The sequence below is a fragment of the Aulostomus chinensis genome, chromosome 18 (genome assembly GCF_037954235.1).
Source record: "Aulostomus chinensis isolate RoL2024-O1b breed Wild chromosome 18, RoL_Achi_v1.0, whole genome shotgun sequence".
NCBI classification, from domain to species: domain Eukaryota; kingdom Metazoa; phylum Chordata; class Actinopteri; order Syngnathiformes; family Aulostomidae; genus Aulostomus; species Aulostomus chinensis.
In genome coordinates this window covers 6,230,773-6,302,861 of record NC_141337.1, presented here as the reverse complement: position 1 = coordinate 6,302,861, position 72,089 = coordinate 6,230,773, and the positions used below count along the sequence as shown (strand labels likewise).

The 72,089-nt window shown below is 41.0% G+C and overlaps 1 protein-coding gene and 1 long non-coding RNA gene across 4 annotated transcripts; one reads left to right on the top strand and one right to left on the bottom strand.

The window, feature by feature from the left end:
• Window positions 1–28,978: 28,978 nt before the first annotated feature.
• On the top strand, window positions 28,979–44,843 carry hs3st2 (heparan sulfate (glucosamine) 3-O-sulfotransferase 2). Of its 2 annotated transcripts, XM_086184277.1 has the most exons (3): window positions 28,979–29,393; window positions 29,496–29,885; window positions 43,611–44,843. In XM_086184277.1, exons 1-3 carry the CDS (start codon window positions 29,383–29,385, stop codon window positions 44,227–44,229), a joined length of 1,020 nt encoding a protein of 339 aa, XP_086040403.1. In that variant the 5' UTR covers window positions 28,979–29,382; the 3' UTR covers window positions 44,230–44,843. The 2 variants fall into 2 exon arrangements, with proteins under 2 accessions (XP_086040403.1, XP_086040401.1); XM_086184275.1 differs by having other exon boundaries at window positions 28,979–29,885.
• An 11,694-nt stretch (window positions 44,844–56,537) lies between these two features.
• Window positions 56,538–71,628, bottom strand: LOC147244859 (uncharacterized). Of its 2 annotated transcripts, XR_015110191.1 has the most exons (5): window positions 71,545–71,570; window positions 70,604–70,697; window positions 63,213–63,241; window positions 56,873–57,012; window positions 56,538–56,670 (listed from the first exon to the last, which is right to left on the bottom strand). It is a non-coding gene; the product is annotated as an uncharacterized LOC147244859 (long non-coding RNA). The 2 variants fall into 2 exon arrangements; XR_015110190.1 differs by having other exon boundaries at window positions 70,604–71,628.
• Between the last annotated feature and the right edge of the window lie 461 nt (window positions 71,629–72,089).

Here is a 72,089-nt window from a genome sequence, read left to right as displayed (position 1 = left end):
ACATTTTGCTGGAGCTTTAATGCCACGATTGCTGCAAAGCCAGTTTTCTTCAGAATGTTCTGGGCTTATCTGGCCTTTTATTCTTTGGCGCTCTGTATCATAATCACCACGCGGGTAAGGGATGGAGATAATTACTGCTTCAGCTTTGCATGTTTTACCCCCATCATTTTAAAGAGCAGCAGAGCTTAAGGACGCCCCGCTGTGAAAACATCGCATGTGATCTTTAAAGTAGATGTTGTAGAGCTTGACTCCTACTGTAAGTTTCTATCGTTGTGATAATGGGACATCAAGCTTTTCTCTTTGCATATAAACAAGTGAAGCTCTGTGAGGAGTTCAAGGGCAGGGGCGAATTCATAATCGATAACTGCTAAAGATCCTAATTTAACACATTATTCATGTTGACTACTTTGCTCCATGGTTATTGATCGATGGACAATGTCACTGAGATGACAAACAAAGACAAATAGGTATAATAAGAGGACTTATTAAACAGGGTGACAAGAAGGCTACTCGTCACTCAAAATCATTCTCATTCAGGAATCACGTTATTCTTTGAAAAGAATAATATAGCACATATTTCTCCATATTTCCTGCAATGTGACTCACAGTGAGGGCGTTTCACTTAATATTATTGATCAATGATGTGGAGGGTTGGTCATTTTGGCCTGCACTGTATGGTTGTCAATAAGCATCCATTTACAACAGCATCCAGCAAATAGGGAGGGAATTCAATTTGCCAGCATTCATTCAAAACTATTTTGTTCTACGGTGGTTGCTGACATCTACCATCAAGCAAAACCAATGTGGTGGAACCCACAGACAGGCTGCAGGCTGACAGCCAATGTTCCCCCCATTATTGCAGGAACAGATCAATCCACGGACACCATAAAGGGAGCGCAGACTATTTACTATAAATACTGAGTGTATGTTTTTTTAGGAAATTAATGTCTGTTTGACAAATATAATCAGGATTTATCATCTTGTTTGCTTGCATTTGTTTAATATATTAGCCCAGACCAACACATAGTAATGAGGCACCGTTCTCTGACTAAACAGGACGTGTCTACCACCTGGGAACCGCTGATGGAGGACTTGGGTCGACATGGACCAGAAATTCAAACAGCCAGTACTGTCGCCTAAAAGCATTTTACTTTCTAAAACACTTTAAGTGTAATTAAGAGGACTGATTATTACAGCTCAGACCTGCTGTATGTTCAAAGAGAGACTGAAACAATTAAGGGAGTTTGATTATTTGTTGTCTCACCAGAAGAAAATATCTCTGCGCGTTCTGTACAGCGTTTGAGGAGCTGAAACGACTAGAACTTAATCAGTTAATCTGAAAATGTACAAACAGCAATTTTGATTTTCCTTTAAGTGTAAAAGTCAATTTTGAAGCAAAGCCACGTCTACGTAACTGTGTGACACCTGCATGCCTAACTGTCCTGATAAGGTGAATTTAAAGACGCTGATTGCCTCGCACTTGTGAATGTGCGACGACTGGCAAACCTGTCCGAGGCTGAGCCACACCTCTTGCCTGATAGGATAGAAGTTAGAGAGAAAAAAATGTGAAATGGATAGAAGATATTTTCTAATCCTTTGGGTGCAAAGACTCTGTTGTAATTTCCTACCAGAAGTTTTGGATTCTTGCTCATATAAAACAAATAAAACATAAAATATTATCTATCTAATGCTCTAATAATTATACTCTGGAAAAGATCATGCAAAAACTAAACACTGAGAACAAAAAAGCAACTGCACCGATCTTTTTTTGTTGGGAAAAAAAGATTAATAGGAAAATTCGTCTGCTTCTTTGATTTTTTTTTTGTGTCTTCAGTTAAAACAAGACTACAATTTTTTTGAAAACTACCATTTTTCAGATTCTGTCAACTAAATAAAATGTCTACGCTGAGATGAAAACTAGAGATTTCATCAACTAAAACAACAATAAAATTAACAATAATGAGAAACTCTGAGGGAGTCCACATGTGCTTTGTGGATCTGGAGAAGGCTTAAGACCGTGTTCCCAGGAGCACCCGGGGGGGTACAAAGGGAGTATGGGGTGGATGGCTCCTTACAAAGGGCCGATCAGTCTTGCTACTGAAGGAGTGAGAGTCTGGTTTACGTTCAAGTCTGACTTGTTCCGTGTGATGGTTGGACTCCGCCCAGGCTGCCCTTTGTCACCGGTTCTGTTCATAACTTTTATGGACAGAATTTCTAGGCGCAGCCGGGTGGTGGAGGGGGGTCGAGTTTGGTGGCGGGAGGATGCCGTCTCTGCTTTTTGAGGATGACGTGGTCCTCTTAGCTCCATCAGGCCACGACCACCAGCTCTTGCTGGGACAGTTCGCAGCTGAATGTGAAATGCCAGAGATGACAATCAGCACCTCCAAGTCTGAGGCCATGGTCCTCAGCCGGAAAAGGGTGGCCTGCCCACTCCAGGTCGGGAGGGAGGGCCTACCTCAGGTGGAGGAGTTTAAGTATCTCAGGATCTTGTTCACAAGTGAGGATAGGATGGAGTGAGAGATTGGCAGGCTGATTGGGCAGTGTCTGCAGTGATGCAGGTGCTAAAGCGGTCCATTGTGGTGAAGAGGGAGCTTAGCCAAAAGGTGAAGGCCTCGATTTACTGGTCAATCTACATTCCAACCCTCACCTATGGTCATGAGCTTTGGGTAATGACCAAAAGAACGAGATCGTGAATACAAGCGACTGAAATGAGTTTCCTCTGCAGGGTGGCTGGACTCTCCCTGAGACAGAGTGAGAAGCTCAGTCATTCAGGAGCGACTCAGAGTAGAGCCACTGCTCCTCCATGTCAAGAGTCAGTTGAGGTGGTTCGGGCATCTGGTGAGGATGCCTCCTGGACGTCTCCCTCAGGAGGTTTTTCCAGGCATGTCCGACCTCGGCCGACTCAGGACATGCTGGAGGCATTATATCTCTTGGCTTGCCTAGGAACGCCTCGGGATTCCCCTGGAAGAGCTGGTGGAAGTGGCTGGGGAGAGGACAGTCTGGGATTCCTTGCTGAGGCTGCTGCCCCCGTGACCTGGACCAACCGGATAAGCGAAGGACGACGAGGATGAGGAACTCTGAAAACACACGTTAGGGCTCACTAGAAAGAATTTGAGGTGATAAAACTGGACCAAAATGTCAACAATTTCAAGTAAACCTGAACTAAATAGTCACCATATTCTTTGACTCAGGATTAAATGTAATAACACTGACAAGGACATTTGACGCAGGACTGAGACAAAAGTTACAAATGGCTGATGAAATTAGCATAAATGTTAGCGCATTAAGACACAACTCTGAATATTGCATGAAAGCAGATGAACAGACATACAAGAACAACTCACTTAATGATACTGAACACTCAATATTACCTTTGAGAGGCATGTTGTTAACATTTTTTCCTTGATTATCTCAAACCTAAACTTAGTCTTCCCTACTATAGAACCAGCAGTGAAAAAAGCACAAATACTCCTTTACATTAGAAAATGTAGAAATACCCAGAAAAAACAACAATTCTCTAATAAGAGTAAGAGTATCCATTCAAGATTTTACTTAAATAAAAATGGATTTGATAGGAAGTTTACATACGTATCCAAATTAAAAGTACATGCTACGTTTGTGTGTTCTAGAGCTCAGGAGCACTCAACCCGCGAACCGCTGACCTCTGAAGGTCATGTGATGGTGGCGTGTGTCTCAAATTTGCAGTTCTGATCGTGTATTCCTGACGAATGCAGGCTCAAAATTTGAATGACGATCATCCTCATCTGGGTTTTCTACGGAAAACTTTGTCCGTAAAGTTAATGGGTGACTGACGGGTTCAGGTAAATGTAGAGGAGTAAAAAACAAAAAAAAACAATAATCTACTGGAAATACTGCGAAGTAAATGTACAAAGTGCACAAACGTGCAAATATGCATCTAAAGTCCAAATACCTGAACATAGTATTCAAGTTTACCTCTTGAGTAAAAATACCTTCCACGCCTGCAGAGAAGAAATCATAGAATTGCAGACATAGCATTTTTCTGCAGTGTTTGAAAAGATTTGTTTTTCTTGTGTGAACTGCAGTACTAATACTTATTTTGATAATAACATACACCACTACCACCTATCAGATACCGTGCAGCTTAAACCCTTTCCAACAGTATTTCTTGGATGTAATATTTCTCTGTACGTCTCCTTTAGTCGCTCTGCAAACATCTCACCTGCTGCTGTGTGTGTTTGTTGGTCTCATATCAGTGTGATGACTATCTCCTCTCACACAGGCTGAAGATGAAGATGTAATATATTGACTTGTCTGTGGGTGGCACTACACTAACAGCAGAGGAAATGCAGTGCGGTGGTGCTGACTGCACACAGGTGTCAGTCAATCCTGCAACCACACAGACACGTGTTTCTCTACTGCTCCTGTTATAGCATTTATCATCATTGCAAGGATTAAACTTGTTTTATGTGAAGTCATTAAAAGCCATGAAACACTTCATTAAGCCGCTTTGCATTCCATAATTTCAAATTTCGAATGGCTCAAAGCATGGTTGACGTCGGGGACGACTGTAATTTTTCAAAAAAGTTCTTTTGGGGAGCAAATTGGTGGTCATTATCAAGCAATTGTGTTAGAAATGATGAGCGTGTGTGGAAGTTCATGCTTCTGCAAAGATACTGAAATATGCAGATGTTGCTCAAGGTCAGAAAGATTACTGTCTCCATATCGCATACATTTATGCATTTAGGTCAAATATTGAATTATGTATTAATATTTAAAGATGTGTTCATGTGCTTTATACATATTAGAAATAACAGTTGCTGTGAGTAAACCTGATTAGCGGCAGTAAAACATCTCTATAAGCTTTTATGTATTCATTTTTTCTCATCTATATGAAGGAACGTGGCAGCAGGGGGATGTGGTTGCAGAGGTTATTTCAAGCTCGGCTCTACTTTGACCGGTAAATGGATTAAATGTGAATGAACCCTTGCACACGTCGCTGAAATCAACACAGGCACAACGGAGCTCCTACTTCCTGCTTTCTAACAATCGACCTCACGGGGGCCTCGTTCCATTAATAAGCAGGATGATGTCTGTCTGTAACAAAAGCAAAGTGGAAACTGTGACTTACATGAGGAGATAAATCACTTCCGAAAGGTTTCAAAGTTAAGATACAGATCCAAGCCTCATCAATTCTGTGATGAAATTCTTGTGCAGTTAATTTGCCCGATAAAATATTTGCAAAAATATATACAAAACCAATATTCCATCTATCTATCATGATTATTTTTTTTCTAACCAAAAATATTTTGTCTTTCATTTTTTTTGAGGTTGCATGTCTCTGCAGGTAAGGCAGTCCAGTAGACTGTTTTGTGACATCACAGCCCATCGTCCCATGGCATCATGCAGGGCTGTCGGGATGACAAACTGAGAGGATATGAGATGTTTTTCGACTTTGACAGCATCCTGTTTCACTCAGATGGTTACCTGATGTTTAAAATCATCCTCAATCACCACCTCCCCCTCTAAGAGAAAATCGGGCCCAACCCAGGGAGGACCAGAGCGTCATTAAAGTTCAAGGCAGCATTTGGACGCTCTTCCTTTTGAGTAGTGAGGACGTCGAACTCCATACAGATGATTGCCTTGAATATGTTTGTCCTGCATGTCTACTTTTTACACTAAATGATGTTTTTTTAAAGATGCTGTTTAATGTATTCACATTAATGGACGTGTTGTCTTATGAAGCGTCATGTCCACCTGAATGAACTTTCTAGATATTGTTATGTTATGAAGTTGTGGGGGGGTTTTTTTTCAGCCTAGGGGAACAAAACAACAGATGCAAATTAGCATGATCAGCTAACTTTGGTGCATTTCCTTTTAACTGCGTTAAGAAAAAATAAACCATTCAAAACAATGACAGAAGAGGAAATGGACAGACAAGTGGGCGGGGCATGTAGAAATGAAGCGATCACATTCATGTTTGCAGGGCTTGCGTGAGTGCTGCATTATAATATTGTCGACTGCAGAAAGATCGAATTCTTCCTCTTTACAGCATCCGTACACACACTTGCTATCTCTGACCACAAGCGATATCCAGCTGAAAGGTGACCCAAAGGATCAAACATTTGATTTCATGTTACTCTGAAAAAAGCTCGTTGATGTGTGACCATGTGACACATACATAAAGTAGCTTTAGTTGAAAATGTTCACCGTGGTTCAATGAGCTATTTAACGGGAGCGTCACCAGAAAGTGCTGCTAGTGTTGGTGGTACTACAGACGAATGTGCCCCCCGCTGAGCATTGAGTCATGCTTTTGATTCTAATGATTTTGCTTTGTTTTGTTTTTTTGGCAGTGGGCATTTCACCACCCACAAGAAATTATGAATCAAAGTTTATACACAGCGATAGAAAGCTGCACTCACAGACAAAACATATTCTCAGCTGAGGAAAAGCTACAAACGGAGGGGTCGAGCCCTGATGAACATTGTTGAAGGAATATTTATTCCATATTTGTACTACACACAGGCAACTTTCTGGGAAACGCGAAAGAAAAGTAGAATAAGTGGATCAGCTTCAGACAAGTGGGAGGAGAGAATATCATGCCAAGCACTGAACTTATATTTTAAATTTGAGCCATCGCAAGTGTGGCTGATCCAATGAATCATGCAGTAAAGTTAAAGGACAGAGAAGGAAAAGGGACATATTTGGCATTTCTATGCAACTGTTCGTGTTTTAATTAAAGTTTAATTAATCTCCCACTTTCTTGCCAGCGTTTCTGACCTTTTCCTTTATCAAACTGACCCATGGATCAAAATTATTGGCCTTCTGGCTTAAGTGCACCACTCAAACCAACATCCTTTCACCCCTGGTTTGTTATGACAGCTGGTCAAAATGATGGGGGGGGGCTTAGCCCCACGTGAACTTTCACTGGTGATTTTGTAAAATAAGTACCGTAGGTGTTTTCTTCACTGCTTTGAGAGAGAGCTGTGACTGTTGTCCACCTGCCAGACTGCCTACAGAGCACAAAAGACACTTACGGGTCACACGGCGTGACTCAGCAGGACTGGGGAGCCAAAAAAAAACGCGCTCGACTGCGCTTGGATCCGACACAACCGAAAATGTCCTTCTGTGAAGTGGCATGAAGTGACACTGGCCCGTTTGAGATAACCTGAGCAGTTCAAATGTCCAGTTAAATTCATTTAGTGATCATCACGGTCGCCCCTCTGAATCCTCCCACAAGGATCAGGAAAAACTGGCGCGATGGTCCAGCTGTGGGTTAGGGTTAGTTTTATCAATTCACATGTTACGTCGCCATGTTGGTTTTTTTTTAGTTCACAGAAACTGACATGTAATGTTGTGAATTTGGAAGATCTGCATACATTTGATATTTCCATCCACCCATCCATCCATTTTCTACCGCTCATCCTGTTAATGGTCATGGGGGGGTGGAGCCTATCCCAGCAGCTTTCAGGCGAGAGGTGGGGTTCACCCTGGACAGATCACCAGTCCATTACAGGGCCAACACATAGAGACAGACAACCATTCACACTCACAGTCACACCTACGGTCAATTTAGAGTATCAATCAGCCTCGTCCCCTCTTGATGTCTTTGGACTGTGGGAGGAAGCTGGAGTACCAGAGAGAACCCACGCAGGAACAGGGAGAACATGCAGACTCCACACAGAAAGACCCTGTGCTGGAGCCGGGACTCGAACACAGACCCTTCTTGCTGTGAGGGACAGTGCTGACCACTGCACCACCGTGCTGCACATTTGATATTCATCAATATTATTTTTAACATTTAAGAAAAAAGATCCAAGAGGGTTCGTTTGACTGCCCATTTCAAAAATGTTCTTTTGTCTCTTTATAAAGATCCAGAGAGAAATTCAGGGTTTGCCCACCAAGGGGCTCCCCTCTCAAACCCTTGTATGACTACGCAAAGAAAGTACATTCCCACTGTGTTGGAAGTGAAACCATAATGTGATAAAAAGTAGATCTTCATAATTCCTTACTTATTTCAGCTGTTACAGTCATACGAGGAAAGAAATAAGCATGCAAACATTAATAAAACGATGTGACATGACATCTGCAGTGTAATTTAATTTTTAATTCTCTTTCATCCACGTTCTCCTCGGCCTCCTTTTAATTTTTTTTCAACTGTTTACTAACAGTAACAGAACTGAACTCTGCTGTTTAGTGATAAAAAGAATAAATAGGTAAGTCCAAAATCCCAGTTTTGTACTTGAACATATCTATTGTGTGTGTGTGTGTGTGTGTGTGTGTGTGTGTGTGTGCGCGTGTGTGTGTGTGTGTGTGTGTGGTGTGTGTGTGTGTGTGGTCATTCCAGGCATTTCAGTGTATTAAAAACAGCAAATCTGATGCAGAGTCACATGGAAAACATTCTACAGTATTTGTACTCTAAAATACACATTGTACAAACAGCCAAGCCATGCACAGGGAGAGAAAAAAAACAGTTTTGTATGGGCCCCACGTCCAACACTGACCTTTCTTGATTGAGTGTAATAGCATACAGAGTAAATGCAAAAAGGTCACTGGTAGAGACAGCTTTAATATAATAACTGGCACTTTTTCCAGGGAGCCAATCCACTCACAAGGAGCTACACACACTTCACCTCCAGATATATCTTTTACATATTCAGGACATTATGTTTGCTGCCCTGTCATATCCATGTAAGCTGGACTATGCATGTGAAAGTCACAGTTCCCCAATGAACAGCTCTGGCTTTTATGATGTGGATGTAACTTGTTTCCAGGTGGGTGCCTTTGCAGGGGAAATAATGATAAAAGCATCAAATTATTCTGCTTAACCCCACGTTTATCGAGGCAGCTCATCTCCAACGTGTTGCCTCCGCCATCCTCACGTCACCCGTGCTCTTCTGCTCAATATAAGCTAATCAACAGTGAAAATATTGTGTTTTGTGAGTTTTAAGCACCTTCAAGTATTCTCTGACTGCCCTCTCCTTGTGCCATAATGATGAGTAAGCTGTCAGCACCATTTTAATCACTGTAATTCAGGCAGGTTAGCTTTGTACGTGGGCTACAGTACACTGTTAAAGGCCAAATCTGAAAATATAGAGTGAAGTACACAGAGGGAATGTTTTTGCCGTGTCCTTGTCCCTTTGTTTACAGTGTTATTGGCTGGATCAAAGACTTTAGCGCGCTGAAATCTGAGTTTTTGTTACCGAAGGACATGAAGTTTTGATTTAATGTCGCTGCTGTAAAGGTTTTTGTGATGCTTGTAAGATAAGTGAAAGAAAGAGCTGTGCTACAACAAAAAAAAGATAATTAATTTCATCATAACACTGCTTACAATTAGTCAAGATGACTACATTATTGCACTTTGAATGTATTGTTTTAGACTCAATCCCACTGGCGTAACAGCAAGGTAATACTTTTAAACACATCTTATATGTGCTTTATTTCATCATGACAATTTTACGTGATATGTCAACAATGTTCTTGCTGAAAGAGGTGATGTCCTTGTTTCTATGTCTGACTTGAGCCTTTTAAAAACTGATGTAATGGGCTGTCGAGTGCACTCAACTCTGCATTTGCACTTTTATTAGATGGCACTATTTATATAGTTAAGGTTTACCTCGGGTTCTGACTTAAAAGATTACACTCACATGACATTAATTAGATCCATAATAGTATATTTGAGGAGTAACAAGTTACCATTTTGGGGGGATATTTTACTTGATACTACCATATTTTGGATGGATTTATTGAAATTTGATGGTGCATTTACCCAAGTGTGTTACACACATAAAAACTTTTATATAAGTACAACAAACTATACAATTTTTTTCAAGTAAAACAGCTTTTTTTTCTTTTTTTTTTCATCCAATCTCAACCTCTCCAAGATATCATTAATCTAATGAGGTCTGACCAGAAGCAGGACTCAACAGATACGGTTTGTCTGGAGATACAACAACAGGATCGCAGAGCCAGCAACTTGACTTCTTGGCGATCTCACTCATGTTACTGCGTTCATAGAACTGGGGCTGGTTTTACTCAAATGACTGTTTTTTTTCTTTTTCTAAAGCCTTGGATTGTATAAAATGATGCATTTCAGAGTACGTAAATTATAGATGTTTTCTACAGATTCTAAACATATACACACGCGTAGTGTTCATTTTAAGTCTCCGTAAGCTTCCCGCATCTGCTTAGTACTATCTGAAGTCTGAATTCCCAAAGATGTCTTGCACAAAAAAAAAAAAACAACATAAAAATAATTCATGAATTCAAGATAAAGCAGCATGAGCATGACAAACAAATGACACTTTTATGGGTGATGTAACATCTTATCTTGTGTATCAGTGAGCAAACTTACAGTTAAGAGCTCAGTGATTTAAAAGGAAAAAAACCCATCTGATACTCCTCGGTACTTTACTGCTACCTCTGTACTTTTATAGAGGGCTCATATTTCTAATGCAGCCTTGTATTCATATTTCTTCTTAAAGGAGCTGCAACTCACCACTCTCTTGGGTGCGGTATGCAGTTGTTTTTAGAGGAAAAGTACTAAAAAGCTACAGTAGAGTACCACAGACAGAAAGTACCTCTTCCTGGTGAGCACTGTACAACATTTAGCAGCTCAATTGTCCGATATTTCCCTCAGGAGATAATGGAGATAAATAGCATGAAGCAAAATCAGATAATAAACTTGCATTCACCGCATGGACAAAATCATGACTCCAAATGAATGATAATTTTGCTCTGTAATAATTAGATGTGTAAATAAAGCGAACTGATAACAAGTACCCAAAAAAGTAATGCAGTTACCGCAAGTGACAGATTTGAACACCAAGGAGGAGGAATAACAAGTTTCAGTTTCATCCGTGCTTCTTCCAAATGGAACTTTAATCACGAGTTTACATCTATATTAATAAAAACATGTTTCTGCTACAGTTTGCTCATGCATGTAGCTACATTATAACTATGGCAACAGTAGGTGGAGTAATTATTTTCAAAGAAGCTTAATGATAGGTTTAGCTGAATGGCTTATTTGTTCTAGGGTATGTAAATACAGTGCATTCTAATTACTGTATTGGGTAAACAGGAAGAGATAATTGGGAAACATCACACAGTGCAGTTGTGTGCTTTGGTTAATTAAAAGGTCACAATTACGGAATACACACATGAATGCAGCAATCATAAGTGAGGTACCGGAAAATTGATTTTTGTGACACAAATTAAAATATACTGTAGCCTTTGGAAATATTCTAGCATGAAAAGCCCTTCTTTGTTGTTGTGGCTGTTTCACTTGTGATTCTCTCCAAACAACTGATAGAGTCAATCTGCGGATGATTTGTTAAAGATTGATGAGAGTGTCACAGCGCTTTGCAGTGAGTTCACATCATAAGCAATTTCATCATCACCATCCTTTTCTCAAACTTTTCAGCAGGAGTTTCAGATTTTAAAGCACTGTTGAGTGTTTTCAGGCAATTTCACTCTTCCTATTAACAATAAGCACTCACAGGCACCGGTGTTTGATGGGTTGAGCTTGAGACGAGCGTGAGCACACCACCTCAGCCGGGTCAGAACCTGCATGACCCCAGCTGGACTGAGGAGGTCTCTAACGTTCGCCCGACAGCTGGTGTTGCTGTTGCTTCTGTCTATTGCTGTTTGTGGGGGAAAAAAACAAACCAAAAAAAAAACCGACTAAACCTTCAAATTCTACCAGGTGCATCGTTAAGCAGTAAGTGACCAATAGCTAACCCTAGAATGATGCTAATGGCATGTGGCCTTCTTTGAAAGCTACAGTTTAGAAACAAGATCTGCCATAGCAATTTGTTTAAAGAAAAGAAAATTCTATATAGACTCGGTAAGGTAATGTGCTTTCGTCATGGAGAAGCTGAAACAGAGATGCAGACACATGCATGTTGGAAATGGAGCGAGGCTGGACGTGGCGATGTCTTTGTGTCAGTCCACCAGAAGCAACACTGGAGCATCCACTGAAGTAATGGTGTTATTTTTTCTTGTTTGAGTTCTCTGGACCGAGCTGAAGCAGGGGACAATTAAGCATGAAGCTGTCCAGGCAGGTACAGCTGATGCATCAAATATCAGCCTTCCTCACATATAAATCCCAGTAAATTACTGGGAATAACTTCCAGGCACCAAGAGTGATTTTCTCCACTCACATATGAAACTCTATTCTGGAACATTCCTGTCTTGCTCCTGTTTGCACCTGACATTGCAATACCAGAAATAGATGTCTCTCAGAGGTCAGTAATACATCCCTCCCAGTAATGTTACCTCTTTCATTCAGCTTTCCCAGCTTATTCCCTGTAATGCGACTACAGAGCCCCATTCACATACTGTATGCAACCATTCCCAGAAATGTTCCAGTATTTTCCTACAAATGGGGTCATGTGCCATGGGAGATTGTTCGTATCATGTTGGCTGGACTAGTGATGTGTTTACTGTCCAACCTGTAGCATTAAAGCATGAATATTGAGGAGGTAGAAAGAAAAATTACATTCCTCATTATCAAACCTTCTTGAATTATGAACAGTGAAGAGAGTTATCAGTCCATTGAAGTGTGTCAAATTTCTCCATGAGCTGATTTATTCCGCTAAAGCAGTCAAAAACCACCTGTGTGTGTGTGTGTTTGTGTGTATGTGTGAGAGAGAGAGAGACAAACGATCCCGAGTATGCACATGTGGAGCTGCCAGTGCGTTCAAAGTTACAGTATTTATTGGCTCACTCTCTGTAACACATTGACATTGTCCACCCAAGATCCTTTCCAAGATAGCTTGATTTACCAAACCCACTCAAAAGGGGAAAAAAATCTCATCGAAGAGACGGATTGCTGAGAGGGTTCTCCAGCGGGCCTATAAATCATTCTTTAATCAGAGCGCACTGAGAGAGAGGTTACACACTCAGACCCCACATTAACACCACTGACTCCCAGCTGTCTATAGTTCTCCTCCTGCTCTCTTCCGCCTTCCAAACTCCTGCTATAATCCTTTGCCCTCCATCTTCTCTCCTCTTCCTTTCGCCGCATGAAGTAGCATGTAATTTAGCCACACTTTGGAGAAATGTTGTCCAGGAAAATTAAATAGCTGAGACGTCGAAACATCGAAGTCAAAGGGCATCAAATGTTAAATTATAAAAGGGTAGACGGATAACCCTGAGGGTATCTTTGGCTAAAAACATGTTTTTCCAAGTTAAAACCTGCAGAAAAAGTATCACCGAAACATCAAATGCCATCATCAAGATGATGACATTTATTTTAGGTTCCATAATCCTCACCTGTCCAGGGTTGCAGGGAGATTTACACCCGGGACCAACCGCCAATCACAGGGCAAAATACTCAACTAAAATCATGTATTGCTATTTGTCGTGATAATCAATCATAACCAATGATGTTTGCCTGTTTAAAATGCAACACACACAGTTTTGCTTAGCATTCCTATCATCAAGGACATTCTGGTTAATATTTATCAGCATAAATATGCTAGTTCATTTAATTATTTAGGTATTCATTTTACACTTTATTTTCTGCAGGAGAAATTCTTTTCTGCAGAACCATATATATATATATATATATATGTATACATATATATATATATATATATATATGTATACATATATATATATATATATATATACACATCTATATATATATATATATACACACATCTATATATATATATATATGCACACACATCTATATATATATATATATATATATATACACACACATCTATATATATATATATATATATATATATATATATATATATATATATATATATATATCTCAGCGTTGCACTTTACACCACTATTAAAGTAATAAAGTAATTTAGAACACGAGCTCGAAGGCTTGTTGTGTTCGGCAGAATAAAAGCAACTCTGAATGTAAAAACTGATGAGGATTGGGGGGATAGTGAACAAATACAGTCTAGAAAACGCAATATTTGAGTCCTGTGCTGTGTTAGAAGTCTGAAATGTCGGTGATTAGCTTTCAGTTGTTGCTCTCATGTTCACTCTGAGCTCAGTGATGAACCAAAAGGCTGTGTGATGGTTCTTGTAGTGTGTGTCCCTTTGTCCCTCCTGCAAGGTGAGCAAAGAAACACATGAAATGACAACCATAATGACCATGACCCCTGAACACCACATTAGTTGCTGTTGGCACAGCCTCTGTTAAAAGATACGTGCCGGTGTCACGGAAACGACACCAATGGAGAGTCAATTAGGATCCTGCCATGAATGTAGGACGTTGATCCCTTTGTCATGGTTGATGCACAGGTTCTTTTTCCAAATTGGTAATTTATCAGTATTTACTGACAGCAGTGACTTGAAATTACACCCACTGTCCATCCATCCATTTTCTATACTGCTTATCCCTTCAGGGTCGCTGACATTGGGCGAGAGGCGGGGTACACTCGGTCGCAGGAGGAAAATAACCTTCTGAAGTAGAAGAAATAGTACCTCGTTAGGTCAGTGTAGTGAAACAAGACTCAAGCACCTGTCTCCTCTTGCTAATTCTGGTGTACCAACCCTGATCCGGGCTTTTTGTTATCCAAAAGGAACCACCGCCTGTTGTGTGACATTTCTTAAACCCAGGAATTCTCGTGCAGTGGTCCTGACTCATTTCCACTGGCAGTGTTTCAGTGCAGCAGACCACCCATTTTACGAGCTTAATGGATGATACTTTTCATTTTTTCGATCAGATGGATTTAGGAACAGCATGTACCAGTAGGCTGCCGCCTCTCCTCCCTTTTTGGGGAAAAAAAAATCATTGCAAGAATCTAAGTAATCTGAGAATGCAGAAGAAGCAAAAAAAGAGGGGGGGAATAAATCATTATTTCTTTCATTTTATAATATTAAACTCTGCAAGTTATTTTGAAAGCACAATCATTATCTGTCTGAAGGCTGTTTTGGAGGGAAAGTGAAATATTAGCATCCTCATTAGCTTTGCTGCGTAGCCGCGCTCACTCACAGTTTGGTCACAGATGAGGAAGTGCACCCAGTCATCACTGGATTTAAGTTCTTTCAACTCACTTCAAAAGCAGTCTTACACTGATAGTGTGGCAGAAATTCAAGCTTCAGTACAGGGGACATCACAGCCTGCACTCCCTAGATGTGTCAGCTCCATCATGTGGAGCCTCTTAGTTGTCATCTTCTTCAAAAAGGATGTGTTTGGCTTGACTGTAAGATAGGGAATAGAGAGTTGTATTTCAGTATGCACACTGAGACACTAAGTTTACCCAATTTGAGGGTCATATGGAACTTAATTTACATGCACTCCTCAAAAATTTCCATTCCCGCTGCCTCACAGTACAGTCCCTGAGCATTACAACGTATAATATACATCACAATGATGCATTATGTGCTCAAGAACCTCCTGATCATTAATGTAAACTATATTCATTTATGATAAATGCAAGTACTTTTGTTCAGTGTGGAGCAATTTGTGATATTTTTACTCTCAAGATTGTAAAAGACGTTGGATGGACTCTATACTTTTTCAAGAGAAAATGGCTTGAGGTTCTACCGAAACTGTAAATTGAAAGTTGAGATCTTTCATCCATCAATTCTTTTAATAAATAAACTTCAAAATAAATGAAAGTGCCTTTACATCCAAGTTTGTTCACCGCTTATTGGTAGAGGTACAGAAGTACACCGTAGCCGACTTCAGCTGCGCACAAAACAGGAAACCACAATGTGCCACTTTTTACTGAGAATGTCTACAGATTCCGACGGTAGGAAAACGCGGTATCTCGTGTTGTTGTGATATTATTTGGAATAACTCTCTAAAGCACTGGCTGAATATCATCTGATGCACATCAACAAGACACATTTGGTGAAAGTGTGTCAGTAGGACTGCAGATGGCTGGGGACTGAAAAAGTGAATCTTTGCTGTCTCTCAATTCCATATGAGGCCATTTGAATTATTTGTGTTTCACTATTTTGTAGTTTTATTTAACTGTGTCAAGCAAAGTTTCAACTAAATTGGACTTATTTGCACATATATTTTAGCAGTTGTTTGCAGGGTATTTAAAGCCTCTGTGTTCATTACAGAGGAGCGCTTATATTGTGTCTGTGAGGCATTTATGTCCTTTTGTTACTTTTTATGGGAACGTGTTATCGGGATTGGAAGAATTTTTGTTTATATTTTTGCCAAATATTTGTTTTGTAAATTTGAAAGCCTGGCCTTCAGAGGAAGCCAAACAAAATTCTCTCCATAATTGCAGGGGGGTGGGGGTGGGGGGGGTAAAATCCCATAACCCTGTGGAAAAGAGTATAAAGTCCTTACAAAGCATTTGAAGTTGTGTGTTGGATTTATCCCGGCTCATGTCCTGAGGTTAACCTCTGCAGAGTGTATATGCGCCGCTCTCATATCTCCTTCTTGGTGAATTAGCCTGTAGGTTTGTACTAAGTTGGGAGCAGCGTTGGTTATATAGCACAAAACCTTGCCATTAGCTCTCTGTTTACTGTCTGCTGATGAAAACAGACACATTTAGAAGGCTCTGCCTCTCTTCCTCCACAACACACGCAATCGCCAGCAACCTTCGATGTCAGCGTGGCTCCACTTCTTTGTTGTTCACGTACAAAAAAGGAGGCACACCTGTTAACTGAGTTCGTCACAGCTCACGAGAAGTTTGATATATTATAACAATCGACTTGGCACAGGATTTCAAGACTTAGGATCTATCATTTCAGCACTTTGAGACGATTTCAGTGTTTGGGAGTTGATGATGGGTGAAATTTTGATGTATTTTAGGCAGGTGAGGAGGTGCAAACTTTGAGCTACGATCCACAGTCCCTCAGATCAATGTAATGAGATGCTTTATCCTTTAATCTGATTCCAACTCCAACATGAAAACATTTCATTTCATATGGTGCTTGGAGATCAAGGTCGGGGTTAGAGTGACTAATATTTATCATCTATACAATCCTAGTGGACACTTTAGCCTGAACAACAATCATTCAACGTGTGCAAGGAAATCATGTACATCTCAGACAGGTTTTCCAGCCTTTCCTAACCTTCTGACAAAATAACCTTGTGTGTGTTTTCTCTCGACAGTCTCTCTGTATCAAACCTGGCTGTTGTGAATCGATTGAAGGGGGTCCTGAGATATGACCACCATCCTGCGACATAACTTTTGTTTGCCGAGCCGCCTTTGCCCAGCAGATATCAGAGGGCGTAGCGCTGAACACACACAAGAAAAAAAAAAAAGAAAGAAAAATCCAAAATGCATTCCGTTCAATTCATAATCAAGTCTGCTGTAAAAGATTTGCTTGTGTTCAATAATTTATTCAGAAACCTAATGTGGCCTACATCAACTTACAGTTAGCAAATGGATGTAGAATTTCTGAGCATTGCCACGTTTGTGTGTGAGTGTGTATTTGCTCATTTTCAAATCATCTTGAAGACTTGACGATAAAGACTGCCATTTCTCAGTGCAATAGCACCATACTAACTTTTTTCCCCCATTTTTCCCTTAAAGTATTATTGAAAATTGATGGAAGACCAAAAACCTGACTATTTTTTCCTTCTTTTTTTGTTTTCATTTTGCCACGGTTGGTTGTGTTTTACAGTTTCTGCTCTTCTTCTGTTATTGCTATGGTATAAAAGCCAGCACTTGAGAAAAAAAAAAAAAAACAAATGTAGAAATAAATCTGATGTTTCTGATCTCGTGGCCCAGGAGTCTAACTGTAGCACTTTACACTTCTGTGTACCTTGCAAAAAAAAAGGAGAAAAAAAAAAGGGGAAAAAAAAGAAAAGTACAACAAATCACCAGAAACATTACCTCGTGTTTCTGCTGCATCCCTGAACCTTGCTCTTTGTATTCTGAAACTCCACCCGTGTGACACTGGTGCAGGGAGAGGTGATGAATGATTGAAGCCAACCACCCCCCCCAACCACCCCACACCCCCCTCATTTTTTCATTCTTCTATGTAGCGGCCACACTATCTCCTTTGACAGGCACTGGCTGCGTGTGGAGGTTTTCTCAGGAGTGCTGGAATGGAATGGATACAGAGTCAGCCCTCTGTGAAAAGACAAACTAGGCAGAAAATTGAACACCTCCATCAGTATTTGCAGCGATCGATTTGTTTAAATGAAATATTTATGCAGCAATCCTAATGCTTCTGCCTGATAAAAAAAAATCTCTATAGACGGCATATGTGGTGCCATGATAAAGATAAAGAGCGTTCTTCTGGGAACTGTTAGTGTGATCTTGATGATGTGCTTTTTAAAAAAAAAAAAGCAAAAAAAAAAAAAGCAGCAATACTGCACGATTATATTATTCCAATGCTTATGTAAGACCACACAGATTGCTTCCACTGTGTGTGTTTCCATGGTCACTGCCAAGCACCTTTTCCTTTCAAATCCTCTCCCACATCCCGATAAGAACATCAATTGATACTAGATTCCTGGAGGATAAAGGCGGCGGGGCTGCACGGATGACAGTAAATGAGATCTGAATATGTAGTGAAGACCAAGAAGGATTTAAATATAAATTATGAATACGGAAGAGATTCAGAGTGCTCTAAAAATTCCCCCTCACGCTTCAATAATTGATACGGTTTAGTGCTCTGCCGATCCATATGGGACTCACATTTATAAACCGGTGTTTGTAAAATAGCAGAATTAAGCAGTGTGCATTCCAAATATATGTAATTTTGAAGGGAAATAAATGTGGGTATTTTTTCATGTATCAGACAATAAATTCTGCAACTGGTGTTCTCATCAGATCCGCCACCTGTTTTTATTATTTTTATTTTTTAACAAACAGGTGCGCAACATCTGCGTAATTTATAAAAGAATTTAAAAAAGAAAGAAACAATGAATTTCAGGGAAAAAAAAACAAAAAAACATACATGAACTATATTTGAATTCATCCTGAGAAGGAAAGTGTGCCTATTTCTGTGATTGGTGGATTCACACATCAGTGATATACGCTAACAAACACCTCCTCAAAAGACTGAAAGTAGAGCTCCCCCTCTGATTTCACAGTGGGACGCTCTGTGAAGGCACGGCTGCTTCCTCATGCACTGACAGCACTCCTATGCAGAAACGTCTGACTGATCCGCAAGGCTCCTCAGGAAAACCTAAATTACTGTTAGAGAGGAGAAGGCTGGAGGCGAGGTGGTATCATGCGGTTTAAAAATTAATAGGTGTTCATATGTCCAAACAGATTTGGGCAGAAAAAACTTGACACCTTTGCTGCATCTAGAATAACAGCAGTTATTATTCATAAACAACACCAGAAAGATGAATAAAATATTGAAAGAAATGGGGGAATGAAACATGCATTTATAATCAGATGTTAAAAAGGAATACAGCTTTGGAACAAGTGAAGTTTACAGTCAAGTTTTGAATCTCCAGTGAAACATAATTTTAGTCATTTAAATATGAATTACACTTGAAAAGGTAGATGTTATGCCTCAACATTAGAATATAAAGTAGCTCACAGCACTTGACGGGAGAGGCACATCTCTGCAGGATAACAGTAACTTCAATAAATGATCCACTTTCCATCCGCGGAGACAACAGGATCGATGTTAACATGTCATTCTGCTGTAGTTGAGGAATGTTAGGAAACTTTCTTACAGACAACAGCTACTTAAGTCAGACACTACATCTCGCTGCCACTTTAACCTAGACAGGTCGCATAGCATGAACCTAACCTTCCATTTGCAGAGCCAATTGCAAACCACAGAGTTAGAATTGGTGTTTATCTGAAGTGGCTAAGAAGTGGCTTACGCTTACGAACTTTAACAGCAATAAATGAAAGGTTACGCTCTTTGTGGGATGTTTGCTCTCTCTCTCTCTCTCTCTCTCTCTCTCTCTCTCTCTCTCTCTTGCTGGGCGTGTCCTATCCTTTGTCGGTCTGCGCCAGCTCCTCCCTCTCGACCAAATGTGGTAATCTTTACTAAGAGAAAAGAAAATAATGCAGGAATTTTTGATGATTCCAAAACTAAATGTAATTTAAAAAAAATAAATAAATAACAAAGAATTACGAGTCAAAGTCCTGTAAAAGGCCACAAAAATGATCACTTATCAGGAAACGTGTCCATCAATCATATACCTCCTTTGTGACTCATACGTTCATGTAAAATCAGGATTAGTTATTGTAGATACAGTGGCTGATGTGGAGTCTGGCACTTTGAAAATACTTTCATGAGTATTACGGTAGTTTGACATATTCATTGTACATTATACTTATGGCATTTAAGAAGGTCACTTATTGAAGGTTTTATCTCGTGCTGGCAGTCTGACATCTATTGCCGGGACGCAGCTTTTATTCTTGAGCGTTCACCTCAAGTAAACCTTAGCTCGTTGCTGTATTTAGTCCACACAGACGATGAAGAAGCTGAAGGTAAAGTGTGCTGTCAATGATGGCAATTTCTCTGATGCCAAATCAACAAAATAGAAAAAAAAAATGGGAACAAGTTGCAGATTTCAGCAGCGAACTGGCAAACTTGTCAAGTTCTACTGGAACAGCAACCTGAGGAGAAAAGTTTTACTATTCTAGATAAGCGTTTTATTATGCTTCTGTCTGGTCAATCAACATCCAGGAACAATTTCCTCCCTACAGATATGATAACCATCAGTAATTTACTTGCAACACAACCAAACCTGGTTGAATTCGAGGGGAGAAAAAAAGGTTGAATTCAGTGTTGTAAATTATCTTTCTGCAGCTTGACATGTCATCGTGCATACAAACGAATATAAAATGGGGAGAGAATAACAACAAGACAAGACGTTGCAATCTGTCGTGTCAGTGATGTAAACGTCATGTGGAATTCTTGAGGAGTGAAAAATTAGTATATGTTCAGTTTTCGAGAGAGAAGTACTGTACAAGCGCGGTGAACGTGACAACCATCTTTTTTCCAAACGGTGTACACCTGAACATCTTCTTGTTCATCTTATTAGTATGCTTGTTTGAAACACAACTTGATGGGAAATTGTGGAAAACTTTTAAATGTCTCACATAACATTCTGTGCATGCGGTCACAGCCGCCTGCGTGAAAAATTAAACACTCCACGGTTTTGCTTGAAGCAGAATATCACCAAATTAAATATCCACATCTCTGTTGGACATAATGTGCTGCAAGACATTCCAATCAAAATTTGTCACTGCTAATTTTCTCCCATGGCCATAAACCAGATATGAAATGTGACTTGTTAGCAACAGGTGGCATCTAAATGGACTGGACTGGACTAAATTTTACATACTTTCACACTTGTGACTGTTGACTTTGACTCAGAAGTGTTAATATATTAAAAATCACAACATGTTCTGGCATCCAAACAAGAGGCCACAAATTTGTTTCGGTGTCTCTCGCTCCCAGGCAGCCTTTTCAGTCACCGTGCCTCCATGCAATTGCTAAGCCAATTTTGGGAATGTTGCAAAAAGAGATATGTGAATTAAGAGAGTTCGTATCACTTGGCTGATAGAGAGAATAAATTAGGCTTTGCACAGAAGAAGAAGAGTTTATCTTTGCAATCTAAAAGAAAAACAAAGAGAGGTCAAAAGCAGTAACTTTGGAATTTTTAGTGACGGACTTTTAGTCTTGGACTCTTTTCGTTGCCATTCTTCGTGGTATCTGCTTTTGTTCCTTGAGCTTCCTCGGTGTCATTGTTTCTCGTTTATGTTTTGGAGCTGCCAACCATCATGAATAAGGAAACTGTGGAGATGCAATGAAAGAAAATAAATCAGAGAACCACTGAAAGGACATCAAAATCCACTTCACAGCTATCCATCGAATCATGTTGTATTTAAGCTGGAGAAAGAGAGGTGTACCCTCCCCGTGATCAATCACGCGCTAAAGCAACTCTTTGTGTCATTGAAAACCAAATAAAACCCACTAAACCTGTCAGCCATGTGGTTTGTCTCGATCGATACAAAGTTGTGTTCAGAGCTGTTCAAAGCAAATAAATTGCTTCATGTTTTAACAACACTGGCGCGGTTCTCCGATAGCAGCTGCCCATCATCCATCAAAGAGGTGAGACGTGAAAATGGATGTGGATGTGATCAGTCTGACACAGAGGTGTTGTCTTGTTGTAACTGTAGAAACACTGCAGGAAAAGTCTAATCCAGTAGCCCAATGCGTCATTATTGAGAGACTCTTTTTCACTTGAACTGGCAGGAAGAACCTCCAATCAGTCATTTATTTTGTAAAATAATATAATCTTGATAAATTAGTAACCAGAGTAAACACGTAAATGTCTTATAGCTGCAAGTGGTGATGAGCGGGTCCTTGCTTAGTCCACTAGCTGGCGCCAGAGAACACGCTTACTATACAAGATGGTGCTGTACATGAAGATAACAGTGGAATTTTAATGTAAATCAATATAAGACATGATGTTGTCTTTGCAGCAAGTACGACAAAGGGCGGGAAAAAAAGAGCGCATATTGTTACCATTATGGCACTCAAACAGCACGATCTATAACCAATAGGTCGTGCTATGACTTGGAAGTGTCCTGGAATTACTGTCACATGTGAAGTTTGGAACAATAATCTCACCAGTTGGCCGCTTCACCATGGTAACACCGTCTTATGAATCGTCCTTGTAACTCATTGCCAAACTTTTCAGGTGTTTCTGACCAAATTTTAGATTAAGCCGGTAACACACTCGGAGGAATAGTGTGAAAAACAAAGATGTCCTGTTGCCACCAGGGGATGCTATGACTAGCCTGCCCCCAAACTGAATGGGCTCTTCCTTGGGTCATTCTATACGCCTCCAGTACATTTGGTGAAAAGCATAAAATTTCTCATAGTTTTAACGCAACGCTGCTGGAAATCCAATCCATCATCTCCTCGGTGGAAGAAATAATGAGGGTCGAGTGGAGGCGTCACAGAAGCTAGGCTCCTGTGCTCAAGTACATTTGTTGAATTGAAAATTGAATTTAAGCTAATTTCTTCTAACTTAAGAGTTCCTTTTTTCCCCCCTGTGGCATCCAGATCAGCGGATGCTTCATACAAGAGTCAGTAATATTGGCTGTAGTTTCCTGACAATGGCAAATATCTCTGTCAAAGCAAACGGTGTGATAATTAGATGATTTTGCTGAAAAGTGAGAATCTCAGCAGATGGAAGAGAAAGGATGGTATTTCTAAACCGTGCTTCCTATTGAGAGGAAACAAAAGAAAGCAAAGCATCAGAATAGTTTTCATTTAAACAACATGGGCAAAATGTCAGCAGCAATTAGTTAACACTGAGCTTGTCAAGGAGAGAGGTAGCCTGCTGTTCAATGGCCTTTAGTCGGAGCTCGGCTTTTGTACTTGTTGTCTTTGCACAAGTGGATCAGCAACAAACACACAGGAAGAAAAAAGAAGATAAATAAGAGCATGGAGAAAAGGGCAGAAAAGAATTAGTGGTAATAGTGGATGCCGAGTAGCAATCGTGAGTTGAGAATGTTGAATTTTCTCACAGAGGTTCGGCACACATCAGGTAGTAAAGGTTTCCTGATGTCAAGAGCTCAGCAGGACTCAAAAAGATAAATACTCCCATTTATCCAGTCATTGTTGTTCGGGTCAAACATGGATCTACGTTAGGAGAAAAAAGAATTTTAATTTATAGCCTCCTTTTTAAATGCCAGCAACCAATTTTGATTGAATGATTGAAAAAGTACTGATTTTAAAAGGTAAAATAAACTGAGGGAAAAGAGGAAAACCAAAGAAAAAAGACTCAGCATGAGCCCAAATTTACCAGTTCTGCATTTAATAGCAAAGCATATCAGTATTTCATATTTCTAGCTCTGCTTTGAGTTCCAATTCAAGAATCGAATAGTGTGTACCTAGGCAGCGAAGAGCCTTTATGTTCCTGCTTGAATGGATCTTCTTTAAGTGTCTGAAATATTTCTCTATTTGGTGGAGCCGGCTGCAGAGCTCTTCACCCGGCGCTAGTAAGTCACGGTGGTGCAAAGGAGCTGGAGCTGTAACAGAGAGCTGCGCCTTCATTTGTAGAACTTTGAGTTATGGTACATAACTGTCTCTCCCCAGAGTGCCTCACCTGTCACGAGTGAGATGCTGTAGCAGCAGGAGTTTGCAGCAGACAAGGCTAGACACCCTGTATGGAGGAGAGTGAGTAGCAGTCACTACTTAAAGCTGGAGACTATAGGTGGAGTAAACTGAGAGGTTTAAGGTTGTGTAACCGTCTATTATGTTTCCAACCAACACAGGGCAGAGGGCTTGGCCCCGGTCTCTGCGCTAGCGCCTCCTGTGGTCAGTCAGGGTGTCTCAAATATGCTGGGTAATGAGACATGGTAATCTCCGGTCATCAGCTTGCAGCTGGGGTGAAACTGGTGAGGAAGAAAAAAGAAAAAAGTGTAAAAAGCAGAGTAAATATCTATAAAACGCCATATTAAGACTCAGTCCAACACTTCTACTGCTGTGACACAGGCAGGAGTGAGGTACTTGTTCTGTTAGCATAACAGCTAAAGAACACCTTGTGTAATATTGCTGTTATCCAACAGTTACAACGTCTCATTGGGGAAAGAAGAACACAGGTCTTTCACTCAAAGAAAAGTAGAAATGCCTAGATAAAACAGTGTTCTGGTCAAGTAAAAATATCAGTTAAAATGCTGCTGCGGTAAAAGTAGAGAGGCACCGTCCGTGATATTGAGTTTACTCTGGTATCAAAAGATAAAGTACACATTCTGTATGATATTTGTGTATTCTAGTGTTTGAGAGTGTTCAATTCTTGAACTACTGATCTCTAAAAGGTCACGTTAAAGCGTGTGTGTGACCCCCTGGTCCTTCTTTGATTGTGTACAGTATCAAAGTACATCGTCTTCTTCAGTGTTGATGTTGGATGTGGAAAATCATTTTCTTCAAGTAACTGCTGGGTTCAGATAAATGCTGTGGAATAAGAAGTTCAATATTTCCTTCAAAATGTCGTAAAGTACAAGTTCCCAAAAAGGCAATTACTCAAGTACAGATACCTCGACATTGGGCTAAAGTAAACCGTGTTTTTACTTCCAACTTCTGCGATGTATTCATGTTGTGAGTCAGTACGTCTAAAAATGCTGCATCGTTTACAAGATCCTTGCTCTTCACTTTCAAGGCCATCAACAAGCTCACTGAGCTCCACCGCTCTTACGCACCAAGCCGTACTCTCAGGTCTCCTTCCTCCACCCAACTCGTCCCCCCACCCGCTCGCTTGACCACCATGGGGTCAAGAGTCTTCAGGTGCTCAGCCCCCCCCCCCCCCCCCCCGCCCCCCGGCCTCTGAAACTCTCCGCCTCATGACATGAGAGGTGCTCTTAGCTAGCCACAGTAAAAAAAAAACAACAGTAAAAAAAACAAAACCTGATGTTTGAGATAAACCCTCACAGTCTCAAATTTCACTTCACCCCCTGTGCAATAATTTCTGAGCAAATCCAATCAGAGAGCCCAGTTCTACATGTTCACCACTGATTCTGATTCATAACTAGACAATACATGTGTTTCAAGGTGACAAATAAGTAATTTGGCATTTCAGTGTGACTCATTTCCACGCGTCACACGGGTTTATGGAACTTCTGATTGCGTTTTAGCTGACCAGTTTTGGCGTTTAGTCCTTTTAATAAAACAAGCTCTGTGGGGTTGTGCTGGGGAAAACAACTGGTGCTCTTTTTTCTTACAGTTCACTGGATGTTTTTCTTGGTTGAAGGAGGATTTTGAAGATAAACAGGAGTCTTGTCAATTCCATTTGCCACCAAAATAATCATAAAAAAATATATGTATGAACCTGCAGGAAACACTGGGTGGGTGTTCGGCACAAATAAGATGACACATTTGACTGTATAAACCGGCTTCTGAAACTCATCATTTCCGTCAGACTTTTGAAAGAAATAATAGTTGTTGTCCTTAGATGGCATCCATCTTCAAATTTGCAGCCTACAGTTGCAGCCACATAATTTAGTTATAATGACAGGTTTTCTACATCGAGTGGGTGGAATAATTTAATGCTGTCAAGTCCTGATATCATAGAGATACTGTTATTCTCTATATTCTCAAAATAGCAGGAAACTAAATGAAAAAAAAATGGAGATATCCTTGGCGTTACGGGATGACAACAAGAAGAAAGGGAAGGTGTTTCATTACCACAGGGCGCTCTGCTGCACTGCTGTGCAAAAGCTTGGCCAGGTTGCTTATTCTCAGAGGTTTATATGAACTTAAAAGAGAAAGATTATTTGATTCCCCGGGGACAATATTCTCTGCTGGAAACGTGAGCTTCAGCCAGGGCACAGCTGGCAGTTTAGCAGCGGTATGTGAGGCTAATACAAAGCAGCAAGTGGTCAACACAAGTATGACAGTAACAGGGAGACAGAGAGGGAAAAAAAAAAAAACCTTATTTGAAAATGGATTTTGGGTGGATATCATTAATTTTTCATGAAAAGATTAGGCATTTGCATTAAGTAATGCTTGTGTGTTGCTTTGATGCAGAAACTTCATCCACAAGAAACTTGAGAAGCTTGAAAGTGGGGACGTTGCTCCACAAATGTCAGATTTTCAGAAATCTTGCTTCTTGACACATCACATATTTCAGAAGCTTCACATATCAGATATTAAGAGACCCAGAGAGTTTACATGCTCCGCACTGCGACAGAGCAGAATACACAGCTCGTGTTTGCAGAACATTTAGGATGAATGAGCACTCGGATGGATGATGCTGAAAGATCAATAAGCTAAACAGATAAACAAATGATCACTTCATCTTCTATCACTTAACCTGGTAAGGGTCGTGGGGGGGTGGAGTCTATCCCTGCAGCTTTTGAGCGAGAGGCAGGGTTCACCCTGGACAGGTCACCAGTCCATCACAGGGCCAACACATAGAGACAGACAACCATTCACACTCACAGCCACACCTACAGTCAATTTAGAGTATCAATCAGCCTCGTCCCCTCTTGATGTCTTTGGACTGTGGGAGGAAGCTGGAGTACCAGAGAGAACCCACACAGGAACAGGGAGAACATGGAGACGCCACACAGAAAGATCCCACACTCGAGTCGGGACTCGAACCTGTAACCTTCTTGCTGTGAGGCGACAGTTCTGACCACTGCACCACCGTGCCGCCTCTTCAGCATCCTCACGGGTTCATAAATCCCATTGATCCTAAATTGCAGATCAATAAACAAAGAGAAGGGAGATCCTATTTCCAACAAGACGACATGATGTCTGATTCACATCCATTCCAAAATCTTCTCGTTATTCTTAAATTTATGCATTTATACTTCATCACAATCGCAATCCATCAACAGCTTTTTGAGAACACACAAACCAACTCCAGTGTTGCTGTTGTTTCCAGAAAATATGTGACTGGTGTTTTCTGTATCCTGGAGTCATCAAGCAGTCATGTAGGAGGGAAAAAAGACTCTGTGAGTTCAAGGTACCTAAAAGTGAGTTTTTGAAAGGATAATTACACATTTCAGGTTTGAAAATGTTAGAACTGTCTTTCGCAGATCTGACCATCCATTGTAACAGCTGACTCTGTTCCACAGCGTTTTATATTCGTGTAATACGTAACATCGTGCTTGCTAGGACTGCTCTTCTTACATGTATAAATACAAACTATGTACTCACAAATACTTTCTGCTCTTATAAAAGAATTCATATCAGGTAAATAGAAGCGGTCTGAGCACTCCCTTTGGCACGGACCTGTTTAGATTATGATAAATTCCATCAATAAATCAAAATATATTGAAATCCGATAAATAATTTATGTGATTGGAATCAAAGGCCAAACCTGGACAATGACTAAATGTGTTGCATTGAAATAAGAAGCACTGGAATGACATTTATTGGGGAATTAAACGTTCTATTGAGAATTATTATCAAGACAATGAGGAATGATTTCTCATCTCTGTTTCTTCCCACATTTCTTTACTAATATTTTAGTGTCAATGCCACAAGGTTTTATTTTTTCAGTAGTTTCCATGTCACGTGGTCTTGTTTCTCCAAATCAGTCCCACATATTAGTGCTAGACTGGAATCACAGGACACACCTCATTTCACTGCCCCACAGATTTTATAAGAATATTTAAGTGTGAAATGTATATTTCATCCGCTGAAAGCCACATTCACATTTTCTACTGCAATAAACTCCATTACATGTGAGCTAAAGACAATAAATCAGTACCAGATATTCGTGCCAGTCCAGAAGTGGAAGACACGCCTCGTATCATTCTCCTTTACATTCCCTCTTTGTACTTCATATGAAAATTTGAGCCAAAAAATAGCATTTTCCACATTCCACATGATTCCTCTCAGCCTTAATGTTATGTGATCCAAGGATTTTCTTACCAGAAGTTCAGGACACTCGTTTTTATTGCCTCTTATTGTCCTCTATATTTTATGTTAATATTTTAGAGCAAAATATTTCCATTTACTGCAAACATCTTCTTTTTTTCAGCGCTTCCATGTCATGTGACTTGGGGACTCCAAATCAGCACCGGTCTGATGAAAATAGCCAAACATTCCCAATCATGCTTGTGGTTAAAAGTGTGAAGACGCCAATATTTTCACCTACCATGAAACTACAATCCTAACGATTTCATCCCCCGAAAAAAGGTTCCACAAGTTATTGTTTGTTTTGTTTTTTTTAATCATGACAATAGAAGTCAACATTCTGCTGGCATCCTGGCAACTCTGAGGATCAAATGATCAACAATGCCGAAAGCTTCAAACTGCCCAGGAGAGAAAACACCCATGAATTTACTGCAAAATTGTTCATAGCTGCTGATGAACAACGTGTGTTTGTGGATTCCTCTGACATGAATAAGACGGAGTTAAAATGACACTCAATGATAGGACGGTTCATGCACAAATCATCCTATTTAGTCGGGTAATTTTGAGTAGTTAAATCGTACATTTTGCACCTTGAAACCTCCAAATAATGTTTAGAAAAATATTAATCATGTTCCTTTAAAATCTAAAACGCATGTAGAATCTTGATCATTAGAATTACGTCAGAGGGCTGATTTAAATATTCTATCCCATCTTCACTTCAACTTCTTTATGAGGGAGAGGAAGGTGGGCTGAGCATCGCTATTCCTCGGAGGCGACGGAGGAGCAGCGCTGGAGAGAGTTGGAGGGGACGCGGAGGACTTTCTGCACAAAAGGACGAAGGAGGATGAAGATGGGCGTCAAATTCTCCTGGGATTCCTTTTAAGATTTACTTCAAACTACTAAAGTAAAGTTTAAACGCCGGATGAGACTTTTTTTGTTGTTGTTGTTGTCGTCTCGGAAAAATATGCTGTCTTAAGTTATGCGTTTTAGGATCCTATGAAAAGAAAAAACGCCACTTACGCGCGGTTTCAAGAAGCCTCCCCTCCCTGTCTGACTTCGGAACCTACATCATTGCCTGACTTTAACCGCAGAGCAAGAGAGGAGGGAAATTCGATGGAAAAACATGCAGCACTTTGAACCCATGGAGACATGGCACATAGGTACCTTTCACCTACGAACAGATTCAGCGCCCGAGTTGCCTTCATCCTGACTGTGTCACTGTCTTGCACCTATTTATGCTATAGTATTATTTTCTGTCGCAGCACAATCATGACTAACCAGCGCTACGAGGGGAAACGGTGCCCGCCGAACAAGAACGCAGGAGGGAAGAAACTTCTTGGGAAATTAGACAATTGCGCTTCGCTGGAAGTCAGAGCTCTGGGCGAGTTGGCCGCCCGGCGAGGATCAAGTGATGTCCGCGTACAAAGTAAAGCTTCGACTGAGAGTTACTGGGAGGATTTGAAGTTGAAGAACATGAGTGTCGCGCAAAGATATGGGAATAAGAAGCTACCAAATGCGTTAATAGTCGGCGTAAAGAAAGGAGGAACCAGGGCGGTCCTGGAGTTCATCCGGATACATCCAGATGTGCGCGCACTCGGAACGGAGCCCCACTTTTTCGACAGAAACTATGACAGAGGGTTAGAATGGTACAGGTGAGGAAAAGACTAACATTCAAGCAACCATGTATCTGCTTTGTACATCCTGCACTCTCTCCGCTGCAGGCAGACAGTCGCTCATGTGATGCCAACAGATGTGAGGTCCTTGTGTGAGGGTGTGAGAGTCCTCCTGCCAAGAAAAATGTTCTTTTAACTTGTTTTCTTGCAACGGAGGTAAAGTTATTTTAGATTAAAGTCTAAGACATCGTGCCAATGAAGGCATCAAACTGTCACATGGCTGGATTCATCATGTGGGTCAATGCATGTGGAATCACACTCCTGTGTTGCAGGTAACCAGTAACGTCACATTTTCAACTCTTTTATTTCTGGAGTGCTGCAGTTAGTTGTGAGCAGAACTCGCGGGTGCTGAACAGACAGCTCCACCAGCCTCACACAGCCAAGAGCTCTGATGACACACGCAGCCGCCGGGTTACCACATCAACCTACGTCCTGAAACTAAGTCTTCTGTTTTTTGTTTTATTGGTGGAAATGAATTATCTTATACACACACACACACACACACACACACACACACACACACACACACACACACACCACTTCTCATCTTGCTCTCTGACCTCCTCAGAGTTTGATCTACAGACAAGACACCATTCTGATTAACCTTGAGTGTCTACAAGCTATCATGAAGTCGGGGAGATGATTGTTCAGAAAGCTTGAAAAGTTACATTAGAGACCTGTCCAGCTTTCCGCTCGCGTCTGTTATTTCCACCTGCGCCACAAGTCAATATTTACACCGCAAAAACTGACCAGCACATTTCAGCGACAGGACGCCATCACAGTCGATGTCTGTTTGATTTAGTGTGCAGACAACAGCTGGAGTTGGGCTGTTAAGTTACCAGAATCCATCATTTTCCAAAAGTCTTGCATTCTTGTCTCCTGGCGTTGCTTTGGATTTTGATGAAAACTTTCTTCTCATTTTCAACTGTAATCAAACATCTGGTCAGAGACCAAAATCTCCAGGTGTGCCAGTAACAACATGGAAGGAGTGATGGTGTCAGGCATCGCCATAGGGAGGTTCTCTCCAGTCTAGCCTGACTATCATGACCCAGTTTTTTCTGAAAGCTGCTGTGTGCTGGGATGCACAAGCAAGTTAAGAGAACCCAAGTTTTTTTATCTGCTGCAGAGCCGAGTAACAGAACCTTCACGAGGCAGACGTGGCGGAGCGCGAGTGTTCGCAACAAGTGTCAGAAAGTGTAACAAAATATAGTAATATCAGTTTTACCACACTTCTATAAGTAAAACTAAAGGACCAACTTGAGTTGTGATAAAGCTGCGGTTATGTTACTATGCTATAGATCTACAATAGCTTTTTAACATCAAGTGAACCCTGAGTTGCTGCAGACGCTGGTCAGCGCCTCGCATCCACCAGGGGTGTGAATGTTAGCGTGAACGTGTGAATGAGAAGCAAGACAGGCATTTTGAGTTCCATTAAGATATAAGCACAAAGCACATTTAAATTCCTAATAGCTAATAACAATTACAACCCATTAGTGAAATCTGAGGTTTCTTTGCTACAAGATAATTGTAGAATTACACAGTGCAGATGTAAGAGGCAGCTGAGATTCCAGTTATCATCTTCAGAAGTAATGAAACAGAGACTAGAAAGGACTTAGAAGTTACAAAGACAATGGCTGTTCAATAATGAGCATGTTTACAGAGACGAAATCAAGCATTTCCTGATTTAATGGGATTATTTTTAATGCAAAGTTGTTGATTTAGCTATGTTCATTCTGAACTTGTCTTGAACAACAATTGCTCTAAAAAACACTTTTAGTAGAAATCCTGCCCACTTCCTCTCCGAGGCAGCTAGCTTGATGTGACCACACACACAGGTAGATACCAGGGCCTTTCTCAGCCTGGCCCGTACCGTCCAGGGGGGGTCCTGAGTAACACTGACCAGGCATTGAAGCGGACTTCAACAACACCGCCAGCCCTCGGTGCAACGGTTGAATGAGAATGGAGGAAATATCCCAAAATTGAAGTTCTGTCTTGCTACATTGTCAGTTTTGGTCTTCCACATGAACGTAACTTCAACTTCCTCAATCACAGAATATGCGTGATGGTAAAACTTTGACTCTGACAAAGTGCAGCGTCAATAAAAACAGCCTGTATTGAATAGCGGAGGCTGAGCATCGGCTCTGCATCTACAAGGACCGTTCACTGTATCGGGCAAAGGCCTTGTTACAATGTGAAATTCAGCCCAAAAAGTGTGACGTAACCATGGTGAGGCCTTCCTCCCATTTCCAGGGCAAAGTGGCAAGGCTCTCCCAAAGCTTGTTCACCCTCCTCCTTAATGAGGAGTGCTCTCGGTTGACTTTGTGACACTGGTAGTGAAGAGCGGGTGGGGAGAGGCCAGTTGTGTTCACATGGAGCTCATGCGCCTCTGTTTACAACTTGGCAACTCTTAACTTTTCAAAACATTTGCATTTTTGAAATTGTATATTCGATGCAGCAACAGTGCAGCACATTGTGAGCCGCAGGTAAACAGACCAATATAATTATTACAAATCTAAATCATCCAGCAGGCCAGTTTTTGTGTTCCAATATGTTGCCTGTAGGCATCGCAGTCTGAATTTGACAAACGACTCCCATATGCAATTACTAAACTAGTCATTGATTGAGTTTCTATTATTTTACTAATTCATTTGAACAGTGAATTTCATTGTTGACCACGGGATCAACACATGTGGCAAAACGCCTCGAAGTCTCTCGTAACCAGCTGGAGTGTAAAAGAAAAACAATAAAATAAAAGATCTCACGGCTAAAAAGCTCCAGATGTGAACTTTTCAAAACAACTTTTTGCCCCACTAATTACCAGCAGCTAATATCTTTTGAACAGACAGACATACCACATGTGGCACCAAATTAATGCTCGTCCAGCGCGCTGTCCTGGCTGCTTATTCTCCAGTCTGTCCTGTTACATTAAGCATGCGACGGATCATTTAGGCACAGAAGTTGCGCCGCGTTCATTACTGTGACCTCTCAACAGGACGGACATATGGCCTTATATTTAGCTTGGCCGAGGGTTTTCACAGAACCGCAGACGTGATAAAGCAAACATTTCAGTGTCATCAGTTTCCTCACTTTCCTCTCCCCACTTTTCCATTCTGCACGGTACCATAAAGATCAAACGCACACACAAAAAAACACGTCGCCATACACCATCAAGACTTAAAAGGGCATCTCAGCTCTATTGATTTCACAGGAGTCAGAAGCGCTTCCAGTAGATTCCCTGAGAAGTGTTGAAATTGTATGAGAAGCTGCAGCTACAAATATTCTCCAGGTCCACATTAATTGGCTCGGGGAGGCAGGGAGCTCTGAAAGAGAATCATCAGAAAGGTTGATGAGGACAGAAAGTTAGATGCTTCTTATTTAACACAGAAAACTGCACATTAGACAGCGAGGGATGATGAGATGTAACTCTGCATTATTAATGAGAGCCATCTTCATTACACTGCAGCTCAGAGACATCTAGGGCTCAACTACATGTAATTAACTACTAATTACAAAACAACCCTTTTCGGAGACATTTCTCAGAGAGAGCATTGTGTAAAACAGGGAGCCGCTACTTTTGTTCTTTTAACAGAAAGTGAAATGGTATAGGCAAACGTTACTCGTGACCAAGTCACATTCTAAAGCCGTTATATTTGCAAACAAAGTACTCCCAGTTCAGCTTTGCAGCTATGATGGTGTGATAAATGAGTTGGTTACAAAGGCCGCTTGGTAAATGGACTATATATTATATATATATATATATATATATATATATATATATATATATATATATATATATATATATATATATATATATATATATATACACACACACATATTGCATTTAATGGTACCTTAATGGATGTATAGTTTGAGGATTCACTGATGCAGTATTTTGTTTATATTCCTTTATTATCTCTAAGCGATTAAAACATAAAGTAATCAGAGTGCAGTGAACACTAAAGTGCTGGTCTTGGCTGAGGCAGCCTGGTAGAAACATCACCGGAGCTCAGGCTGCAGAGTTTTATTACACCTCAAAGTACCTTCTCAATATTTAACCAAAACTACTAACGAGTGAAATTATTTGATTCTCTCAATTATTTAAACAGAATTTCTAATCTGGGACAAAAGAATCGTACAATAATCTCCAGGGTTTAAGTCATGCAATTTCTATTTAAACACAGGAGCGTAAGTTTCTCCTGAATCTCACGGATCTCCCTGTCTGAAAGTATTCCGGCAACAGTTGTCATTCTTTGAGTAATAAACCAGAATTTGAGAGATTTGTTTTGTATCTTTGTTGTCTCACATGATTTCACGACATCATTTAGTAGAAACAAGACTTATTCGGCTGTTTCTCTGATGTTTGTTCTTTTTAACCAAACACTTAACAGACATTTCTGTCGTCCGCTGAATCATTGACACGGCCTCTTATAACAGTCGGCACACTCAGTCACAACGTTGGGCTACGATTGTTACATAAATTATAATAGCGATTGGCTAGAGTTGGTTTATTTTTTTGAAAAATACAAATATAGCAGGACATTTTCGTTAATTTCATTGTTTTATATACTTAGAGATGCAAAACTGGGCTGTACGAGAACAGAACAGGTCAAAACAATTTGGGGTTCAATTTACATGTTAAATGTGATTTTTTTTTCTCACTCACACACACACACACACACACACACGTAACTCACCAGCTCTGATCTCTTTGTGTAAGTGTAGAGAAAAGAACAAGTCGCACGATGGCGACCACAAATGCCGGCTAAAGCAGAAGCTACTGTGCTCATTTCAGCTCAGTGTGAGTGGGTCTTTGTTTTCATGCCATTTGCTGTGGTTGACTTTCTTCTCCTTATTGCACATCAACTGAACCGGGGGCTTGTTGACCTCTTCAACGTGTACATGTTGAAGTGTTTATATGGCACGTTTCTTCAAAGCGCTTTGCAATGTTCACACACACACACACAATGATGGTGGAGGCTACCATGCAAGACATATTTCAGTATCTTGCTCAAAGATGCTCCACAGTCTCTCGGGGCAGGGGGCATCAAACCAGCAACCCTTTGATGCGTTCAGTTTGGCCTATCAGTGTTGCCACGAGTGTGTCTAGTAACCAGTGTGTTCACACTCATTTTTGTTCACGGAATACGCAAATGATGCTGGTCATCCGTGTTAACTGGATCGAGTGCTGGCTGTAACAGGTAACTCAACTCTGTCAGCTGGCCATCTTTAACTCTTATTTAGAGATTGTCAGCTTGTTAACTCCCCCCCCCCCCCCCTCCCCCAGTGAACTCAGTGTGTCCCCATAGACCAGGATCAAATAGTGTCTGAACCTCCCCTCCTGTGTCTTTGTCTCCTTTTGTACTTTTCCACCATCCACGTAAAGAGTGAAGCTACTGAAGGTGTGTGTGTGTGTGTGTGTGTGTGTGTGTGTGTGTGTGTGGACCATTCGCTCTCCATTTATAAATATCCTTGACCGTCACATTGCTAGAGGCTACACTGTAAACCCAGAGGAGCTCCAGCACATCCAACGTTGCTGGAAATTCAAGACATCTCTATTCATGTTAGTTAACGTGCTGCCTTGTGACTGAACAAATAGGTGAGAAATTGTTTCAGACGTGCAAGAGCAGGATTGCCAATTACTGACTGTCACTCACAACTTCATCAGTGCAATTTCATATGGAATCAAATGCACACACACACACACACACACACACGTCTCAATAATTCTACTCCTACATTCTAACAAGCTTCACCAAACAGCAGCCTGAAGCAGAATATTTGGGATTTCAGAGGCTTTCTTGAGCGAGTGTCCTCATTTTGATGACCGCTGATACTTTGTCGTGCCACATGTAAATTTGACAGCTCGTAGATCAGTTCAATTCAACGTCTTATTGCTGAAGGAGAGCAAGTGTCAGTCATTTCCCTCTGCAGACTGAACCATGAATAATTGTTATTTCAGGGAATGCAAAGGACTCGAGTTGAAATGACAGCGATAAAATTGGTTTTGTTTCAAGGTCAAATACATTATGCAGGTTTTTTTTTCCCCTTACGTCAAGACACTTGGATCAGTCTGCGTGGTTTTTTTTAGACCAGTGTGTTTTCAATTAAGTTAGACAAATAGATGCATGATTCTCTGACAACGGAATTGTTATTCACCTCTGATCCTCAGCGAGCTGAACTGGCTGCAGGATTGCTGCGCTCACCCCGACTCTCTTTTTGTTAACTCTTAATAGACTTTAGAGTCTCCGTTTCTGGTGATTAATGATCAGATGTCTCCTCTGCTGTAATCTTAGATTGATACTTTAATAATGGAGCAGCCTCTGTAGCCCGGACTGGATCTGTGCTGTCATATCAGGAAAGAGATGCCATTTTTAGGAAGTGCAGTGGCAGAGACATTATGAGAATTGCAGGCTGAGAACATTTTCTCTGCACAGTCAACCTCAGTAATACGAACTACATTCTGTGTGAGATTTTGACTTTTCAGGACATTTCACAACAAATGGTTTGATTGAAACATTATTTCTCCATGTTAGCATCTATGTATCAACAGAAATCAGAGCGGGGGGGGGGTGTTCAGAGGGAGAGGCTGGTGCCAGCAACTATGACAGGCTCTCTGGACGATACACATGACGGTAAAACGGAAAACAATGTGTGTGAATTAATTTGCTTTTTATGTCAGTCTATTTATTATGACTTTGTTGTTCCCGTCTGTTAATGTTGATAGCGTCAGTGTTTCATGTCTTTGTGTTGCTGTAATTCAGTAGAAAGATTGAAGAACCAAATAAATACTGAGCTGCATTTTAATTAATTTGTGATTGTACATTGGAGATTATGTGACTTGCAGTTTCGAACTATTCCCACCTCCCCTCTTTTTTTTTTTATTTCCACCCTACAAGTGAAACTTGTGTAAAATATTGCAGCAGATTGTGATTACCATTGCTCCACATGCAGGCCTCTGTGAAAACACAAAGGCAATAAGAACCCCAGAGACGCTTTCTTACAATTTATTGTTTAACTGTTTTGCTGTTAAATTACTCTAGAGACCCAACAAACACAGCATGTAATGGATACTTTGATTCAGGCCTCCCTGTAGTCAGCCCGCGAGACTGCATATTGTTTAATGGGCAGGATTCATTATTAGTCCTTGTAATGAAAAATATTTGTTGTCCAGCAGGAGGTGAGGGCTATTCTCTCAGTCTGTCTGCAGGAACACTTCACACAGGGGCAGATGTACGTTAAAGTGGGGGCACTGAAGCCGCAGCTCATCACGTAATCCATGCATGCGGCTCACATAACTTTGTAGAATCGCTCAAAGGTGCAGTTGAATAGATCTGGAACTGCAGATGATCACTCCAAATGAGTTACAAAACATAAGACACCAATGAATTTCTGAAAAGTAGCAAATTCAGCTGAAGAATTGATACCTGACCTGACCTCAACAGAGTCTGGACAAAAATTTCGAGACTTACAGTTTTGCATTGGACAGAAAAATGTGTGCTGGTCAAATATTGGCTAACACAGTGATTCTCAATTTTTCTTAGCCGCCACCCCCCAGAATAATCCAGTAGATGTTTGCAAATCCCGACCTTTGCTTCCTCTCTGCTCTGTTTTGGTAGAATGAAATGCATCCTCCTCCTAGCTGGGCATGTCAACGCATTACAATAAATCATGATGTCATACAGTCTTAGACCTCAATTTAAGAAGTGTATTCGTAGTTTACAGTTTAGTTTTTGATCGCTTTGAAAAAGTTTGGCAACCCTGCGGGGGTCCCGACAGCCAGGTTGTGAACCATTGTGCTCATCTACACAGAGGGAAGCAAGCGAAGTGGAAAAAAGATGTCAAAACATTAAAAAAGCAAACAAAAGAAAAGGTTAACTTAGTACTAATATGCAAAACAGGTGCTGCTGTTCCTGCATCAAATGCATAATTCGGCAGAGAGGACGTTCACCACAAAACAGATGTGTACTTCCCTCAGTTTTCCTATACATTGGAATACATAATCAGGTCCTCTCACCTGAATGCATATACATGAGCGCGCAACTTGGCACTCTGAAACTTCATTCTTCCTCGCACAGGAGCACAGTCATGTAGTCCATTAGCATGTACCATGTTATATATTTAGTCACACATTGTGACAAAATATATGCTTAACAATGTGCAATACAGATTTTATTCTTTGTGCAAAGAAAATAACTAGCAAAAGAGTGACGTGAGCACGCTTCTCTTGATTCTGAAGTTTTCCAGCATGTGTTTGACTTTGAACCTGACACACTGGAATGATGAGCAGCAGATCTGCCGCAGAAGCTAGATTTGGAACTGTGATGCAGTGAGTTGTACCAGAAGTACTAACTTGTTTGTGAATGTGGACTCAAACCTCACACTGTGTTGGCAAAATGAAAGGAATGATTGTGGGTGTGGCCTTAGAAAACTTGTGAAATTCTGAGGAGTTGGGGTTTATATGTCAAATCCCTACATTCCGTCTGTTTGTTGTTTTGTAAGGGTAATTGTGTTTGGTGTGTGTGTGTGTTGCATGACAAAGCTTTATTGGTGCTGCAAACATTTACTGAGAGCTTGTCTTGAACTGACAGTGAAATGACACTAATTCATTCAGAGTTCATTGATTGGAAGCAGACCTTTACTCGTTCCGATGCTCCGCATCCCCGATGATTCAGCGTTGCTCGTCAGAGCTTTACGTTGCTCAACATGACACCAGAGCTGCACAGTCAACTCTGACTGCCTTCTTCTCTGCTTGTACTTCCAGCAACATATTTAACATATTTTAGGCTCATTTCCAAGTATTGAATTAGAACAGGCTGAATGACTTGATGGTCCATTGTCAATAGCTAAGGCTGCGGTCACCTACCACCACAATGACCCAGGTTCAGTCCGTCAGGGGGCAACAACGCTACTTATACAAAACATATAATGACAGCAGCTACAAACAGCTGGAGAGGACCTGTCTAATATTAGTTTGCTTCGTGTGTCAGGGAGCAATTTTACTCTGTGGAAATCTTGCTTTGCAACATATTAATTGACAATCTCAGAAGATATGTTCTAGTCTGCGTGCTGGTGTAAATTAGCAGCGTATCGCTGGTGTAGTGTTGAGTTTTACTCCGCCCACCTTCAGTCCAATTGTTGCTCTGTCCTCTGTTGCTGTGGAAAGCACATCTTGTTCTCCCAGTGGAAATACACGCAGCAGTAGAATGGTGTATCTGGATTTAATGGGAGTCCTTGCTTCTTTGAATTAAAGACATCCATGTTTGCGGCTTATTCCTCCATGATGATATAGTAGCGTCCAGAGGGAACTAAGCGTGAACCCAGACCCTCGGCTTCCGCCGCACCAACAGAGATAAATCGTTGAGTGAGATCGCCAACGGGCTCTTTGGGGGTCACTACAATATGCAGAACAGCTTTCTATGCGCTGCAGCTCATTACTGCATGGCAGTGACTACCATGCTTTACCACTGTTGACCCTAATTATCTGTAGATAAGAATTGCAGGAGGATGCTTGTCTTATCTGTTTTTCAGTTTCTCCATTTGTTAAGTCATTTCATATCATTTCACCCTGGAATTGTTAGAAATACGGGCATTTTAAAATGAGCCATGTGCTTCATTAAATAATGAAGATAGGATACTTGTTTGGTGAAGCGACTTCTAAATAAGTCTGTTTGCTTTGAGTGTTTGCTCCATCTGTTTTCAAATGGACAATATTATTCAGTGCATTAAATTTAAATAGTGCTACACACAATATAATACACAGAAAAGTCTATAAAAAAGGAGCGAAATTGAAAAACTCAATAATAAAAGGCAACACCATTAGTATTAGCGTCTGTCTAACAATAATCTTTCGTGTCTAATCAGACAAAAGCCTGTCGTCACTGTTATCTTTGCTCGGTTAAGACGCAGCAGCTACGTCTCTGTGGGTTTTTCTAGAAAGAAACAATCACTCGAGGCTATATTAAGTCCTTTTACGGTACATATATTTATATAACGGAATATTTAACCTTTTATCGTAAATTAAATGTCTCAAAGGCGTGTTCAAATAGACGAGAGGAAATGACTAACCACACTATTTGACAACTCGTGCAATTACTGAACACTGAAGCAGGGAGAACATGTTTGTTGTGTTCTGGTATTTGAGCAGGAACAGCTATAGGTTCCTTTACAGTATTGATCGACTCGTCCTCACTTTAGTTCATTTTCCCCGAGCGATTAAAATGTCACAGCCAAGCCTGAGATGCATCCTGAGATCCATCCTTCAATCCACCAAGTATTACTATTGGAAATTACCCCAATGAATTTAGTGTAAGATGGTGGTAATCAATCAGGGGACGTCACTCAAATGTCATTTAATCAAGGTGTAGGTGTAGGTGTGGGTGTGGGTGGGTGGGTGGGTGCATGTCTGCCTGCAGGTGTGTGGTGTGGTGTGGTGTGGTGTGGTGTGGAGCCCCCCCCCCCCCAAAAAAGCAAACTAGTCACTTAAAAATGTCTTCCAGTTTCTCAGACAAGCTGCTGAAGCAATAGATTTTCTGATCGTACATTCTCTATATCTAGTAACAAGCAAGGGTATTATTTTTTATTAAAGGGGAGCTGAATTTTTTTAACCCCTATGGTTCTAAACCTCAGTCTAATTGTTTACCTGTTCAAAAACAGACGCCCAAAAATAAGATTTGCATTTTAATAACAAAACTCAATCTAGTTTTCCCTCGCTGTAAACATGATGCATTATTATTCATACTGTAAGCTTGCAAGCAATTTTAACCATTGATATGACATCGTTTCTGTGCTACAACCTGAAGTTATTCATTTTAAGGAATGTGACAGCTCTAGATTATGTACACTAGATTTCATACATTCTACATTTTTACTGCTTCAGGCGCTACAGGCAGAAGATACTGCGATGCGGTCAGTATTACAACACGCCCACTTTAAAGCTTTCCAATCTACTGTAATTCTTCTGTTACTTCCCACCTTTCTGACCTGTGTTACCTGGAAATTTGACACGACAGAGCAGTTCGACACTCCCAGTGTGCAGTTTCAGCTGAAGTTTTAACGTAACAGGACATCTCCCGTACCCTCAATTGGAGCTCTTAATTTCAGATTCCATACACAGTGCTGATAGTTCCTTTAGGGCCTTGATAGGAAAAAAAAAAAGTCCCTCTAAAAGCATATTTTCTGATCATGCATGGTTCATGCACCTGCTTCAGATATAATATGTTCTCCTTCTGGCTGGATTCCTGCTATCTCTAAAACGAAGAAACAGATAAATGAGGCCACCATTAAAGGTTAATGTGAAGCCATTAAAATATAGCTGTAGCAAAGCTGTCTCAAATGCTAATTTTGTGATAACAAGACAAATGAGCCCCCAACAACAAAATGCTTGATCAAAAAGTGTTTGTAGATATTAGAGGCACCTCGCAGAGTTGCTCATTACCATCACTCCAAGACTTGGAACTTTTAGCTCTTACTGACATGAAAGCACCCCTAGTTAATAGCCCTTATTTCAATGAAAATAAAGACAGACATCCTTTGATCATGGGATTGCACCTTGTTTTCCGTGGCTGCAGTTCCACCGGGTGAAATAATCCTTCGCACGGGCGAGCTGAAAACGACAGGTGATGTATCAGACATCAAGAGCTCAGCAGACAAGGCTGCTGTAGGTATCAATTTAATGAGCAACAGAGAGAGATTAGCTTTATGATTACATCACACTCAGCAGAAAGATGTGTTTTGTATCTGTTTCCATAAATCCCTCAATGAGGAAAGTGGTATTGAACAGGAAACGGATCCAGTAGATAACAGCAGCGACTCGTTCTGTGATTTGAATCTTTCATGTGATGTAAACATGATTCCATGATGAGTGTTGAGCTGTAGCGCAACATCTGATCAGGGTAACTGGGACAGGAAGCGGGTAAAGCACAGAGTAGAGTAAGTCTAAGAGATGTTTTGTCTTCATATCACAGGATAACACACGCTAATCCAAGTTATGAAAATTTAAAAAGAAAATCAGAAACAAAAATGTCCCAATATCAGGCTTCTGGTCCCAATTTCACACATTTAATTACCTCTCGTAAGTGTGAAGAGTGAATGGAAAGCAGTCCTATCTGGATAACAAGGTCGAATCACACGGCATTCAAGTTTCAGTTGGTATGTCATATTGCTATTTAATGAGTCAAGAACCATTTACACCCCTGAGATTTCGACAAAAATTGTGCTTGTACTTCCTCTCCAACAACTGCCAGTGTTTTTTTTAGTTCCAGGGCTGCAAGATCGGCCTCAGTTTGCCAAATCATCACAAAGCTCACACGTCTCTGTGGCTCACAAGGGTACAAACACTGGAGCGATCTGCTCATCCTCCATTGTCTGACTCAACAGGACATCCGTGACAGTGAGAGAATCCTCCCTCTCATTGGTTGTCACGATGCACCTTCAGTCAAATTTTCAACTTGTCCAAATAATCCAGGGGTCAAAAATGCAGCGGTGGTACCCCTACTCACATCAGTCAGACCAGCCAACGGAAACAGATGCCAATGTGTGTCTGTTCACATCTTTGCATTTTAATTTAATCTCGCAAACAATTTACTCTGCACTCAGTTTGAACAGGGCTGTAGAGCTGGAAACCTTACAGGCCTGGAAAGATTTCTCACAGATCTTGGCATGTTTATGTGAATTGATTCTGACAAGGCTGCAGGAGTTGAGAGCACTTCATGTACACCGATGTTGTCGTCAACCCTCACGATGCAGCTGAGAACATGACGATATCTGTGACCTTTCATTCCATATGTCAGCCCCGTTTTCATGACGAAAAAAGAAGCCTCTCATTTCATCAATCTATGTCTTTGAAGAGGGTGAAAAAGTACAGAATTGACAGTCACACGAACCAAAAATTGTTTTAGCTTCTGCAACTTCTGGAAAATAGCTGCAAGGTTTTCTAGTTTGTAGCAAAGTTGTTTGCTTGAAAAGGTGCTGTTCTCATGAAAGATTAATAGTGGCTTTGTGGCCCTGAGGCACCCAGGCCAACAGCTAGGGATTCATAAATAAAGCTAAATGGATCGATAACTCCGAGACTTTAAAGGTAACCTATGGCTACCTCCACCTTGAGACAGAAAGCTTTGAGAAAGGTTAGGTTTTAATCGAAGCCTTCCGTTTACTTCGAGAGGAAACAGGGAACAACGTATTGACGACCTCTGAATTGTGAGACAATGAGCACCTCACATCCAACACCAGATGCTTATTTATCAATTTTCATTGGGCCTAAGTGCCAAAGCAGAATGACGTATTACACTGGGAAGGAAAGCTCACATGACAGATGTGACAGGAACATTTCCCCTGTAGTTTGCAGAGCCATTATCTTGACAACATGATGATAAGATGCATGTTTGGATGCTGCTATCTGTCCTCTCACTAGTTAATATCTAAATAATATTGCACAGTCACACTAAATTTATCTGTGTGTTTTTCTTTACTTGTATTATATTGTGTACTAAGGTCCTGGTGCACTAGGATGGTGGTTAATGTGATAGTATTTTAAACACAGCTTTTGTCGTAAAGCTCGATAACAACGATTCAGCATTTTGAGGGTTTGTGACACGAATGTTATTATTGTTTCCATTATTTGAAACATCCCTGTAAAACAGAAAAGCATGAAAAAAAAATGCCTTGCTGACTCATCCATGTGTTTTTTTCTTTGTTTTTCCTCCCAAGGGGACTGATGCCGCGAACACTCGACAGTCAGATTACATTAGAGAAGACTCCAAGCTACTTTGTCACTAGAGAAGCACCGAGGCGCATTTCCAGCATGTCCCATGAGACCAAACTGATTGTTGTAGTGCGTAACCCAGTCACAAGAGCCATCTCTGACTACACACAGACTCTCTCCAAGAAGCCTGACATTCCTACCTTTGAAGAGCTGGCCTTTAAGAACAGAAGTATGGGCCTCGTCGACACCTCCTGGAACGCCATTCGGATTGGGATGTATATTGTGCACCTGGAGAACTGGCTACAGTACTTCCGCCTCTCTCAGATGCACTTTGTGAGTGGGGAGCGGCTGATTACAGATCCAGCAGGGGAAATGGGGCGCGTTCAGGACTTTTTAGGACTGAAACGAATAATCACAGACAAGCACTTCTACTTTAATAGAACCAAAGGATTTCCATGTCTGAAGAAGCCGGAGAGCAGCAGCCAGCCGCGCTGTCTCGGCAAATCCAAGGGCAGGACGCACGTACAAATTGACCAGGAGGTCATTGAGCAGCTGCAAGAGTTTTATAGGCCATTTAACATTAAATTCTTTGAAACAGTAGGACAAGACTTCAAGTGGGATTGAACAAACAAGCCCTTATAAATGTCTTCAGTGAAACGTTTAATGGCTAGGTTGTTGAGCTACTGACTCCAATTTCATTTGGCAGACGCTTTTGTCTAAAACGACGTACAACACAAGCAAGAACTACACTAAGATATGAATGAATAAAATACTGGAGTTTAACACCGTGCTGCTAGGTTTTGAGTTTGGATGTTCATGAGTGCCATTTCTTTCAAATATAAACATATATACCCCCAAAAAAAGTCCAGTTTCTTGACTATATATGAAAGAATCAACCAGTATTGATTCATGGTCTCACTCCCTGTCATTTAAGCACACCAGACCTATATAAATGATGCTGCTTGAATATTTATTGCCTAGATTGCTCATTTATTCATCATTTCTAGTGTGTGATGGCGACACAAATTCACAGCAAAATGTCAAATGACTTATAAAAAAAAATAATAAATCAGACTGTCATTTATTCTGCACATAAATTGATCTCCTTACTGTTGACAAAAGCTAATAGGCACAAGTGACAAATTTACTGGGGAAAAAAATGACTCTCTAGCCATATTAAAGACTGATGCTAATAAAAAGGTTTCACTCCTCAGTTCTTGCTGTGTTGGTGTTTTTGTTTTGAGACATGTTTATTTTTGTTGTTGTTTACCTGCCAACCAATAAGATAACACAAGCAGGCATGTCTCTTTTTTGCATAATTATGTATTTATGACGCATTCTTGTATTGATTCATATCTGGTCCCTTGTGCAAGTTGATGTCACACACACATTTTGATCCAGTGACCTGCACCTTTGAGAATCCACTGGCCGCGTTAGACGGAACATGCAGGTTGAATCGAGCTGTAAGATCCCTGTTTTAATCAATGTGATTGTGTTCTTCCTCTGTACGGGTCAGATCTGCACGGCTAACCTGAACGGCATGCTCAGAAAGCCAAGCAATCTTATTACAAAGGCATAATAACACAATTAGAATAATAAAGCGCTAGTATTATTGGATAAAATCTGTTCTGGGAAAAATTACAGCAAATTAATGTATAAATTATAAATATAGAGCAGGATTGAGAGCTCATAACACGTACAATTACCTATCGAAATACATGAAGTCCCCAGGCTGCAGCCTCTCCTGGGTGAACGCAGCTTTAGATTTTGGATAAATTTGCCTGCAGACAATATGACCTTCTGACACTGCTAAAACTACCCACGACTGTTAGCAGACCGATGATAAATCAACAAGGCTAATTGATCTGAGCCTTGTGCATTTGTCTGCTGGTAAATCCTGAAAACAGAAAAACAGCGCTCACTGTACGTGACAAAGCACCTTTTTAAAAAACAACAACAACAACAAAACAAGTTCATTGTGTGCAGAGTGTGTGTGCATGAAAGAAGGAACATATTCTGTTCCCTCCTTCATGCAGTGGGCAATTTGAGTTTATTGGCCACGTTTACATGGACAGCAATAATTCGGCTATAAATTTTATTGTAAATAAGGCAATAATTCAGGGGTTTTACGTGATCAACACCTCTAAAGAAGTTGTTTACATGAGTTTGTCTAATAATGTTTCATTTATATTCCTGTTTACATGCCACAGAGCAAAGACTGTGGAATCTTTACCGTCTACATTTCAATTTTCTCCTGGAAGTTGATTAAGAATCATTTCTGCCGTGTTGCAACCGGAACATTTTGAGCCTTTTCTTGTTTGTAGAAACAATGAGCTCAGATCTGAGATTGCAACGCTCGCTGGAAGTTAGAACACGCACGGTAAAGCAGTCTGACTGCTGTATGCGTCACAATAATGCTGCGAAAACACCGGCAGGACTTCATTGAGTGATCTTATTTGCTTCGAGTGTGTTAAGCAAACGCTGCTTACATGACAGTGTCTGTTTTGTATATTGATTTGGAAAATTTTCCGTGTAAACATAGCTGCTGTGATTTCAGCAGCCGCATGGACGAATTGGACAACATGAAATAAAATTCATTCTCTCCCTTGAACATGTCCACTGACCACCAGCGGTATTTAAACCGTTATTGGTGATATTCACCTTTAATTTGTGATTAACCTGCCAATGCCATCTGCCTCTGCCTGCTAAGTGAGCCATCAGCAGACCTGACAGTTTAGCAGTAAGGTCAACTTTATCTCTGCTCAGTTAATTATAACGCGTCCCCCCTCCCAACATCGCTCAAGGCTTGGTGACATGGCAACTCCCACATTGCAGTGAAATACTTTGATGTGACTACTTTTCATCTGAAGTCTGTTAAAGATGGGGTGTATACAGTTTACAAGACGGACTGGAAAATTGCATCATGCTTGTGCCCGTTTCATTTTAATGCTTTCTTGCAATATTTAATATGTAAAGGCAGCATAAACGCACAATATCACACATGCAGTTGAAGCAATGAAAACACCCTGTTCATTGACATATATAATGTATCAACAATTCAAACACTGGGTAACTAAAACCTGTCTGACTGACCAGTCTAACCTTCAGAAGTAAATACCAAAGAAGCTATTGTAAATGTCAAGAACTTGAAATGTCATGAACTTTCAAAGACTCTGAGGTAAAATACAAGCCGGACGCATCAGAAATGTCTAACAGTTCACAATAAAATCAATTACCCATAGAGTCCTTTTTTTTTTTTTCTCCCCCCCCCCTATCATTTTAAAAGAAAAACAAAAAAGGAGCTGTATTCAGATGAGAGTTGCTTGTTACGGACTCCAAAGCTGAAGATGTCTTTTATAACACCTGCCTTGAAAACTTATTGATATTCTACTGAGGCTCCAACCCTGAAACTTCACACACTTTACCAGCTCGTGTCTCTAATCTCTGTGTTGTGGGGAGGACATCTGAAGAAAATCAGCTGCAAACGCTGCATCCCAGAGAGCACAACAGTGGGCTGCTTCAAAAAATACATATATAATAAAATAGAAGACGCCTCAATTATGTGAAAAACACTAAAAACAAACTGATAGAAAAAGCTAAGGATGCATTACCTTTTTTGGTTTATCCCTTCAATATAACACCATGAGTTCCGCCACATGATTTTCGATGCTAAATGATAATTCCGGATGTAAATCTTGATTCTAATTGTGCACTTTCTCCAAGAGCACATCTTCTGGTTGCAGTCATCTTGTTCCCCCTTGGGAAGCAAATCCATGGGGTATAATGAGGATGTTCCTTTTTTTTTCTGATGGTCAAAGAGAGAACCTGCCTTTCTTCTAGATTAGAAGTGAAACTTGTCAGTTAGAAACGTCTCCAGAAGAAATCTCATTAAATACTGAAATGGCATGAGCTAACCTCCACCTGCATCAATGGACAGTCTCAATATGCCATCATTCCCGAGCCCCCCCACTAACATGTTGTATCTGTGTGTCACGCTATAAGCTGTTCCTCCAAATTAAAAGGATGTGCTGAAAACGGATTTATTTCCTGTGCAGATGGTGGTTACTATTTTCTCCGGATGTGTCTGCGGTGCTGCCTCGTGTAATACAAGTGACAAGTGCTGTTCCCCGATAAGGGAAACGCTTCACATTAAAGAGGAGTCATTTATTCTCGTGAACACAGAAGTAACACAAGCACACAGTCGCACTTAATGTACAGACGCATAACTAACTTCCGTGAAACCCCCACACCTCATTTCAGCTGCTCTGTTAAACATGTGCTGGTTGTCTCACCTTCACAAAGGTCAAGTGCAGAAAGGGTCCTCGGGCGTATAGTCAACTAATTAAGGCAAGACGAGCTCACACAAAATATTTGAGATGACCACAACCTCTTAACATTAGATGATGTTAGGTAATCTGTTAAAATTACACGGGAGCACCAGGCAAACGGTGCTGGTGTAAGTGGATTAGGTTTGATTTTCCAGGGTGGGCCCACACTTTCTCCCTGGATCAACATCATCATTTGACAAGACAACAAGAGGGGGTTCACACCAGGGGGGGGGGCAGGTTAAGAGACGGTGTTCTAGTCCCCTTCAAGTCTCATTTACAATTTCACAGCTTTGATATGCTTGGTTTTCTAAACTGAACCAGAACTCAGCTGTATTTAGTGGGCATTCACTGATATATCTGCCGCGCATAAGTCTTAGTATTCACCAAGTTGACCGTTGATCCCGTCGTGAACAGGACGGTATTCACTAACAGAAGCACACTGTTGATCTGATATGAAAGGTTATTAGGGGTCGTTTCACAAATATGTAGGCCAGAATTTCAAAGATTGTGTAATAAAAAGGTGGGAAGTTATTTTTCTTGTTGCGTGTGTGTTTGTCCCTGGCACAAGAGGGAATAAAAGGTCAACATAAACACGCAAACAAAACCATCAACTCCATCCCTGCTCAGTGGATGAAAACATTTTCCCCCCTCTTAGCTTGACACGGAAAGAGCGTCTCCCACATTCCAGCAAATGCTTTGATTCCAAGCAAAATTCCAAAAACCTTATTTTCGAAGCTAATTCAATTTTAATAAGCTGTTTGCCCAGAGCAACACCGAAGTAAAGCACAAAACATTGAAGCAATTTTTCACCCAGAGAGTGTATTTTGTGACGCCAGCCACGTGTATTGCCGGAAGTTAAAGGCGGTGATGGCCAACGATGGCAAAACTGTTTGAAATGTCCATTTCCAAAATGTCAAGCGCATCACCACGTATAACACACACCTTTAAACTAAAATCTGAAACACAATAGTTGCGTGGCTGTGTACCCTTTGGTTCAATGGAATGCGCCAGCTGGTGACCTTTTAGGTGAGGTAGCACTGTATTTGCCGCGTTGCGTTGTTTACGCAGAGATGTTGTGTGTCCACCACGAAGGTTCTTAACTGGCATTTGATTAACATTGCCAGTAACAGATGTTATGCTGTTAAATCCTTTCACGTATTTCTCTGAGATAAGCAGAGGTGGAGGGAGATGCATACCAATGCTTGGGATACCACAGTGCGCTATCCTCAGGGAGGATGAACATACTTTCACTTGTAGGCCAGGTAAGGATTTGTATTACGTTGTTCTGGTGCAAATGATAAAGAACTTCACATTGTGTTCCTCTCACGCTGCTGGGGTTTTTGCAATGGCCGGTTCATAAAAAGCAAATTTAAAAAAAAAACAGGGTTTGTTTTTATAATATCAGCAGATACACTGAACAGAGGAGAGAAGGCATAAAGACACGGACGGAAACCTCAAGGCCTTTAATCATCAGTGAATAATGTTTTGGACTTCAGTCATCATTCAGTTTTAAGAATGCAAACTTGTAAAAAAAAAATAAAGAAAGAAAATACTGGGACTTTTTGATTAAAATCTAGAGAAAATTTGAAGCTGTTATAAATTTAAATACTACACTTTGGATAAAAGGGGAATTAACTGTCATTTTGAGTCTCATTATAGTAACATAATAGCATATAAGTGCTCTCGTAACTGAAATTGCGTCATCTGCTAATCAGCATTGTTCTATTTAACAATAAAGTATACAAACTGTTGGTAACTTGCAAGCTTTGCCATTTCCAGATATGTTCTGTGTTTGTGAAGGACTGTGTTTTGTCCACTGCCTTTCATTTTAAGTGGGATCACAGAGGAAGTCAGGCCTGTTCTCATGGGATACGAAGAGTTTCAGGAGAGCAGAACGCAATAAGGAGCTCTGCCAAATAACCACTACTTTTCTCATTCTTGACAATAAATCCCAGGGCCCAGCTCTGCTAAGCAGCTCAAGGTTTCAGATCCAGAAACTTCAAAAAATCCCTGCAGGTGATGAAAATAAATTGCTCTCTTCTCTTCATAAGACTGAGGGGTAGATGTGCTAACAACATAGCACCTCTTTTGGGCACAATTTTTATTTCTTTTTGTTTTTTCCCTGGAGCAAAAGGGGAACTATAGATCAGCATTAACAAAAAAAACAACAATAAAAAAAACAACTTCATCTCTTCTCGGTTAATTAGAACATGTTCCTCTCATTAGCACCTGTTTCATTACTTTTGTTGTAAGGTCCAAAAACAACATTCATATTTCAACATATTCAGTCAGGTGATATTTCCATGTCAACATGTTAATGATAATAAAGTTTGAAATGACAGACGCCATTAGCCAGATGCAAAAGTGTAAGAAAACGGATCCTCCTCGTGCCGCACGCTCACCTGATGAAACCTCACAGTCGCCATGAGAAGAAGCAGCAAAGTCTATCCATCCCTCCATTTTTCTACACCACTTACCCATTAAGGATCGCGGGGGGGGGGGGGGGGGGGGGTCAGGAGCCTATGCCAGCTGACATTAGGTAAGAGGCGGGGTTCATCCTGGACAGGTCGCCAGGGCCATCAGGAGCAATTAGGGGATCAGTATCTTGCTCAAGGATAGGGAAGCGGGAGGAAGTGAGGATCGAACCAGCGACCCTTTCGGTCGCTAGACGGCCACGCTACCCTCAAGCCATGCTGGAAGCAACAAAGCATCAGCTGATAATTCGTAAAGATCACGTCGAATTTCAGGGATTAAATACTTTGCCAAACCTGCAGAAGCACAATTCTACTGTAACGTTCATAGCAGCACAGCTGCAAAGACCTGTGAGTAAAAAGAGTAAAAACAAAAGTTTAGCCATAATGACAACCACTCTTCCAACCCCACACTTAGATCTCCAGCAGTCACACCCCCCCCCCCCCCCCCCTTACACACACACATATTTTCCTTCAGCCATGTACAGAATGAGGATTTTTTTTGGTCATTTTTGAGCTATACCGCACATTTGTGTTGTTTATTTAGATGCAATTATTAATGTAAGGTTGCAGTTTATGAGGGCATCTCCAATGCAATGGAACCATAAAGCTGTCAGGGTTGTTTTCAGGGTGTGAATAAAATGCCATCGGTGTCGTAAACATAGATGGAGGACGTGGTCTGTTGATATAATGCCTCATTGACCCTTAATGTGAATGCATTTGCGAAAAAATGGTGAATCGCTGTGTAATTGTGGAACTAATAGCCTTACTTTGGAGATAATATTCAGAACAAATGCAAAGCCAGCGAGCTTGCTCCTGCCTGTCTGGGATAGATGCTCAGAGGGAAATTATCATAGATTGGAGCAAAGCTCTTTGCCATCATTCTGGTTCTGGTTTAGCATTTCCATTATGTCATTATTTTCATGCTTTCAGAGAAAATGGGTTCACCGCCATCATTTTAACATCTCCCTGTATAGCGGCCATCAACCTCCGAACCCACATATTGAATATTTCCAGGTACTTGCCACTCTCTCCAGACAGCTCTGTATGATTATACTTCATCATAGAATTTTACTGTTTCAGTCTCAATGTGAGGGAAAGTTCTGATTTATTGACTCTTTGATATGTCATTGACCTGAGGCCTACCCTTGCTTTACTACATGTGTAGTGATAAAAGAAATAAAAAGAAGTACAATACAAATACAAATTTCACACCTTGTGATATGAAAAGGAAGCAACTTGCAGACCGAGCCGAGACAAAAGTAAAAAGTAGAGTAAAATGAAACTAAATAGAAGTAGATACAGAAAAGAGAGCAGTAAATGGCTTAGAAGATTATAAGAAAACTATCATAACCAAATTGAGATTTCTAGTTTTGTACTTAATAACAGCAGAGTTTGGGAAGCAGAGTCATCGCCATGATGATGATCAGGAGTAGAGGAGGAGAACTTAGAGGAACATTGTTTAAACTGTGTCGGTGAATCAGACACTTTTTTACTCTGCACCAGCACTTGTTCCTGATGACGGGTGTGAAGAGGGACACACGTGTGGGCAACCCAAACTGATGTGACCTTAAACTTGTCCAAAGGTTTGTGCCCCAACTTGACCTAAATCATCGCTTTTGTAATTTGAAAGAGTTATCAGAGGCATTGTCGTTTGTAACCTGAAGTGTGCGATTCCTCGCCATGGGTACTGCTTGTGCAGTAACACAGGCTGTGGCTAGGTGAGGTATGCGCCAGTACAGAGAAATGTTTGCCATCTCTGGACATCTCACTCCTGTTCTGTCCCTATTCATCCATTGGTGTTTTGCTCCTATGAGAAGAACATGGTTCTTTCAGGGCTCAGATGTCAACAGACTATGATGCAGAAGTGTCCTGTGACTGCAGTTTATGGCAGCAGAGGGGGCCTGTAACATGACAGGGTCATCCATCCATCCGTCCTTTTTCTATACCACTTATCCATTAAGGGTCGGAGGCTGGAGCCTATCCCAGCTGACATTGGACAAGAGGCGGGTTCACCCTGGACGGGTTGCCAGTCCGTCACAGGGCCATCAGGAGGAATTAGGGGTTCAGTATCTTGCTCAAGGATACTTCAACATGGTCACAGGGGGAAGTCTCTACCTCTGAGCTATGCCGCCCCTATGATAGGACCAAAAGATATTTTAGAGAAGAAGGGGGGAAAAAGAAAAAAAAAAAAAAAAAAGAGGCTTGCGCTTTGAAACCTACTTTGTTCAGCTCGGTTGAATGAAATTTCTGGTCTGCTTGTCTAGAGTGTTCATTTGTGCAGGTGCACACCGAACGCAGACCGAACATGTGGACCTAGACCATGAAGTCGTGACTTCACGATGCCTCCAAGCAAATTGTGGTGAGATTTATTTGGAGGCTTTTGGGTTTTTTTTGACTGGCATTTTTTTTTTCTCTGAATGAAAACAAACCATTGCAAGAGGGAAATGATAAATTCACCATATTATAAATGGATTCAGACAAGAGTAACTAAACTGTAGATGTGCAAGCTGCTGAATAACTAGCTGATGTGGTTTGTAACACAGAACCATTTGGTCTGCCGTCCTTGGAGGCTGGAAAAACGCAGGGTACAAGTACATGCCAGCTGCCTCTCAACATAATAACTCAACAATTATTTGCTCTTCTTGTAAAGAAAAAATACTCCATCTCTGTAGCAGAAGCTATAGCAGAGGCTATGCGAACATTTTAATGGAGGAGCTGTTGTAGCCCAAACCAACAGACTCTTGTAGCTGCTGTCACACTGACACTAGATCGGTCCAAAACTGTGGTTTGGCCAAAGCTTGACGCCAGGCGAGATGGATAACTGCATGATTTTGCAATCATTTTACATCTGCAAAGATAAATAAGCGATTAGCTTCAATAGTCATCAAGTGTAAATATAGAATCTGCCCTGCATCTGACATTTTACCTTTTACAATATCTCTTTTTTTTTTTTTTTACTGTCAAGAAATTACATCACTACAGAGGACAATGGGGGGGGGGGGTTGATATGTCATTATTGACATGCACCTAATTTTGGCAAACTGTGAACCAGGAGAGAGTACAGCTGGAATAGCTGTGCTAATGCCTGTCATCTTCCTGCTAAATTAGAGAAAATCACCCCGTGAATATTTACCTCCCATTTTAACAGTTCTCTTCTTGTGGAAGTACAGTGATTTACATTCTAAAGACTTCATACGCACCCTTCAAACCAGAGAAAAAAGGTGTGTGTGGGGATGGGCACAGCTGAATGGCTCGTGGTTGGCAGAGACACTCCAAAGCAGTTGAAGGCAACAAAAGAATCAATCTGAAATGCATGACAAGCTGCACTACTTGGATTCAAATGTAAGAAGATTATTAATGTTTGCTGACATAACTGGGACTTACACTGAGCTCCAGTGGAATTGTCAGCCTTTGTGTCGTACAGCATCAAAGTTGTTTGACTACTGAAATATTAAAACGGGTCTATCAACAGCATCCAGTGTGAAGCATTTCAGTTCAACATCACTTCATACACAGAATATATCATATAAGAGCCGTAAGACGCCAGGATCATAGTTCAGATTGTAATCATTCACTTGGGAACATGTTCGGTTGCAGAGAATAGTGGAGCAATTACTGAGACCTCCTCTGAACCCGGCTGCTCCCGCGTAAGTAAATATCGTACAGCGAGAGACAACATCCTCCAGAACTGCAACTTTGCACGGAATCTTCCTGAGAATTCAGTTTGATTATCATGTTTAAATGAATTTCCTCTGTGTTATCTGCAAGCGTGCGCACGCTTCGGTTTCTTGTTTTCAAAGTTGTGCTCATGCTTTGTCACAAGCCAAGATTACTACTCGACTTTGAAGTGAATGTCTTTTTCCTTTAGATACAGCAACACTTCCAAACTTTTTTCAAGGAGCCAACATTGAAGGTGCTGAATGTATTTTCTCTCACTCAGAATAAATGACTTACGTGCAGCATCCAAAAGCAAGAAAAATATACCAATGGCACTTCAAAATTCAAGGACAACACTATCAATACTAAACATTTTTCCTAAGTTTATTTCAGTCATTCAGTGGGGTCAGTGCATCAACTTTCATTGATGAACTCAAAAGGTTCATGTTTTTGTCAAAGTTTCTCTGACTGTGCCTTTCAATAAATTCATATCATGATGAACCTTTTCAGTGTCGATGAGTTCAAGTTGATATTTAAAAAAAATATATAAGGCCGTGATGAAAAGGCTCATTTGAATTTTGTACTTTGTTATATCCCTTTTCAAACCAGTAAACAGGGTTGGACCAAGGTTATTTGATCAATGTTCAACCTCTCCTTTGCTAGCAATAATCACACAGTCCACATCCACAATATATATATATACACACACACACACACACACACAGTACATTACACACTTAAAATGTGGTCAATTTTTCCACTTAAACTGATGACCCTCCCGCCATCACAGAACAGTCTCACATTGTTCTTTTACATTTCCCCAGAAAATAAAATCTTAGGGACACAGGGAGCAAAAGTTGCACCTTATGCATCTAAAAACTTGCAGAGGACTAAAACTTCCCACAACCGCCAACTCAGTCTATCAAAACAATAGACAAAAGCAAAAACATAAACAAAACTAAAGTGGAAGCCTCTGGATTAGAATGAATGACCAACAGAAAACCAAATCGGTCGCTCGCTCACACACACACCTTTGTAGCCTCAGCCAGGCTGATTATCCACAGCTGAGGTGAACTCTGCAGGTGTAGTCAATAGCTCACTGATCTATACCTGTGACTGTGCTGTTGGTAGCTTAGCATCTGACCATGACAAACCTGCAGTGTAAGTGTCATGTTCATGAAGTAAGCTTTTAGTCCCGGTAAGTTCTAGTTTAGTCATTTTAGTTCTAAAGATTGAGTATTAACATCCAGCAAATATGGTGTTTGTTCGAACCACAAGATTGATACTAATGCCAACTATGGTGAATAAGTCCGTCTTCTTGTTGTCAAAAGGTATCAATCGGAACTGTGGTTATGGATAATCTTATCAGGGTTTTGTGACTCAGAAAAAGACATGTTGTTGTCGGCTGGTTTGTTCTTTTAGGCCTCACTGATGCCCCTTGTAACAGTTGGAACTGCCCCTGCTTCTTTCTTTATACGTGCACTCATGATGTTTGCACTTCAGGCTGCCTCACCTTGCGGTTATGGTTGAGGGGCATGACGTTTCCGACACATCCCGAGCTGCTGGCAAATCACAGAATAGTGGGTGCTGTGTTTCTGACTAGCTGTAGCAAAGGCCGGTACAGCCGTTTCTTTCCACCAATACATGGAAATGTCAATAACAATCAAAATTAAAATATCAATCTGTGAAAGTTGAATGATAAAGTGCCTTCTGTCACAGTCCCATCAGGATTGACTAATTTAGTTGTGGACATTTAGCTTTCCGGTCTTTAAATTTGTATCATCATCTTTTTGTGGTTGGAGATTTGTGTTTTAGATGTTATTTTGAAGTGTACCTCCCTGATATGTTGCTTCCTCTCAGTCTGTCGTACCTCTTTTTTCCAGCGCTCACCTGTGTCTCGTGGGTTAATTAGTCCTTGTCAGTCACAGCCTTGGTCCCAGTTCCTTCCCTGCCCTCGTGCTCTCACACCTGCCTGTAGTTGTGTCGTTAGTTTACTATGTATTTAAATTCAGTTGCAGTCTTTGTTAGTTGGCTGTTCTGCAGCCTTCTGTCCTCCCTGTGTTTTGAGAGTTTCACAGGCTCCATTTGCCTCCACCAACCATGAACTCTTTCAAGTAAATGTGATGTAAACACAAGAAAACAATGAGTTCTGCTTGAGTTTCACCTAAGTGAATAATACCAGATAGTAACATACACTAACTGAAGTCTGGAGTTGGAGGATGATGATGATGACGAATCTGGATGGTTCCCAAAAAAAGTTCCTCATCAGCTGTTGACTTATGTTTCCTTATTCAAAAACTAATTTTTGCAGCTCATTAAAAAACATAGAACATTTGGTACCTGTCAAGGGCCAAAATCTGAGTCCCCTCTCCGTTTGTCAAGTAAAGCTCAGAAAACTTTCACTCACAGTGGTGGGTAAATGTTGAAAATGTACCAGACTAGTCTTTGTAATAAAACGCTATGCCGAGAGTCTATTAAACTTAATTTATGGGTACTGAGTGAGACACACACAAGACTTGATGGGCAGAACAAAATAAAGTTCTCAAGTTCTATAAAAATTAGAAGCATTTGATGTCATGTGGGTGGGGGGTGAAGTTCTGGCAGACCTTAGAACAAACACATCAGACAGAAAGGACATTAGAACCAAGCAGATGTTGATTCCTGTTTCCTCAAGTTACAAACACATTGAAGCAATAAAGGGGATGAGGACGTATTGGTGAACAGATGTGACTCATGGAGCCAAACAAATACAGTGTGTCCTAGCTGCTTGTTAAATGTTCTGAAAATGGATAGTGGCCTTTCAAATACCCCAGAAGTCTGTCATGCATTCTTGCACTGAAGAGAGTTGAGCATCTTTGCCAAAGACTCCCAAGACAAAACGATATGTCAGAACTCCGGCCCCACATGGTTCATCATGTAAAGGTCACGCGTAGCGCAGCATGGAGGACCTGATGAGCATCCAAAGACAGAGAGAGACAGACCATGTTAAACCTACGGAGGCTGCACCTGGAACACACAGCTTCAATTTGATAAAGATTATTCCAAAAGAAATCACTCAGTCATTTAACAAAAAGGCTTTGCCGTCGTACATTTCTGCATTTCCTAATTTTGGCGACCTTGAGCCGGCCTGCAGCCGTCACCTGATTGTGTTTAAATTCATCACAATGAGATGCTATGGATGAAAATTGCTGACATTGTCATTCTTCAGTTTGCAGTCACACGATGAAAAGGGCTACATCAGAAGCCTCCCTTGAGACTGAGCGTCATTTGAAGGCTCCGCTCACCCCAAATACAAAAGCTGCATTTCGCATAGCTAACAGTAGTGATAGTGATAGACTGCTATCACTACAGCTGCTTTTTTTTCAGAGACTTCTGCAAAATGTCACTTCGGTAAAACAGATCCAACAACATTGAGATATATTCAGTTTGTTGTGGGTTTTTTTAATGTTAATTTGTTGTCTAGACTGTCTTCCTCCATGTTAAAGAATGCGTTACCATCAGGTAGAGGGTTTGTATGGGTCCCACAATTAGTTTGAAATCAAAAAAGGATCAAAATGAACTCAACAGCAGCAAATTGAAAGAGATCTGCACAGCGCAGAACCCAGAGATGCATATACAAATACAATGCAACCCTCTAAGTAATTAGGTTTACGCAAATTAATATCTTAGCCATCTACTCACACTGATGAGAATTTCAAGTCATGGTTTAGCTTTTGAGTTTGGGAGTACATGACCTTTTTAACTTGGATCAACCAGAAACAAAAAAACCTGCAAGTCCAGTGGATCTGGAGGGGTTTATGGCAGCTTAGGAAGGACATTTTCAACGCTGGCTACAAAGACAACGCTGACTGAGGTCGTCTACCTAACATTTCAATGTCAGATATTTAAAAACACAGTAATTTACTCTTTTTTTTTTTTCTTTTTTTTTTTAAGGAGACAACTAAAATTGTCCATGCTGAAAACAGCTCCAGTATAGCTCCAAAACCTATTATTTCTAAATCACCAAACTTGTATGTTGCTGTGGGGGATTTTTTTTTAATTTTTTTTTTTGTGGTATGACTCAAAATGGATCAACCTGTGATAACGCACCGCAGGGGTTCGGGTGAAACGACACGGAATCGACGACGTTTGTTTGAAATCGGCATCCTTCAGCGGAGCTGCCTTAAATGTAAAAGCGAAACATTGCAGTGCTGCAGTTTTTGATCACTGAAGACAAATGATCCGTTGTGTTCAAAGAATATTTATGCTTCAGGCCTTCCTAAGAAACAACAAACAACCTGCCAGGTTTATGATTGTGGCATCAGTGCCAGGAAAATGAGTAACACTTTATAATACAGCTCCTAATTATGCTGTACCTACACTAAATTTGAGCTACAGAAAGGTAAGTTTTTAATATGTATTTGCTTTGCACCATATATTCATGGAAATAACACTAATACTGGGGAGTTGCACTCAAAAATGAGAATGCAAATAATTCAGCTCTTTTTTTGGGGGGGGGGCTTATTGAATTAATTGAATTACTAAATACTGGCAGATCAAGGCTCAGATCAAATTGAACTAAAAGTTGACATCAGCTAAATCTGATCATATGAGTTAGCGTTGGGCTTGCACCCCACTGTGTCATGAAATAAATCAACACAGGATGAGAGAAAGTTATTTCAGTAAATCACTGTCACACCAGACTGTGTTAGAGTTAGAGTAAATTTAGTTTCATGTGTGAGAGGGTTATTTCCGTACACACTGTGTGAAAGGAAAATGCAGATTGAAAAGGATTTCACCAAAATGTCTCGAACTTAACTTAAAGTATGCTACAATTTTTTTGTAGCTGTTGTTGAATCAAGTTGGATTTGTAAGTAAATTGTGTAAAATACTTTTTTTGTTTGTTTTTTAATTAGCAAGAAGGACCAGAATCAAATAGAAAGTGTTTTTGTATTCAGCACCAACTGGATTCATTTCTGAAACTTGAAATGCACTTGCAAAGGAGGTTACATAGATACTGTTTATGAACGTAAAATCATCAAAATCCATTCGTACATTTTCTTCTTAGATGTAAAGGTGTTCTGAACACAAAGAGCATTTCCAGAAGCCAAAACCATTTTACATGGATTCCAAATTGCTAATTGACCCTGTGAAGATCCGTAGATCCCATGAGGATCCATCTTGTAACAACGATGCAATGCTTGATTATTTTGATCCGCTGAAGCGATTTTTATGGAAGCTGGAGAAACGGTGGATTTTAGAGGCATGCAAAAACACCAGAACATGCTTCAAAAACAGATACAGCAGTAAGATTGTTGGGTCCATGAGGAGTTTGCTGGTCCTTGGTTTGAAATACACAACTGCCTGATTCAGAACCTGCAGAACTCTTCTGCAGCTCTGCCACCGCACACTTGCCACGCACCAGCAGCTCATTTGCACTTGTTTTTCCCATGTGATTGTACAAGTGGTGTGACTTGCGCATGTGATAAATTTACATGTAGTTGTTGGATTTTTTTTTTCTTTTTAATAAGTGATTTCTCAGTGTCCTTCCTGCTGGGTGGGGGGAGGGACTGACCGCAACAGAGAGAAGAAAGAGGCTGGGTCCAAAACCCTCAGACCCTCATCTCATCAAGTTTAAAATCTTTGGCTCAACAAGAACGACAATTTGAAGAAAAAAAAAATCACTGATTGGAATACAAATAAGGAAATTATCATCTATTCTTTAAAGTAAATGTGAGTTCAGTGCAGGATGTCACAGCGTCTGATGTCTGGAGTTCAATCTACACTTGTTTTTCCGCCAGTGAAGGGGGGAAAAAAATCAGGGCAACTATTAATGATGAGAAATATTCTCATTATGAGCTTTTTCTCTCCTTTCAAAGTACATTCATCCTTCCATGAATTTAATGATTTCTAGTCATCCTGATCTTAATCAACCAGAAAAATGAGCAAATCTTTCTAGCATTTCTAGTTTCATTGAAGCATTCTGCCCAACTGAGGGTTTTTTTTCCTGTCTATTTTTCAAATTACGGGATAGCAGATGGTTCTTGAATAAGATTCTGGAATTGATCCCGACATAAATCTGATGAACTCATATCACCTTGGCAGAGGTATACCCCCCCCCCCATAACTGAAATGTTTTTTTAACAAGAAATTAACCCGTATTGTTGGCAAAACATGATTTTTGCATGCAATTTAATTTTGTATAATATTTACAATCTCTTGTCAGGCATCACAGTTTACTCCCTGCTCTTATGTCTTTTTTTTTTTTTTTTTTTTATTAGAGGTGCAGAAGACAAGAAAACAGGACTTTGCTCTACTCGCTCAAGCTTTGCAACTATGGCAACTTTCTGGTAAATAACATGTCCAAGTGACATGCTGTGTGTTGCAGCACGTGGGGCTCAGGCGGACGGGCCACTGCTCTCAGAAACCCTCAATCATATCTCACCTGAGCCCTGCCAGATTGAAAGTGAAAACAAACCCAAATCACATAACCGAGGTAAACATTTCATGGGACGTGAAAGTATCAAAATTTGTCAATTTGCCAAATTCGTGTGCATAATTTAAGATAAATGAGATCTTTGAGGACCGAGCAAATTTTAGACGTGAGACAAAATGAAAATGGCTGCATAAATATAAGGGTCGAGTTTCTATTTTCATTCAGTGTGTAATCAAGTTTACCCTTTGATCGATTTTTCATCCAGAGTTCATGTCTTATTATGAAGACATGAGTACTGGGTATTGTGCAGAAGATTCCTTTGAACTGATGTGTCCAAGAGGATCACCATCATATCTTTTATAATTTATTAGAAGTAGGAACCCGCGTGTTTGATGTTCAAAACAGCCTGCAGAAGCACGTTGCATTTTCTTGTATAAATCTTGAATCACATTAACCCTGCTCGTGTGTGCTCACGACACTAAAAGAGCTCTTGCAAGAAACAAGCTCAGACAGACACATCAGCACGCCCGCCATATTTGTCTACAAACAATAGGCCAGCGCATGAATTATCAATGGGTTGTAAAACTTTGCTGACGGTACAGCAAACTCCCTCTAGCTTGGCAGATAAAAAGATTCACAGCGTTTTTGAATCGAAACTGGCTGCCCTCTTTATTCATTATTGAGTATGATGATGATCATCATCTCTTTAATAAAACTGAAGCAACTTGATACTCTTTTTGTCCAATCTGAGGACAAATCCCTCCCTGCAGAAAATAATCAAATTAACCAGAGAAGCGACAAACCAAATGAATTAACCAAACAATTAGAGGAAAGAAGCTTTTTCTCTGAGAATTGATGACCAACCACTGTCTCCTCGACAGAGCGAAGATCAATAACAATCCAGATTAGACGAAAAAGTTTATCTTGTTTGGACTGCCTTACAGCTGATCTTTCCAAGTGTTTGGACTTCTTTGTTCCCAGTAAAACGGCAAAACAAGACATGTTGACCCTCATTATCAGAGACACACTCTCACTGCCTTTCCTGTTATACCTTCTTTTTGCCATCCTCCCCAGAGCCAGACAAGAAAATAGATACTCTTCTGTACATGCATTCGGGAGCTGAGACCCACACGGACCAGTGACTGCTCGCTAGATTAGCGCAATGTATGGGGATCGATAAGCAGGTTAGCATGGCTTTGTATTGCCTGCTTAACTTCCAAAACATGTAGGTCCTCGTCTGTATGTTCTGGTAAAAAATCGGGACCTTGCTTTGTACTGAATTTGGCCATGATTAGTAGTATTCGTGACTAAAGGTTATGTTTGGCTTTTTGGCCAAAGGTGCAATGCATCAAATCACTGGGAAAGTCGTCCTTCTACAGTGAGTGGAACATATCATTAACATTAAAGGAACTGCACTAAATTGGTTTAGGTCGTATTTACTAGGTCAATCTCAGTTACATGCCTGCATGTTGACTAGAACTGGTAGAAGAGACCATGTCTCTCCTGTACTGGCTTCTCTGCATCGGCTCCCTGTCAAATTCAAAATAGAATTCAAAATTCTTCTTCTAGCATACAAAGTTCTCAACAATCAGGCTCCTTCATACCTGACAGAGCTCCTAGTCCCCTATTATCCAGGTAGAACTCTTTGCTCCCAGGATGCAGGGTTACTTGTTGTTCCTAGAGTTTCTAGTAAGTAGAATGGGAGCCAGAGCCTTCAGCTCTCAGGCTCCCCTCCTGTGGAGCCGTCTCCTAGTTTGGGTCCGGGATGCAGACACCCTCTCTATGTTTAAGAGCAGACTTAAGACCTTCCTTTTTGATTAAGCTTATAGTTAGGGCTGCTTAGGCCGGCCCTTAGATATGCTGCCATAGAGTGAGACTGCCAGGGGATCTCCCATGGTGCACTGGGCTTCTCTCTCCTCCTCCTCTGTCCTCCTGTATATGTTATACATAAATCATACTCGTATGTGTTACTAACTCGTCTTCTTCTCTGGAGCCTTCTGGGAGCTGGAGGAGGCTACAGACCTGAAGAGGCTCAAGCTGCCACTCATCGCATCACCTGCTCACATTCCCATCTGTCCATCAGCCTCTTCCCTTTTTCTCCCTCTTTATCTGTTCCTCTCTTTCCCTCAGTATATGTCTTCCTCCATCATCTGTCTTTATCTCTGCCATTGAGGCTGGATCTGCTTGATGTTCTTGCCTGTTTAAAAGGACGGTTTTCGTCGCAGATTTTGTTGCAGGATGTACTTGCTGCTGGAGAATTGTTGGGAGTAAATTCATTGAAGGAGTGTGGTACTGGACCTACTCTACTTGTAAACTGTCATAGGATAATTTTTGTTGTGATTTGGCGCTATACAAATAAAATTGACTTAGAAATAAAATGAAATTGACTGTCATACTCTAAAATTACAATGTACAGTTATAATTCCATGTCATGTATAACCAAGGTTCTTTTAATGAAGGCAAATGGAAAAGTGTATTTGATTATTTTTTACGGAGGTATGCTAACTTGCCCATCATTCATTACATGCAAGCCGACCAGCATCGAGCCTGTCTCTTTGGGTCTCGGCTCCTTAAGGGGACATTCAGACAGGGTGTCGTGGAGCTGATGTGGCGTGGCGTGGCGTGGCGTCACCGCTTGGCCAGTTTTTGTGATGTATGTTGTGAGCTGGTGACTGGAATCACATCAGACATGATTCAAAGGATACAACAGGGACCAGATGCTTGTCGGCAGACCTGCATGATGTGTTGACCATGGTCAGCATCTGTAAAAGACCAAACATGGGTTGGAAAAACATTTCACCACAGCACCACATACTGTCTGAATTTATCTTAATGCATGGGCAGAGGTGGGGAGGATATACTGTATATCATCATGTCCGGCCCAAAAAGTTGTAACATTCCTTTTTAAAGATGGAAATAGATCCACTAAGAAATGCTGATAAGAGATGGAGTGACAGAAAGAGCTATAGTGAGGTGAGAAGTTAATATCTGCCATACTGCACAGCCTGCCTGTCATCCAAATTAAATCATAGCAAGTCTATCAATGCAAATATGTGCAATTACTGCATGTGTTGAACTACTTGATATTTTAAACATGTCACAGGGATCTTCAGCTTCAACCTGTGACTGCAGGATAAGCCTGAGAATAAGCAGCTGCTGTCTCATGAAGGGATCAGTTTAATAATCTTTGTAATATTAAAAATGCATTCATTATTCTGCAGGAGAATGTGGCCTAAAATTGGCTTACTTACTGAGGACCTGGTTCCCAGCAGTCTTTCCAACCCTATGACAACGGGCTTGAATTCTGCTCAGTGATTCCAGTCCTCATTAGAATCCTTTTAAACTAGCCGTGGGTCATCAAAAACTGTACAGCGTACTGCATTCCAACAGATTTAAATAAATAAACCGCTGCAATTTAAACATAAACACTAGTTTGACTTCCCAGCTCCAAACCTCATCTATTTGGTTCTTGTGTGAACAGAAAATAGATATTATGTATATTCCTCTCAGCAGCACACTGACCTCCACGTGCCTCATGTCAGTAGCTGGGTTTACATTTCAAATATATCTGGTTGTTGGCTCAGATATTAGCATAACGATAAGGTATTAAATTGCGCCTGATTAATTAAAAATGACACAAACAGCTGCTTCTCCGATAACAAACCTTATTATAGAAAAACAAACGCTGCATAAATGTTTCTCCTTATTGAGTCACACCCCGGTCTCAGCGTCCTTCTGTGTGCTTATGCATGAAAATGAACGTATTGGTGCCTTTGTTGTGGTGATAATGATAAAAAAAAGGTGATTGTACAACCCTCAAATCTATTTCTCTGTTTTCTTCTGGGAAAACAACACAATAAAAGCAGCAGTGATTTATGACACAATAAACTACTCTGGAAAAAACACTAAATGAGGGTTTATAAGCATCGCTCATGGAGTTAGATGGCCCATCAGAACAGCTAGCAAGCATAATAACTTAAATTCGCAAATTCCTTAAATATACTGGAATCCTAAAGGATACAGTAAATCCTCCCAGCAGTCCTTGATCACTTTAAATTCCCTCTCTTCTTCTTTATTAAAAGACCAGTGTACAGATCCAAACTGACAGCAGACCAATCACTGACGCTTCCATAAAGCACAGTCCCCTGCCACCTCCTGCCCCTAAATTAAGATTAATTACGAAACAGGCCAATATGCTGAGATGGGAAATCATATGCTCCCAGGAACAGGGTGTTAGAGATGCTCTATCTCAGTTAGTGGAGCAGCTTTTAGATTGCGTTCACATATCCTTATGCTGAGCACAGCAAGCGTGGAATTGACTCTCCAGCTGTATTCTGTTGGCCTGATAATACCTGGTATCTTATCGCTCTAATCAGTTCCTGCACAGAGACACCATATTGATGTCTACAATGCAGTAAATGTGCAGATATAGCTGACAGAAATGTGTACGTTGGAGTCCTTTAAATCACCTGAATGCTGGAGAGATACATCAATCGTGTCAGCTAGCAACTATCTCTGGAGAACGGTGGGTTTTCTCTCTGTTAATCCCATTTTCAACCACAGGAACTAGCAATCTCTGTCAACCACAGGAATCAGTCTAAATTTAGTTTGACCCCCACCTTGGATGGTAGTGCTTGCTGGGGTTCTAGGCTCTATGAGAGTCTTTTTCTGGAAAACATTTATGATTGGTGTTGATTGTTGAGATAATACAGATACATGGAGCAGACAACAACTGCTGGGTTTACTTCTCGGTGTGAAGTGAGTTTGACAGTTTGCACTTGGCTGGGTTTAAGAGAATAAACGATGCTAGTTATCATGGAAGACGATGGTACAGGCAACGTACCCAAAAAAGTAGAGGTTAGAAACCAGACAAAATAAGTAATGGCCCTGGCAACGTCAACATTATTATGCATGTATTTTTCCATGGATGAGACTGAGATATTTTTCGGGTTTCATAAAGGAGTCAACATGAAAACGTTGTTGCTGTTATCAGGGGGCGGCATGGCTCAGAGGTAGAGTGGCCGTCTAGCATCTGTAGGGTTGCTGGTTCGATCCTCACATCCCCTGATAAGATAATTTGTACAGAAAATGGATGGATAGATGTTGCTGTTACCAGCAATGTTGTCACGTGTCATGGGGAAAGCGGCAAGACGCTGTCAGCAGGAACAGCTCTCCCGTTAGTTCAAGTTTGCTGCGTGACAGCTAGTTCCATTAATATGAACAGTTCCATCTTGCAATTTGCACATCATAATTTTTTTTTCAAATACTTGCAGATTAGAATGTGTCTCGTTTTTCTTTTCTGTCAAAGATTGTTGTTTCTATCCCCTTTTCCAATACGACGTATCAGAAAGTACTTAAAACAGTACAATAGAACCCAAGCCAATGCCTTCAATTTTTACTTCCAGGACAAAGAATTCTCGCAAATGAAGTCCCGGTAACTTTTAATTGAAAGTTCCAAGACAACAATGAAATCTTATGGCCTATTATTTAGGTTTAGAATCCTTAAACTTTCACAAAGCACGCCACATTTTCACAAGGGTTCTCTTTTTGCTATTTCAGTGGATGGTTTTGTTCAGGCTGGTACGAGCAAGCAGCACCAGGCATGTTATGTAATGCAAGAACCTCATTGTTCACCATGCAGCTCTCTGTGTGGCAGTGTGAACGAGAGCGTGTGCTCTCTCCCCGCAAATGCAGACAGTGATGGGCAGCTGGTGGCTGCAACACACCTCGAGAACAATTTGACACAGGCGAGAATCTGAAACCATTTTAATGAATTCAGTTTTAATCAGAAGAACATTGTGCACAATGCAATGTGAGATGACATTGGTGTCTCTTCTGAGCCTCAAACTTCTAGGGCAGGACAGGGCATGATATCAATGATCTACCCTAAAACATTTACCCGGAACCTCATCCCACCATCACAGGTGTTGAACTCCTGACTGCCTAATATTTAGCATGACAAAGGTAGAGAGAGAGACACTAAAAGTTTGGGATCATATTTAATGACTGAAGTTGCCCCGAGGCACATCCATAACTTCTTATTAGACTTTTGGGGGTTTTCACTGAAGCATTTTCTTTTAAAAGCTGTAAATATTTCACTTCAACTCAAGGATCCTCACGGAGTGTAATTTGAGAGAATTTAGTTCAAGTCATAGAAACAGAATACAGATTATGGACCCATGGATATTTGGTACATTTTTGCTTATTCACAAAGATTTTTTTGTGAGAAACTTTTAATCAGCAGTATTGTATTGATTTTTTAATGTACATTGGTTACTAAGGGTCAAGGATTCAATGTTCCTGTCTCAGCTTTCCCACTGAGGAATGTTATGGTCACATTGTGTTAAAGCTGTAGGACCCACTTCACATTTCCCTTTTAGAATTCCATCATCCTGGGGGATATGAGTTATTTTTACTGATAGCGGATACATTTGGGGCTAATCTGGAGTCCCTTTAGTTACTAAATTTAAAAAAGTTGAAAATGTCATAAATGTCTGACTAACAATAAGAAGCCTGATGTTGGTGCGCATTTCAGGAGAGTCTTCAACTGAGGTGGAGTCCGGAGGGGCCAGGATGGGAGGAGAGGAACCTCACTGATTCTCCTTCTCTGGAGCCTGATCGATCCTCCTTCGCCAGACTATTAAAATTTTACTGTCCAGGGATAATTTCCACTCCTGGATGAGATGGCTTTGGGGATTCAGTTGGAAAACATGTATGCTGTCTTCAGTCTCTTATCCCTCGATTACGGGCGTTCAGGAGAGTCCTCATCATCTTCTGGTGCAACACAGGGCTGTGCCCATGATGCTGGAGTCTGGAGGGGCCAGGATGGGAAGAGAGGAACCTCACTGATTCTCCTTTTCTGGAGCCTGATTGATCCTCCTTCGCCAGACTGCAATTAAAATTTTACTGTCCAGGGATAATTTGCACTCCTGGAAGAGATGGCTTTGGGGATTCAGCTGGAATACACACTTTCTGTCTTCAGTCTCTTTGCCTTCGATTCCGGGCGTTCAGGTGAGTCTTCTAACCCTAACCCTAAGCCCTTTGCTCCTCTTGGGTGCATAGGCTGTTGATGAACAACCTCCATTTCACTCTGTTCGTGGCTTTCTGTTCAAGTTCTCCCCACTCACAGACATTTCTGCCTCTAAGCTTCTTCTCCAGCTGTTCCTGGGGCGACCTCGTTTCCTTTTCCCTTGGGGGTTCCACTTCAGGGCTTGACGGGTGATGTCTGTGGCAGGTTTTCTGAGGGTGTGACCAATCCAACTCCATTTTCTTCTCTGTATTTGTACATCTATTGGGATCTTGGTTTGTTCTTTTCCACAGGTCCACATTACTCACTTTGTCTTTCCACCAGATGTTTTGTATCCTTCTGAGGCAAGAATTGGTGAATGTTTGCAGCCTGTGTGTTGTGTTGTTCTCCATGTTTCAGACCCTTCACTTTGTATTCTGCTTATCTATTACTGAGTGAGCCTATTCTACCTGGCAAGAGGCAATGTGCACCCTGGATGGGTCACCAGTCCATCGTAGGGCCATCAGGAGCAATTCAGGGTTCAGTATCTTGCGAAAGGATACTTTGACACAGTCAACAGGGGAAGTGAGGATCAAACCAGCGACCCTTCGGTTGCTAGAAGGCCACTAGACATCGGAGCCATGCCGCACCTCCCATAGTTTGAAAACAGGTAACAGTTTTTAATATTTTAGGAAGAAACGCAGCAAGACGGTAAGCAGCTATGACTCAAGCTACCTCCAATTAGGATTCAGTTGGACCAGCAAGGCTCCTCAGCTCCCATCCTGGCCCCTCCAGACTCCAGCATCATGGGAAGAGCCCAATGCTGCCCCAGCCTTTGATGAAATCTCCCTTGAAATGCGCACCAACATCAGGCTTCTTGTTGTTTGTCAGACGTTTGAGTTTTAAACCTCTGAGTTAATCTTTAAATGTGTTATATTTTAAAAGCTTGTTCTGTTATCCACTGTGCAGTGTCTTGACTTAGTGACTAAAGCTGCTCCAGATTTGCCCCAAATGTACCTGCTATGTGTAGAAAATATATTTCACGTATATTCCAGGATAATAAAAAGGGAAATGTGAAGTGGGTCCAAAAGCTTTATCACAAGGTGACCATAAAATTCCTCAGTGGGAAAGCTGAGACAGGAACATTGAATCCTTGACCCTTAGTAACTGTTGTACATTAAAAATACATACAATACTGCTGAATAACAGTTTCTTACAAAACTTTTTGAATAAGCAGAAATGTACAAAATATTCATGGGTCTATAATCTACATTCGGTTTCTTTGACTTGAATTTACCTCTGTGTCAAATTACACTCAGCGAGGATCCTTGAGTTGAAGTGAAATATTTACTGCTTTTAAAAGAAAACGCTTCAGTGAAAACCAAAAAAAAAAAAAGTCCACTAAGAAGTTATGGATGTGCCTCCGGCCAACTTCAGTCATTAAATATGATCCCAAACTTTTAGTGTCTCTCTCTCTCTCCACCTTTGTCATGCTAAATATTAGGCAGTCAGGAATTCAACACCTCTGATGGTGGGATGAGGTTCCAGGTAAACCTGTCCTGTTCAGCAGCTGGGGCAGGCAGTATAGATGTTCCTGGTGCCTTGTTGTACCGAAGCAATTTTACTCTGCAAAGGAGGAATCTGATAAAACTCCTCCTATCGCCATTTGTGTTTCACTTTATTCGAAATGGTATTGGTTCATTGATAAAGGTACGGGACTGAGGCTCAGGAGTGGATAGGAAGAGAGAACAGGGACAGGATAGGGAAGGGGGACACACACACACACAAAAACAACAACAATAGCAAAACAAAACCACAGCAACAATATTAACTACAGAAAAAAAAGAAAAACATCGGTTGCAGAATTTCCAGTGCAAATTGACCATTTGGTTGAATATAATTTTAAAATAAATGTCTGAGTGTGTGATTATGTATCAGTTGTGCACTGTGTATGTGTATGCGCGGGTGTATGTGTATGCTACGGTTTGTCTGTGGATGCTGTGGGGAGATGAGCACGGGGTAGAACATTGCTATCATGCCCTGTCCTACGTTTGCCACAATGGCATAAAATTCTTCAGTGGGAAAGCTGAGACAGGAACATTGAATCCTTGACCCTGAGGAACTATCCATCCATACATCCATCCATTGTCTTCCGCTTATTCCTGTGTTGCAGGGGGGTGGGGGGGATGGGCTGGAGCCTATCCCAGCATCTACGGGCGAGAGGCGGGGTTCACCCTGGACAGGTCGCCAGTCCATTGCAGGGCCAACACATATTGACAGACAACCATTCACACTCACAGTCCCACCTACGGTCCATTTAGAGTCTAAATGGACCGTAGGTGTGAATGAGTAACAGGGGTCACCAGCACGGTGCCCGCGGGCACCAGGTCGCCCCCAAGGACCACGAGTCGCCCGCAGGCCTGTTCTAAAAATAGCACAACTCACCAGTGAGCTGCCTCTAAAATTTAATTTTATTCTGTTGCTATTCTTTTTTTAAATCACACTTGCATTTATGTAGGTTTAAAAATGACAATATCTTAAAAATATGTTCGTGAACTTTAGATAAGTTTAGGTGAACTCTGACCTACTCGAGTTTAAAGGTCAGTATTGTGCGCGTGACAAAACCAGTGCTCGTGAAGAGTAAGCTAGCGGGCGCAGCGCTGATGGACGTGGGATGCAGTTTCTTACCCCAAAAACGTGGCAGAAAAAAGAAGAACACTTGTCACTTTCACAACGAATGGGAGGAGGAGTTCTTTTTTACAACTGTGAAAGAAACCTGTGCGTGTCTCATTTGCGGGGCGAGTGTGGCGACGTCAAAGCGGCACAATGTGGAGAGACACTTCACTACGTGTAATAAAAGCTACCATGCTAACTACCCAACGGGAAGCGCCCTACGGCCAGAAAAAGCCCGTGAGCTTAAGGCAGCTTTGGGTAAGCAACAGTCTTTTTTCACGAGGCCGGCGAAAAAGTCACAAAAAGCAACCGAAGCCTCGTTTAGAGCTACACATTTTCTGATCAAGAAGAAGAAGGCATTTTCATACGGAGAAGTTGTCAAAGGAGCAATGATGATAAATGCTAACACTGTACTTCAAGACGAGAAAAATGGAACTGATCTAACCTCCACCCTCTCTGACGTCCAGCTGGGGGCATCTTCGATGGCTAGACGAGTGTCAGCTGTGTCTGGTCACTTGGCCGATCAGCTGGACCGGGATCTGGCGAAGTGCAGGTGGTTTAGCATGGATGGTGTTTGAAGATTTCTCCACAAGAGAAGAACTCCTGACACTGCCGCGAGTGATGTAAGTGATCATCTTAAAAGTTAACAATTACTGAGATTAACTCATTGGCTGCCAGCCACGTTCAGAGGAGCCAACCTCATACTGCCAGGCATTTTAGAGAATTTTCATTGATTTTCAAGACCCACAGAATATTGTGTGCTATGAATATGTAAACACCAAACCCCCCCCCCCCAAAGAAAGATTAGATTCTCTTCTTTCATCAGAAAAAAAATTGTTTCCACCTGTTTCCATTCTTTAGTTATAGGCAATAGAACATAGGGTGGTTTCACAAAAAAAAAAAACCCACCTTTTTCTGACCAAAAAACCTAGAAAACAAGCTTTTTGTAAAAAGAAACATAATCCAAGCAGAACAGTGACCAACACTTATATTTTTATATCACCTCAGTGTGTCATTGGCATTGTCATAGTATAAAATTACTATGACAAAAAAGTTATAAATATAAATAAATTATAAATATAAACGAGCAAACATAATAGGGTCTTTGCCTGAAGTACCTTCAGGCTCAGGCCCAAATAAAGCAAAGTGAATGAACAACGAAGTATCGAAGTGTCAACAAAATACAATTTTGTCATCCTTTCTGCTCTTGACCAAAAGTCATCCTTCTCTCCTCATCCCCTCCTCCTCACCTCTTCCTCTCTTCCTTCTTTTCCTCCTCTCCTCATCCTTCTTTTCTCCTCTTTTCTTTCATCCAGAAAAAAACTATTTCGACCTTTTTCTGTTCTTGACCAAGTCACCCTCTTCACCTCATCCCCTCCTCCTCACCTCTTCTTCTCCTCCTCTCTTCCTTCTTTTTTCCTCTCCGTTGGGCCCATACCCAGCCGTCGCTGGCAACAGGGGCCGCGAGGGCTACGCTGCGATGACTAGGAGGGCCACCGTAATGAGCACGGAAGCCTAGGGCGCGGGCCCGGGTGGTGCCGCCGCAGGTCCAGATCTTGGTGGTAGTAGCAAATATTCAAACGAGAACTTTGAAGGCCGAAGTGGAGAAGGGTTCCATGTGAACAGCAGCTGAACATGGGTCAGTCGGTCCTAAGAGATGGGCGAACGCCGTTCGGAAGGGCGGGGTGATGGCGCCCCCGGCCAATCGAAAGGGAGTCGGGTTCAGAACCCCGAATCTGGAGTGGCGGAGATAGGCGCCGTGGTGCGTCCAGTGCGGTAACGCAAACGATCCCGGAGAAGCCGGCGGGAGCTCCGCCCGCTCGTTTGCTGGTCAATATAATAGTGTCTACAAGTGGGATCAGCACCATATTCACACAGAAGGTGGACGAGGCTTTCCTACACTGCCCCCACTGAAAAATGTCATTTGCTCG

Excerpts from the sequence above, each read along its gene's own strand:
- hs3st2 (XM_086184275.1), top strand. The coding sequence starts at position 29,383 with ATGGCACATAGGTACCTTTCACCTACGAACAGATTCAGCGCCCGAGTT. Across the intron at positions 29,886-43,610 it reads AGAGGGTTAGAATGGTACAG|GGGACTGATGCCGCGAACAC; the intron begins GTGAGGAAAAGA and ends TTTCCTCCCAAG.